Below are 72,089 nucleotides of genomic sequence, written 5' to 3'. Positions count from 1 at the left end.
AGGACCAATGGAAGAGGACAACTTCCAACATATAGAGTTGGGTAGAAGTTGTTGCAAGAAGTTCCACGGTGATTGTGGGTAGAATTTCCCAGAGACAGACAAATATAGAGAGAGAGGAGGCTTGTTGCAGCTCAAAAGTGGACAAGGAGTGTTCACAAAGGAAGAAGGAATGGATAATGATAGTCATGTGCAGGGTTCAAGGAAAAGTCACAATCAAATAAAGAAGAATGTCAAGGCAACTAGAATAGGGAGAATGAGCGATGAAGAGTTCAATAGAGATATGATTGAGTTGAAGGCATAATTCAATCATTCGAAACCGTTATTATGAGACCAAGGATGTGGTTGGATGATGATGAAGAAGAAGGTGATATGGCCTTCATTGCAGAAGAAATTGAGACAAGGGATGTGTGCTAGATTGAAGGAAGAACTTCGAGTAGTTCAACAGGGGACGAGAGAGTTCATTTGTAAACCTGAGCAGGGATCAATTCTTGGAGAAAGTACAAATGAAGAAGATGTTGAGGAAAAGTCTTTTGAGGATCAACATATGGAGATGGAAAAACTAATTGAGGCTAGAGAGCCTTTTGTTTTTAAAACTGATAATTGGTGTGAAAATACATGAATTTTTGCAGGTGATGGACAAAACATTGATTTTGTTCGGCATAAGGAAATTGTAAGAAGTGGATAAATGCATTCATGGAAGAAAAACCTAAGGTAGAAAGGTTTTTGTTTTTAGACGAGATGCTTGAAACATAGAAATTATTTTTTGATGATGAAATTGATGAAGATGGTGAAGCTTTGGCCAAGTTTGAGTATTCTGACATTAAACAAAAAGAGGAAGAGATTGTTGCAATAGAAGAGGACTTGATGAAATTTTTATGTTTCCAATAATGTATGAAGAGGAGATGTTTGAAGCATCCATAGAGACTATGAAGACTTGTATTTTTAAATCTAATAAATGGTTTGTGTCTGCAGAAAATGAGAAATGCAAAGATAGGCGGGCTTATAAATCTGTCATTTCAGAGGAGGCAATAATATTGAAAGAATGTGCAAGTAGAAATAGTGGAAATTTCCAAGAGAATGGAGAAGGACAAGGAACGATATGCTAGTTTGAAGATACTTCAGTTAGTGAAGTACAAGGAACTTTAGAAGAAGCTATGCAGGACTACAAGGGAGTAAGCATGGCGATGGAAAAAGAGGAAAAGGAGGCAAAATAATGGAGAAAAACTATGGATGAAACCTTGCATAAAGGTATGAGTTGTTTGTGGAAAATTTTTCATTTTAACAAAGTGGAAAATAAAGTTGTTGGAGCAGGAAGACAACCTGGAATTGTAGCTTAAAGATATGCAACAAAGGACACATAGTTTTTTTTAACAAAAATATAGAGTCAGAAATGATAGTAATCATAGGAATTCCTTGTAAAGGTTAGTAGCTTGCAAATGACAGTAAGGATTTGCAGAATATGTACAATCCAAAGGATCAATTGGACATTGAGATTGAGGAAATGAGGAAGCTGATGTTAAGAATGTTTCAACAAAGGTATGTTGCTGGAAAAAAGAGAGGATGCAAAATAGAATACATTGGATTGAACGAGTTTACATAAGAATGGAATGAGGAAGACTACAACACAAGATCTGGAAACTAGGAAGGAAGAAGGAAACAACAACATGGCAGAGCAACTAATTTACTGCAAGTCAAAGTTTGGGATCCAGGAGGATTACATTAGCTTATGAAAGCACATGGTCAAAATACCATGAATATTTTTCACCTTGGGAGTATGATGTAGGAGCATTCCACTTCCAAGAGAAAATGTATTTTGACTAGACTAGGGGTTTTTCATTTACCAAGGGATTTGGTTCCCTACATGTGTGAAATTGTTTAATTTAATATATTTTCCTAAGTTTCTAGAATAATTGTATATAAATGATTTAAAGTGAGGATTGATGTAATTATATCTTCTCTAAATGAGAGATTTCAAGAGTGTTTGGGAGAGTTAGAAAGATTTGAGAGTTAGTTGAATTCTTGAGAGGATTTTGTGGCTATAAGGATCTAGAGATAGAATTTGTGGAAGAGATTATGGATTTGAACTAATTCTAATTCAGAAATCCATTTTTGTATATATTTTGTAAGCCAAAAAAGGCATAGGGATCATAGGAAGATAGGAGAGAGAAATTGAGGGCCTTCTCTGGCCAAAAGGCCAAAAGGGCCGAATTATTTATTCCAAGCCAAAGGCCTTTTGTGATTGTTTGTATATACTGCTGGAAAATCACTTTTGAGTATAAGGATCCAAAATGTCAAACCTTAGTTATTATTCATAAGTTTGTTATAGATATATGTATATAATGATTTGATATTTGCAGGTGTTAATATGAGAAGTGATCTGGGGTAATAGAGGCACAACAAAAGTATAATACACAAAACCTAGGAGGAGAGAAGCTATAGAGAGGAATGCAAGGGCTGAGACTAAATCAAAGGGAAATGAGATGGAAGTAGAACTATGCAAGCTCAAGAGCGATAGCACTTTGGAGAAGAGGGGACACAAGAATCCTTTGATTCTTAAAAGATCATTAATTAACATAGTGATCAATGATCTAGTTGTAGTGAAGGATTAGAGTGGCGCGGTGGATGAAAGATCAGAGTGAGCAGTGGAAACATTGACATGCAAAGGAACCAGGGCCAAGAGTTGCAAGACAGGCAGAAAGACCGATGAATAGGAACAACACTTAGGTTTTCTTGGGTCTTGACGGCAGTTTGTCACTTGACAATGTCGAGAGACAGGACTTAACAGAGCCAAGAGACAAAATTAAAAGCAGAATCCTGGAACCCGTGAGTTTTTTGAATGGTTTCTTTAAGAATCATCAGGCACCAGCGATCCATATACTAACATGAACTATAGAGGATAGAAAAATTATCATTGCCCAAATCCGTCAGCTTGGAGGTTTTGTTGGCTTTCACGAGTAAGCTAGATCCGACAATTAACGGAGGAGCATCGATGGTAGCAAACAAGAAAATTTCCTATGGCCTAGAAACTTGGAAGCTTGAAATACTGAGACTTATATTTAATGCTACTTGGAAAAGAGTCGAGCACCGGGTATTGTGGGACCAGAAGTAGTGTGAAGTAAACAGACGACTGAAGTGGAACCAATAACGTGGAGCAATGGGCCAGCCTGAAGGCAATGAGCCAGAGGTTTTTAAAGCCTAGAAGATGTATGTAATTCAATTTGGTAAAGTGTTAGGCTTCAGGATAGCGGCATATGTGTATGAGTGTGGTGCTAGAGTGAAGGAAAGGGCCACATACATTGTTGTTAACAGAGAAAAGGGACGAGTTTACATATTAGGGCATGTGTTTTTAATTTGTGCAGACTGTAACCTTGAGAAGAAGGAGCCCGCGTTGTTGACAAGGGAATAAACCCTTTCGAATCCCCCCACTGCAATATTTGTATAAATGGATTTATAATCCCGCAAAGCAAGAGTGAGATGGGATTGAAGGAAGCACCTTTTTTAGAAATTTTGGGCACTTTGGGGTTTAAATCAGGCTCATATTTGGGCTTGCATCAATCCCACTAACATTTTTTACATAAGTAAAATTTGGAAAAAAAAATCACATAATAAGAGTCAAAATCAGCATGGTTAAACTAGATTATGTACCCAACTTCTCACTGTTGATGTGTTACTAGAGGTGATTTCCCTTCTTTACTATTGTCATTCAAGCTTCTTTTTCATTTGAAGAAGTCATTTTTGTTTCCTCCAATCTTGATTTGTATTGATCTGGAGGTTTTGATTGTTATAAAGTCTCATCTAATTTATCTTGAACTACTTAGCTTGCCTCAAACTGAGGTCTAAGTAGGAGCTCTTGCTTCATTTTCCATATCTAGAGGAAAAGTACATCTCTTCCATAAAACATTATGGCAACAAATCTTATTATAATGGAAGGTATTCTTTAGATGACATGCCCCTAATTTTTCCTAAAAACACTTTTGGCTTTTCCTTGGGTGCATCCAAGTTAGCTGGATCTTCCTTGCTAATGAATTGGTGTTCTTCCTTAGGACCAAACCACCAAGTCAATTTACATTGATGCTCCAAACTTGACTTAGCCCTTTTGCGCAATGCTTTGTTAAATGCCATGTTTCAAAATAAGTTGTATGATAAAAAATCACATTTTCATAGTTTGACTTTTGTGTCTAGGAGTAGTTTTCACTTGCTAAATTCATATTTGTCAAAGACCCTTAGTTAAAATCCAATTTTACACATGTTCAAGCATATGTTGTGGTGTTTCAGTTCTTTGTTTATGTACTTATCTAATAGAAACTTGCAAGTATTTGCTAATGATTCGAAGAGAGGCTAAGCCCCAAAATACAAAGGAAAATTTGGAAGTCTGACATAAATAGGAGCCAAGGATAGCATATTTTTCGTTGGATCAAAGGATGGAGACTAAGGTTTCATATGAAATCCTTAACTTCCACATAACTAGGGTCTCAAGTTTAAGATCAATTCACTATCCTTTACAAGATCAAACTCAACAATGGAGAATCTTGGGTAAATAAAAACATCTTCTTTTATCTTAGGTTTCTAGAAGTTTGAAATCCATTTGTGAAAATCAACTAATTAAGGTCAAATATTGTTGAAGCGACACACGAGACCTTTACTATTTTAAATTCAACCGTTCTACAACATCTTTCACTATTGGAATAGTTAGATCTAGAGCCTCTTGAACCAAATATTATTTAAGGGCGGAGAATTACATACATTCTTCACAATATCACTAAAAGAAACCCCACGTAGATTACCATTAGAGGGGGGAGAGTTGAATATGCATTGATTATCCATGCTAGCTCCCATGGATGAACCAAGCCTAACTTCCACACAAATGTGAGCAATGCCAAGGGAGGAAGTGCTAATCGGAGGTAAGGGTGTCATCATCAAAGATAAGGGTGTCATCATCAAAGAAATGCTAGTAGCACAAGGGAAAGAATAACATGTTAAAGCTAAGATGCCACTGATACCACCATAGATGGAATTTTTGATATACACAAAAAGATAAAAGTATGCACCTAGGGAGAAAAGGTCATCCATGTGAGGATGGGTTACCAAGAAAAATAAAGGGTTAGGTTGCATGAGTGGCTAGGGATAAACCCTAACTATCACCACTTCACTCAACCTTGCAATCTTTGTGGAAACATGCTTCACTATTCCGCTTGGTTTTCAACCAAAGCACAACTTGGAAATATAAATTTGGGAGTTTAGTTTTACCTTCATCTTTCTTTTGATCCAAATGTTTAAGCTTAATTATTTAATGGGATTTATGATTGTGGTTCAAACTTGTGTAAGGTTAGGGTGGATATTTATTTTTATAATGGAACAACCTTATTTAAAAAAAAAAAAAAATTGAAATTATTTTGAAATTCTTTTTTGAATAAAAGTTAATTTCATATAATTACCATGATTTATTGATCCCTACCCCATCTAAGACTACAATTTTTATTTTAAGTCGATACACATTCACTTTCTATTAGTTGAAGTTGGTGACCCAAAATTTAGCCTTTTTATAGATTTTATAATATTAAAAATCTTTTTATAGATTTTATAATATTAAAAATATGAAATTGTATAATATTTCAAAGCACATTTAAAATTCACCAGTTCTCTTATTTGATGGGAGGAAATGGCTTTTGATGGGACTTATATCCTTCCTAGTGCATTATGGATTGCTAGAAACAAAAATTACTCTAAAACTATAAAATATAAAAAACTGCATTCATGATATGGGGCATGGAAATCCATTAATGTATTGACTGCGCATGTGCAGTTCTCTTATTTGATGGGAGGAAATGGCTTTTGATGGGACTTATATCTTTCCTAGTGCATTATGGACTGCTAGAAACAAAAATTACACTAAAACCATAAAATATAAAAAAAAAAACTGCAAGATTAAGCATTCATGATATGGGGCATGGAAATCCACTAATGCATTGACTGCGCATGTGCATTCTTATAATGTATTGTTTTACATTTTTTGTTTCCATATCTCTGATTGGTTTCTTTTAGTTTATTTGTTCAGGGTCATCATATTGGCATGCTATCCTGCTTCTACTGATTTACTGTGCTCTTCATTCACTATAACTCTCTTGGTCACTGGCTTGGCTTGGGTATAGGGTTCAACAGTGTATGCACTTTGTTTTTGTGCTTTGGACATTGGGTTATATTATAACTGGGAATGTTTGAACTGGCGACTTTGGGAATATGTTAACACATGGATACATCGCCTGCATATATCTTATATCTGATTGCCGATTGCCGTAGTTTAACGAGATTTTTTTTGGCCGGGAAAGTATTGGAAATTTGGTTTATATTTTGAAAAAAATTAGTAGAAATTTTTGTAAATTTAAGTTATGGTCGTTAAATTTCAAGATTTTAGGTGTTCCATAAATTTTTGATAGTGCTGAATCTATTTCCATTTCCATCATAGAGAATATGATTCAAACAGTGTCTTTGCAGGGATTTTTTGAAATTTTTTTATCCAAATTCCAACCATTTTCAACGTACGAACAATCCCACCTCCACCTCCACCTCCACCCCCACCCCCACCTGATTTTCCTTCGATTTTTGGTTTGGAAATTGTTGGGTTTGGGCATTTAATCTATTATGGGGTTTGTTCATTGACGTGATCTTTTGTAGTGAGGCGATCTGGACTCATTCACGTTTCTCTTGATGTGGTATTCTGCGCATATTTGCAGGTTATTAGAGTATGGGTTTGGGTGGTGTTATTCACCAGTATCTAGTTATTATATCTTTCGGTATGATTTTATTTGCAACCTTGATTAAGCTATTGCTGGTAATCTTTGTGGTTCTTGGTATGTCTCCATTTACTATCCTAGCAGTTTTAGGTTATCTCTACACGGATATTTTTGTTGATTTGCTCTTTGATTGGTGGCGATTGAGGCAATTTATCAGTGGTTGTGCTTTACTATACATTATTGGTGTGACACTAAATCATACTTTATGTCTGGTTGGCATTTGTGCTCTCTGATGGGTGGTAGATGATGATGGGACTTACATTGGGGTAGTCGCAACCATCAGTCATACTATCTCCACGAATTGTTCTACCATTGGCGGGTGTTTCGGCCATTTTTCCCACTATCTCTGCTGATGGGGCATCATTATGGCAATACTAAAGGAGTTTTGGCCTTTCGTATCTCCTTATTGGTGGTCATTCATGTATGTCTTTAATGTTACATTGGTATGCTCGTCTCCCTATGGTTTTTTTTATGTCGATGGACTATGCTTATTGATTGTCCAATGCCACTTGGCCACTCTCTCTCTTTTGGGATTTGTATTGCCCATTTAGGAGGTATTTATTTGGGGGTGGTAGTTAGTGGGTATATCCATTATACCATTTCGTCCATTTAGAAATTAACATTATCGTTTATACGCTACTTGTCTTTGGGGTGGTCTTTATTGTTAGGTCTGGCATAGATTTCCGAAATATAATTTTGGCTTGTCTTTTTACGTTCATGATACATAGATATTTTCTTCCATCAATTTGGGTAATGGGTGCATGTGGTTGACAACTAGTTTTTTTAGTGCGGTGGTGTGTGAGATTAATATGCACCCAACTAGGGTGGCCATGCATGCTCCTAGATCCCTAAGCGAGAGAATATGGTATGGGTTATAATCTATGTTATACGAAATTGTTTTTGGGAAATTTGTTTTAATGGTTTTCGCGTTTCTGGTAGTTTTGGAATTGTATGAGAATATTTCTTTTTCAGCGGGAGCTGCAATGGGAGTCTGGGAAAGTTCCAAAGCTTTGAAGACTGTTTTTTTTTTAGTTCTGACATTCCTTGTGGTTAGGGAATAAAAAGCCTATAGAGAAATATGTTGAACTGCCCACAAAACAAAACATGAGCCTATGTTGAAACCTTCGCAGGAAAAAAGGCCAAAGACATCCTTAACACCAATATCCTTAATTGAGAAACTGGAGGAATCTCTTGATGGGTTAAGGAAGCATGTGGCACCTCGATGTAAGGGCAATATCTTGATGGGTTAAGGAAGCGTGTGGCACCTCGACGTAAGGGCAATATCTGGGATGTCATGCTGATGAGTATTTCTTTTGTTGTTTATGTATATATATTGCAGAAGATTGTGTGTGCATATTGTATGTGGTAGTCAATGCTTAAACATTAGAGTTGTTTTACTTCTTCTCTTAAGAACAACTAGAGAAACATATGTAAAATTGTTCCTTTGTATTTTTAAGTCAGATTGTTTCAAAGACTCGTCATGTGTCATAGAACTGATAATGAACTTGACATTTTAATATTTTATATATATAAAAAAGAGACAGACACTCAAAAAATATATTTATATATAAGAGAGATTATATATTTATTATTTATATATTTAAATTGATTTTAATATTTTGATTCAATATTAATTTTGATTATTATATAAATTATAAAATTAAAAAGTCTCTGCCGAGAGACACTCAAAGAATATATTTACATATAAGAGAGATTATATATTTATTATTTATATATTGAAATTGATTTTAATATTTTAATATTTCGATTCAATATTAATTTTGATTATTATATAAATTATATAATTAAAAAAATATTTTTTATTTTTTATTTTAATTTTTTTATTATATAATATTACTGTTCCTATTACCTGTTTCCAGTAAATTTTAGGGAAACCTCTAGTCATTCACGACACCCGTACCCAAGTTCCCAATATTCTCACATTCCAGAAACTCATGCAATATAGGCTACAATAGAGATTGAGAAAAAGTTATCGTGACTATTTGGTAGTTGTTTGAAGAAACACAATTCTGGTTGATCGGTGCATCAATTGAACCCCATTTTACACGTTCTACTGCCTTTGTAGTTATTAATTTTATTTGGAGAAGAATTGAAAACAATAATTTAAAGTGTGGATTATCATTTTATCTAAGCAATTCTTCGCTCTTTTTCAAATCAAAGGTATTATTTGCATAGGAAATGAGATCAACCATTTAAAATATTGAGTTATCATTTTATGTGATGTTCACTCTTCTTCAAATCAAAAGTATTATTTACCCACTGTATTTTAATTAAAGAATATCATCATTTGGAACACCACATTTCAATTAAAGAACGTCATCACTTACATAGGAGAACATAGAGAGACATAACACCTTGTCTCTATCAAAACTTGGTTACCACAAAAAGTACAAAAGGTCAGTTGAGTTGACGTTAAAAACATGTACATTTGGGTGGTCTTAAGTAATGGAACCAATTGGAGTGGAAAAGTGTAATAGCCATTTTGAGGCCTTAAATTACCACTTTTTGTGGTCCTAAACTTATTATAAATCTATATTCCATAATTTAAACATCAATATTTTTCCAATGATGCAAGAGTCACCTCAATCAGAGCTCATATGAGAAAGTTATGTCTCCCAAAAGTTGGTTTATCATGATTGATCATTGTAATTCAAGAGAATGCCATGCCAACCACTATTACTCATGTAAAAGGTGTTAGCCACATAAATATTATGAAGAATACTTTAGAAGACTTGAATTGTAACTCATGTTGAGGGTTGAATGGTCAAATTTAACCCCTAGTTGGCTATCATAGTATGTTATAACCAAATCACTTGGAGAAAAACGGGTTCCATTCTATTTGTTTGCATTTTATTCCATAATAGAGTAGAGTAGCTAAGTATGGATAGAGAGAGAGAGAGCATAACATAAGGGGTTTGTGTTTTGTGGCATCCCATGGGCCATAGATTTCAAGCAACTCCATATATAGTGTCTTCTCCTTTGTACCTGCATCATTTTCATTCCATACAAAAGAGAAGAAAGCAACCTTACTTTCCAGTTGGGTTTTCTCTTGAAAAGGTTTCCTAGAGCATATATTTGTGCTCATTATGATTTGTGAGTGATTGCATTTTATATATTCTTTGTTTTCTGCATCTTGAAAGAGTTTCGTGAAACATATCTTAGTGTTCATTATGATTTGTGAGTGATCATATTTTATCTATTCTATATTTTCTGCATTTTAAAAGAGTTTCTTAGAGTATTTTTTTCCCTTGTGAAAAAATCGTAATTTCCATTAATATTTGAAAATTACATATTATAGATGCTTGAAGAAGCATATGCAGTAAAATAAGACAACTCACCCTTCAATTATACAAAAATACAAACAAACAAAACAAATTACCTAAAATATATCTTAATATTCATTATGATTTATGAATAATTACATTTTATATATTCTTTATTTTTTGCATTTTATATATTACACCTAACCACTAAATCAATAATATCAACTAAATCAATAATATCGAATTTGAAATTTAAAAATATATATATATATATATCTTTCATAATATAGATTTTAGATTATTTTATTAAATTTATTACAACAAACTATCAACTAAAATATCCATAATAATTTATAAATATACATATAGACAATCAAATGAATTCCTAAAAATTATTTTTAAAGAAAAAGTGAGTTGATCAAAATGTGCACGATTAACAAAGGTTCTTATTCGTCACAGCAATGTTGGTATGAGTCTAATCATACTAAAGGAGCTAATTTTTTTTCAAAATATTATATTTTGAAAATTCACAATATATATAATGTAAGGAGCAATGTTGATATGAGTCTAATCATATTAAAGGAGTTATCTTTCTTTTTCAAAATATCATATTTGAAAAATCTATATAAAAATTAAAAATGTAAAGAGTAATATCAATAAAATATATATATATATATATATATATATATATATATATATATATATAATTGATATCATAAAATGTTTAAAATATTTAATTAAAAGAAACACTCAAAAAAATTGAAGTTTAGAAGTTGGTAAATAACTAGATTAGAATGTAATTTTGGTTAATTATATTTTGTAATTAATTTTTATATATAAATATATAGTTAATAGTTTATTTATTTTTTAAATCTTTCTTTCTGTCTCTTCATCTTGTCGTGAAGATGAATCACACTCACTAGAAGAGGTCCACCAAATATTAGCAATGTAATTTTTTCCGAAAATCTTCATTAATTAATAAAGTTTTATTTAATTCAAATTATAAAATAAAATTTATTTATTTATCTTCTTTTTTGTTCACTCTTAATATTTATTTATTTATTGATTTATTTATTTACTTCTTTTCTTTTCTTTTCTTTTTCCATTTTTTAACGTTTAATTTCTACTAGTGTTATTATTTATTTATTCCATATCACTAATTATTATTTTTAATTTTTATTAATTTTCCAAATCATTACCAAATAAACAATTATTTAAGAACGGCACCTGGAACGGCTCACGGGCTCTGCTAGGGTTCTGTGAACACCTGCACACGGCGCCGACAACAGAGTAGAACACTCAGGCTCAGACTCTGAGCAAGCTGCAGCTTTCTGTCCTGAAGCTCATACGAGACAAGAATGGAGCAGCCCCAGGGGGGGGCGACGGAGTCCTCCCCACCGCAGTCAAATTCTGAACACCAAGTAATCTTCGGATCAGTGAACGAAGAAATCCTGAACAGAGGGAAAAACCCTCAATCTGATCTCAACGATGACAATAACCGCAAAGAAAACAATGGCACATCGCAAGAAGAAAACGATATACCTGGAGAACAGCCGCAAATCACCTCTAGTACCTGCCGACCAGCGGCTAAGGTCAGACCCAGAATCGAGCTGCCTGGAGACAAGATCGATGATAGAATACAGTTCATGACGGACCATGCCCTGATTGGCAAGTTCATCGGCTTCTGGCCAACCGAACGGGCCCTAAAGGGATGGATAGCTGCTAAATGGAAACCCAAAGGGGATGTAACGCTACAACTAGGGCCGAAAGGATTCTTCACTGCGATTTTCTATTGTACGGAGGATAAACACAGGATTCTAGTCGGAGGACCCTATTTTTTCAACTCGGCTGGATTATACTTACGCGACTGGATCCCCAAATTCATCCCGGACAAAGAAGACTTATCATGGGCTCCTGTTTGGATCAGATTGTATTCGCTCCCGGACGAATACTGGGGGGAGGAGCTCCTCAAAAGAATCGGCAATGGGATCGGCGAATTTATCAAAGTCGCGGAGGAAACCCTATCTCGTAAGTATACCTCCTATGCTCGGATTTGTGTTTTTATTCGCCTTAATGAGCCTCTCCCTGAGTCTGTTGAGCTTGCTCATCGGGACGAAGAGTGGATCCAGCCCCTCGACTACGAGCATGTCCCGTTCCGATGCAGGAAATGTCATGCCCTAGGTCATCTCTTCAGGGACTGCCCTCTGAACAATCATTCTAACCCTTCTGATCCCTCAGGCTCCTCAGCTCAGGATGGCTTCACTAAAGTCTCCAGCCGGAAACGTGCGCACAAAAAGCCCTCTAATGGTCCCAAACCCCAGCCCCGCAAGCCGCATGGCCCAGTAACCAAGAACAGCTTCGGCATTCTTGGTCAATCCTCTGACGATCCCCCCTCTAGCAAGGAGACCGCTCAAGATCTTCCCTCCTCATCCTCCCCTCCCCTTTCCTCCTTCTCCCCTCCCAAATCCTCCGCCCCCCTATCCAACCCCATCATTCTGCAAAAGGATCAGACCAGCTCGGATGATAAACTCCACAATATGGAGGTGGATGGTAAAAATGACATTTCCCAGAATCTTGACCCAGACAACGAAGACAGCAATCAAGTGCAGATAATGGACGAGGAACCGGAAAGCATAGACTTGCACGGTCTTGATCTCTTAGAAATGGAGGCCGCATGCAGAAGGAAAGCATATGACGCCATCCCCGAGTTTCAACTCGACAAACTCGAACTGGTCATCTCTCGAGCCTATTACCAAAACCAACTAGGAATTCAGCCAGGTAGCCAATGGGACAGTACTCAGCGACACAAAGACTCAAAAAAAAGAGGAAGAAAGACAGATTTGCAAAGGACGATGGAAATTGGGAAAATCTTAGTTGATTCTGGTCGCTACGCCAAATTGACTAAGTATTTCAAGCCCTCTACCAGTAGTTAATCATGAAACTTATATCATGGAATATAAGAGGGCTTAACAGCCCTGGAAAACTCAGGATGTTGAAAAATTTGGTAAAGATGGAAAAGCCCCAAATTTGCTTTATCCAGGAGACTAAATGCAACAGCACTATGTTAGACAGTTTTTTTTTAAAAGCCTGGCCAGGATGCAGAACTGTAGCGGTTGATGCTTGTGGAGCCTCAGGCGGTTTGGCTATAGCCTGGAACCCTCAAGCAGTCGCCCTTACTGACTTTCAAGCGACGCATCATTTGATTCAGGCCACCTTTCACATTTTGGGGACAAACATTCACGGCAACCTGTCAAATGTCTACTTCCCGCAAGACACCAGCAGCAAGATAGAGCTTTTGGACACTATTGAGGTACTCAGCAACAGTAGGAATTTCCCGCTTTGGATAACGGCAGGGGACTTCAACATGATCACAAAAACAGAAGAAAAGATGGGAGGAAGAAGTAGATTGGAGCCTGAGGTTGGTCGATTCAAAGAATTCATAAACTCGGCCTCCCTCATTGACATGTCGTTCTGCAATGGCACCTTCACTTGGAGCAATCGCAGGGCAGGCAAGCATCAAATCGCCTCCAAGCTGGATCGATTCCTCCTTTCGGACAATGCGGTTCACATCGGAGGGGATTTCTCTGCATCAATTCTGGCTCATTCCGGATCAGACCATTGGCCAATAGCTCTTCAGTGGCGAAGACCCGGCAACACAACCAAAAAACCTTTCAAGTTTGAGGGATTCTGGCTCACTCATCCCAACTTCAAAGCGTTTGTCAAGAACATCTGGACCTCATTCATCCCCCCAGAAGGAGCTAAAATGTACCAATTTCAGAAGAAATTAACTTTCCTCAAGAGCCATCTGAAACGATGGAATAAAGAAACCTTTGGCAACATCTTCGAAGACAAGAAAAAGCTACTACAGGACCTGGATAACCTTCACCAGCAGATCATCACAGAGGGACACACGGAGGAAACGTTGGAAAAGGAACGCCATATTCACAACCTATTAAACGAAAGAGAAAAGCAGGAAGAAATCTATTGGAGGCAAAAGTCAAGAGTTCGATGGTTGAAGGAAGGGGAGCGTAATACCAAATTCTTTCATAGAACCACAGTACAACGGAGAATGACCAATAACATCCCCTTCATTCAAAATCGCGCAGGAGACAAGGTAGAAACGCATGAAGGGATTGAAGACGAGCTCCTCAATCACTTCCAAGAAGTTCATCAAGAGCAGGGTGAAGATAGGCAACAAGCCATAAATAAAATCACCAGCAATATTCCAAAAACTATCACAGAGGAACAAAATGAACACTTAATGCGCCCCATCAGCTTAGAGGAGGTGGATGATGCCATGAAACAACTCAAAGAGGGCAAAGCTCCCGGTCCCGATGGGTTCACAACGACTTTCTTTCATGCCTTCTGGGATATGCTAAAAGAGGAAGTCTGGCAAATAGTAGAAGAATCCAGAGCAACACGATGGCTTCTCCCATCTCTTAATGCTACCTTCATAGCACTCATTCCCAAGGAGGCAGAATCCATCACTCCAGACAAATTCCGTCCCATTGCACTTTGCAATGTCATTTACAAAGTTATTTCAAAGGTCATAGCTAATCGGCTCAAACCGCTTCTGTCAGCACTAATATCCAAGGAGCAATCAGGCTACGTAGAGGGGAGACACATAATGGACGGTATCCTGCTCTCGCACGAAATTATCCACTCTCTCAAGAACTCTAAGCAAGCAGGTATGCTCCTTAAGCTAGATCTCTCAAAAGCATTTGACAAACTGAACTGGCACTATATTCATCATATGCTAAAAGCCTTTGGTTTTTGTCCTTCGTGGATTCGATGGATCCTGAACATGATTAACTCCACTCATTTCTCCATTTTGATCAACGGCTTTCCTTCCCGCTCGTTCAATCCCTCCAGGGGTATCCGGCAAGGAGACCCCCTTTCTCCCTTTCTTTTCGTCCTAATGGCCGAGGGGCTTGGAAGGCACATCAAGCAAGCTCTTAACCTGAGGAAAATTAAAGGCATCTCTGTGCACAACTCCCCTGCCCTGTCCCATCAGCAATTCGTCGATGACACTATGCTGTTTGGTTACCCCTCGGCTCAAGAAGCTCGTCGACTCAAAGGTCTCCTCCAGGACTTCTCTCTGGCGTCTGGCATGTCTATCAATTGCTCCAAATCGCAAATCTTTTTTTTCCACACCCCCCCGTCTGTCAAGACTGCTGTCTCCCGCATTTTAGGCTTCTCCTCTGCCTCTCTTCCCTCCAAGTATTTAGGAGCCCCACTCACTGCATCTGCTATCAAGAACCCTGCTTGGCGCTCCCTTCTGGACAAAATTGAAAGTCGCCTCAATCTCTGGACTCACAGGTCGCTCAATCTCGCCAGTCGAATGGTGCTCATCAAATCAATTCTGCAAGCCATGCCTCTTTACTTGTTTTCTTCTTTGGCTGCACCAAAATGGGTTTTAAAAAGTCTCAGAAACATGCAGAGAAATTTCTTATGGAGCAGCACGGCCACCAATCGAAAATGGGCCTTGGTCAGATGGACAAAAGTCTGCATGCCCAGGGACAAAGGAGGAATTGGGCTAAGAGACCTTGAACACAGCAATGCCATCATGAATGCCAAAATCTGGTGGCAGTGGCTCACCAACCCAGAAAAACTTTGGGGAACGATTTGGACAGCGAAATATGCAGACAATAGACCCCAAGAGGAACTCATAAGGTTCACTCCCACTGAAAAAGGCTCTTTGATATGGAATGCTGCAAAGCAACACCATCACATTATACAACAGCATAGCTTCTGGGAAATCAGAAATGGTTGCAGTGCAAGATTTTGGACGGATGCCTGGAATCAAATGGCAAAACTCACAAACATTCTACACCCCACACTGACACCGACGAGGCAGGAACAACTTCAGGAAAAGGTCCAATCTTACTGGCAACCAGAGCTTGAAGAAGGTTTCAGGAAATGGAAAACCAGCAGCCAAACCCTTAACAGCGACGAGGATAGAATATGTCAGGAGCTAGACAAGGAACTAGGGAAAAGAAGAATAAGACAGAACAATGGCGAGGACATTCTCCGATGGGGATACCTACCTAAAGGAACTTACACCACTGCTGAAGCCTATAAAACTCTTTGTAACTTCGCCGCTAATCCCGACCCTCTATGGAAAAAAATTTGGGAACTTGGTCCTTGGCCAAAAATCTCCTACTTCCTCTGGCTGATAGGGCACAAAAAGATTCTCACTTGGGAAAATCTCAGAAAGCGCAACTTCCATGGCCCCTCGATCTGCCACAATTGTCTAAAGGATGAGGAAACCCTCCAGCATCTTTTGAACACCTGCCCTTTTGCCAAGCTTCTCTGGAACAGGGTCAGCTTCAGATGTCAACGACAGTGCATAATGGAGGACGATATTATTATTTCCTTAAGGTTATGGCCCAAGCAACCTTATCAAAGCTCTCTTCTCAATCATCTATGGCGTATCATCCCAGGGATAGTTCTTTGGAACATTTGGAAGGAACGAAATCAACGTATCTTCAAGAACAAAAAATCGACGCCAGAAATAATATGGGGCAAAATCCAAGGAAACATTCAAGAAACCATGGCACTCCAAAGCCGGACCAAAGAAGACAGACCAACTGAGGACAGTGAGCAGAACATTCTGAGAAATTGGCAGCTGCAGATACCTCAAGATCCCCAAGATAGCAACCTCCACCATAGCAGCAGCAATAGAAAAGACTGTCACTGGATTGCTCCTCCTGAAAACTCATACAAGCTGAACTTCGATGGAGCCTCCAAAGGTAACCCAGGGGCTGCAGGGTTTGGAGGCATCATTAGAAACCATGAGGGCTCCCCTCTTCAAATCTACCTAGGAAGTATAGGCTGGGATACCAACAATTCAGCAGAGTTGGAGGGGCTCTGGCAGGGCCTTCAAATTGCCTGGAACCTTAATCTCCTACCCTTAATAGTTGAAGGGGACTCCCAAATTCTCATAAACATGGTAACCCGTATTCATAATGGTTCACAAGCTAGGAAAATTGCACCCAGCTGGAGACTTGAGGCAAGATTAAATGATATTGCGCACAGGATTGATAATGCAAGGGCTATCTCCTTCAATCACACCCGACGAGAAGGAAACAAAGTTGCAGACCTCCTGGCCAACATAGGGGTTGAGACCAGCACCCCTCTAATCTCAGGCAACACAAACATCATTTCCAACAGGCAGCAGCTCCACAAGTGTGAAAGCTTAATTCAAGAGGAGGCTGCTGTCCCGGATGCGGGTGCCACCGTGCATGACCTGGTAAGGCCACTTGCCACGGTCGACAGGACACGCGACGGACGGAGAGCATTAAGGCTCCTCGCCGCCACCTCCCATCGACCTGCAATGCAGCATTCGAGCCTTAATGAAGGCGCAGGTTTCACAGCGAAGGCGGATGGCCGCATTCAATGCGGGGACATTCCGACGGAATGCAGAGGTCGTTAAATATGTTGATTTGGAAGCGGACGAAGCCCACAGCGATGGTGTTCTTGCTCTGTGTCCTGAGAGTTCTGGAGTCTTTGTGGAATTGGGGGAGACTGGTCGACTGCTGGTCCTCCCTGGTTCATGCCTACAGTCTTTTGTCTGTCATAGTGAGCCGAATTGGGAGAAAGCTTCGTCTGAGGAAGTGGAATTTGGGAACATGGTGCGTGAAAGAATGCCATGCCGTCGGGGCAGAGGCTCAGGGAGAGCTAGATCCGCTCGCGGGCCTGCAGCTGACCAACACCACCATTGTTGTTGTATTTACTGCCACCGACGAGGAGGAGCACCTCAGGTGCAGGCGAGTCAAGTTGTGGAAGCTGGAGGGTCCAACAATGGCGAGCAAACTCTACCAGCATTCGGCTCTGTCATCTTCTCGCTGCGCAATCCCAGAGAAAATCTGGGCATCAATGCTCATATTTCAGTGTTGTTTACCAGAATACCGGACGAATTTGAAGAAGGCATGCCTCGGCCACCTGCAATGGAGCACCCCGCGGTCACTGAAGAGAGACTCCACCCGGAGCGAGAGGAAAATCTGCCTCAGGCTATGGAGGCAGAGTGTAGGCTCGTGGATAAAGGCAAAAGGCCTGTGGGGGAGGCCTCAAGCTCAAGGGAGGCGGAATTGCGGGAGAGCGAACCTGTGCTGCCGGCTTTCATGGACGGCCTACCAGAAGGACATGGCTGGGCGTGGATTCGGGAAGCTAAACCAGGGGAGGGCGAGCCCGGGGATGACGAGAGAGAGGGCTAAGCCCAGATGGCTCTCATGCATGAAGACTGGACGCGTGTGGGATCGTGGTCGGTTCTCTCTCCTGCTGTCTTTAGTCGTTCTAGTTTGTTTTTTTCTGTTATATGTTGGTCGTTCTCGGTCATATGAATCATCTGTTGTTTCTGGGTCACTCTTCCGTTATGGAATGGAGTTTTGTTTGGCTTGGGCTATCTCCACAAGCCCTGGTTCTATGTGACAATCTCTGCCCCTGCGAGGGCTTTACAGAGATGGTTTTTGTCTTTTTGTTGGAGGTTTTAGGGAGCAATCTAGGTACCTTCTGGTGGGTTTCTCAGAAATGTAATGGGCTGGGGGACTATGCTACAGCTGCCATGGGGCAGCAAGACATACTGCATGTAATTTTCCGCTGTAAATATTAATACAAAGTAGGTAATGTTGCTTAGAAAAAAAAAAAACAATTATTTAAGAACAATAAAGGAATGGGTAAATAAATTAGTTAATTAAGTAAATAAATAATTATTAACAGTTAAGCGAATTAGAATTCCCTACCCTAGTCAAATATAGCTGTTTTGTTAAATTATAATAATAGATAAATAAATTGTTTAAATAAATTAATAAACATTATAAATTTCCCTCCTTGGTCAAATTTAGCCGTTAGGATGACCTATCTTCCTATTTAACCTTCCTCTGAGCTCTGTCTCTTCATCTTGTCATGAAGATGAACCACACTAGCTGGTTCAAAACACGTCGACCAAATATTGGCAATGTGATTTTTTCCGAAAATCTTCATTAATTAATAAAATGTTATTTAATTCAAATTATAAAATAATTTATAAATATTTTTTATTAATTATATATAATTTGTAATGTAGAGATGGGATTCATTTATAAGAGATGAGAAAGTTTTCTTTTCTTTTTAATAGTATGGTTTATTTTGAGATAATGGTAAAATATGTATTTATATATTTATATGGTAAAGGATGATACTAAATATCCATACAAACATAAATAAATCAAAATTCATCTTTATATTTTTTAATTTAAATAAAAACAGTAAAAATTAATCTAAATAATAGAATTATTCATCTCAATCATATTGTTGATGAAAAGTCATACATTATAAGATTAAATTTGATTAAATTATTTGAAATTACCCACATATATTGGGATTGTGATTTATAGTTAAACCATTTTTTTCTAAATAGAAAAAATCTTTATATTTCCTAATAGTGAAATATACATATTAATCCACAATTCATGCTTCAAGCCATCAATTCTTCAATCCTGAAACCCTACAAGCAAAACGACATTAGCAGCACCAACGAGGGGATCCACTTTCCCCTCACCTCCTCCTCCTTCATTGCTATTGATCCCAAATGCAACGAATTTCAATTCGTTACTCAAAGAAGGCTCATGAGTTTGGAGTGCAAAGCCAGATAAGTTTGTTACAAAACTGGCCAGCATCCCCAAGGTACAAATGGTTATAAATCTTGCAGATCGAGGTCTTATGGGTTAGATATAGGTATTTGGCCATCCCCAATGACCCTGAGGCAATGGGTCGACATAAATTGGATTCCATTGATAAAGGGGCAAATAGACTGTGCATTATGTGGGAAGGGATTATATATCTTCATATTCAAGAAGAAAGAAGATTGGGATTTGACTTTTAGAAATGGGCCATACTTCATTGGTGCTCAGGGTCTATATTTGAATCAATGGTCTTTGAAATTTATTCTAGAGAATGATGTTCCATTGGTGATTCTTATATGGGTAAAGCTTCTGCACTTACCATTGCACTGTTGGGATGAGGGGAATTTCATAAAGATTGAGAATGCATTGGGAAAGTACATTGATAAAGTAGATCCAAGCAATTCAATGTTAGCATGTGCAAGGATTTTTGTCGAAGTAGACTTAGAAAAAGGCCTCCCTAAAGAAATAGAGCTCTCTTTGGACAATTGGGCATTCATCCAACCTATGGACTATGACTAGATCATGTTTAAATGCAAACATTTCCAGGAGCACAGACACTTTGTGAGAAATTGTCCCAAATCTGAGGATCTACAAAAAACAAGAGGAAGGGGAACAATGGAAAATGAAATAAAGAAGGAAAGGCGCCAATAGAAAACAGAATGAGAGAGGACAAGGGATATCGTAGCATGGACCTCCTTCCCCCCCTTGTAGAACCAACTCAACACAAGGAGCATCTTCGTGAGCTAGAGATGGGATTTACCAGACCAAGAATCAACAACGAAGATAAAGGAAGGAGAAATACAAATAGTCGACGCAAAAGTGCAGACTCGCGAAGGAGAGGAATGAAATACCACCTCAGAGAAAGATAAAATTCCTAAACTAGAAGATGCATTGAATAATCTTATTCCTGTAGCACAAGAAAAATTAGATGATGAATAGGCTATGGATCACCAATAGCAAGAAGATCGTAGCCAAAGTCTCATGCCTCAACTGATGAAAGATCTGAAAATGAATGAGAAAAATAGATGGATCCCCCTAGGACAGTAAGCAAAGTGGGAAGAAAGACCAAATGATAACTTCAATTGAAACATGTGGAACGAGATAAATAAAAAAGAACCTAGATGATCGTTAGTGGTCCAGCCTTCAAAAATTCAAAAAATCAAAGGAAGGTGAGTGCAACAAGCCCCCATGCAAGAGGGGACTCCAAGGATACAATAAAATAAATGAATATAATCTCTTGGAATTGTAGGGGGGTGGGGAATGACAAAATGGAGTTAGAGTTCAAAATTTTGATTAAAGTAGAAAAACCCCATGTTGTCCTTCTCTTGGAGACAAAAATGGGGAAGCGAGAAGCTCTTACAAAAATTAGAAGCATATGGAGAGGATGTTTGGTATCTATAGGGAGCTCGAAAGAAGCTTTGGGTGGAATATGTTCCTTATGGGCCTTGACTCTCTTTTAATTTCTCCATGAAGAAAAAACTACGCATTGGGTGCTTATAAGCTTACTACATCACCCAACAACGAAACTATACAATATTTTAAATGTATACATGCCTAATGCATAACTAGAAAAATTAGAATGTTGGGAGTCTTTGATGGGTCAATGAGAGAGACTCCTTAATTAGATCTATGTTTTGGGAGGATATTTCAATGCCACTATCCATCCTTTGGAGAAAAAGGGAGGAAGCATAGTTTGGGATCAACTTCAAGAGCGAATGGAAGAGTGGATCTCAAATATGGATCTCTTGGATATCAAGCCCAAATCCTCCAAGTATACTTGGAGCAATAAGAGTGTCGAGCCCAAGCACATAGTGACAGAGTGGGATCAATTTCTGATTTGTAGCTCAATGTTCAAGCGTCAGATCTCTCCACCAGTCCAACATTTGGCTTGGAGCAGGTCATATCACTACCTCATCAAGTTGTCCCTTGAGCGGGATCTCACCCTAAGCCTCATTCCTTTTCGCTTTATCATACTATGATTGAAAGAAAAAGATATTGGGCAGGCAGTAGTCAAATCTTGGTCGTGTTTGATCATAAGTTCACCAATCTACATCTAGAAGCATAAAATCAAGGGTCTAAAGGAGTACCTAAGGAGGTGGGTTAAAGAGAAGTAGATAGCTCAAAAAGGAAAATCTAAGTATATTATAAATCAATTAGAAGGAATTATTCAGGAAATGAAACAAAATCCTGTTACCGAGGAAATGTTGGAAAAATACAAACAAATATTTGAAGAATTGCACAAAATATTAAGGGAAGAAGAGGAAATTTGGTGCTTAAAGTATATAAGTCTCCAGTTGAGAGCAGGAGATAAAAATACAAGATTCTTTCATAAACATGCAAGAGTAAGAGAATGGAAGAATACAATCAAATCTATCAAGGTAAATGGAGAATGAAAACAGACATGTGGAAAATAAAGGAAAAAGCTTTTAAACACTTTAAATATATATAAAGAGAACATGGGGATGAGCCAGCCAATATAATGAAATAATTTCTTGTGCATATTCCTTCCTTGGTTACAGATCAAATAAATAATAATCTCATGTCACCCATCACTAAGGAAGGGATAAGGAAAGTTGTTTCGACCTCTAACCTTGTCAAAGCACTGGGCCCAAATGGATTCACCAGATATTTCTACCAAAAATGTTGGGAAACAATAAAATATGATTTATGTAGGATGGTAAATTTCATACAAAAAATAGGTCGTATGGGGAGGTGCTCTAAACCCCTTCTTTCTTACTCTTGTGTCAAAAGAGGTAGGCACTCCTATTTCTCTATATTTAGGCCCATTTCCTTTTGCAGATTTTCATATAAAATTATCTCACAAATCATTGTTAGAGAGTCAAACCTTAGCTTCCACAAGTGATCTCCGAGAATTAAGGGGGATTTGTAAGTGAAAGGAAGCTAATGGACAATTTTTTCCTATTTCAAGAAGCCATTAAATCACGAAAAACCAGGGGGTAAGGATGTGGCCATCAAGCTTGATATGGCCAATGCATTTGACAAGCTCAAACATTCTTGTTAAATTGTTGCAAGAAAAGGCTTCATTTGACTTGTGCCTTAGTAAAATGTAGAAATTCAAATTTTCACTTCAGCATGATGAGTTGGTAGGCAGTTAGTAGGAGTGACATGGCCAAATGACTTAGTTAAGTCAGACAATTCAAGTTTATGGGCTATAAGTAGAGTTGTGCGCAACTTGGTGCCCAAGATCTAGCTACATAGAGATGTTATCTTTAGTGAAATTTATATATCTAAGCTCTAGTATATAATAGAGTTAATATGAGTTCAGTTGAGTAGTTGTAACTGTTGTTAACTCATTGATCCCTTAGTTAACTAGCCAATTTACTAAAAATGTCCCTATTCATGCATGGAATTCGAATTGCCTAGTGAAATGGAGGAAAAAGGCATAATTGTAATCAATATTATATACTAGTGAGTGTATAGAGTTTGCTTGTAGTAGGTGAGACATTTCTCTTAGGATTTGTGCAAGGAAATATGAGCTTCCCGATTCTTTAGGAGCAGGAATTGTGAAAGGAAATAAGAGGAACTAGGAGGCCTATTTTGGCTAAGTATTGGCCAGAGCAGACTTAGGAGGAGATCAGGATTGCAGTGTGGCTTGAGCTTCAAGAATTGAAGTTGTCATTCTAATAGATCATTGTTCTCATCTGATATAATACAAACATGAGAGGGGTTTTTCCTAGTTGGATTCCCTAGTAAAAATTGTTTTCATTATGATTGAATGATTGCATTTGTTTCTATTGTTAATTTTCCTTTAGCAGAATTTAGTAGAAGAAATTTGTGTCTATTTATTCCACTCTAATTTCATTAGCAGCTGCAAATTTCGAGTTATTTCTACATGGTATCGGAGCTATTGAAAACTACATAGAAACCAAGTTACTGATCATCTTTCAAAGAAATATTGAATAGCATATTTGCGGTGCGGGTATTTCTTTAGTGCGGGAATAATGTCTTTCAATGGATTGAAGCTTGAGTATTCATTGGAGGGAACTTCATTTTTTTATGCTTGGAAAGACATAATATAAGTTGTGATGGATGAAAATGGAGTATGTAGAAATTTTGAATAATTTAACACATATTCAATGGAGATTATCCTGATCATGTACTAATGCGGAAAACATACACAATACATAAGCTCCTCTACGTTGATCAAGAATATAGCAGCATCAATAACAATAAAACATCAAGAGCATTCACACATTAACACAGTATGTATCACGGGGAAAGCATCTCGCTAAAAACCCCACACTATCTGTATATTAATGATTGAGTCATGTAACATTACACAGCATAATACTTCTCACAAGTATCTCCACCTCTGTTACACACAATACAGCTCAGATCTGATCTCCAAATCTCTTCCACTGCTTGCCTGCCTCCACTGCTCAATAACTGCTCAAGAACTGATGAGAATTGCTTCCCAAACTCGATTTTCACCTGCAAAATAGTCACTCACTCTTTGTGGACGTGAGCAAAGGCTAAAATGCGGGCCAAATACGTGAGAAAACTCATTGGCATACTCAATCCTTTGATTGTGCAAGATCTGGTGCACAACTATAGTCACAACTGATAGCAATCTGATTCTCTACCACCTGTCCCTGTTGAACTGAACATGCACTGACATGCAACTGAGTTAACTGATGTATTCTTTAGTTGTATTATGAGTTAATAATTAGTTTAACAACTCATCATTAATCTATCTGCAGTTAGACTAACTACAACCAGTTTAACTAAGTTAAACTGAACACAACTCCATCAACTGTACCTCCAGTCCACTAAACTCAACTCACTTGAGTTCTAACTGAAGTCATGCATGCAACAACTCAACTGACTCATAAGAAAAACGAATTTCCTTCTGACAGCTGCATGTGCCACTTCCGTAGCTCAAACTGAAGTGCTCCAAGAGAATAAGATTAAGTTTATAGTCCAAATATTATTGTGAGATAATAATATTTGACTTTTCTATTTTTGACAGCCAGTCTAAAAATAGACTTGATCACTCACACTGTGATCACTCACACTTTCATCAAAAATAGAAGTCCATCTATTTTCCCAACTTGATCAATCATCCATAAACATAGACATGATCCATATGTCTAAAAATAGACATAGTCTAAAAATAGACTTGCGCCAAAAATAGCCTGCGGGCCCACTTAGTGAAGGCGACTCTTTTCACTAAGCTCCATCATCTTGTTGCAATCTCAACAGAGTATTAGAATACACAAAAATAGATATTCCAAAACTAGCAACATCAAATGCATAGAAGTTGGCTCAGTGGAAGAAATATACTGCAAAAGCCAGTAGGATCCTGGAGGGTTTCAAAGACCATGTGGTTTAAAATTTGCATCGAAAGGAGACTTCTTTTTCAATGTGGAAAACTCTCACATACCTGTTCGAAAGAAACAGTGATGATGGGAGGCTAACATTAAGAGATAAGCTCAGGAACATTCAAATGAATAAAAATGAAACTATTGTTCAATATCTATCCAAATTCACTCAGGTGAGAGATGAACTTGGAGGAGTTAGAGAGATTGTGCCACCATCTGAACTTGTGAGCTTAGCACTCCTTGGTCTTCCAAAGTCCTAGCACAATTGTCAAGATTCATTTAATGCAAGAGACAAGCTTCCATATTGGGAGAGACTTTGGTCTGACTTGGTGCATGAGGAGATTAGAAGAAACACTAGAGACTGTGTCACATCTAGAACTGGTGAGGAAGAAAACTTTTCCTTAGTTGGAAAAGGAAAGAAATCCAAAGGTAAGAAGGCCCAAGGCAAGGCAAAATCCAACAAAAACCATGGCAAGAAGAAAGAGCTCAATAAAATTAATTTTTTCATTGCCATGAGTATGGACACTATGCAACCAAGTGTTCACACAAGAAATCCAGTAAGAATCTTGTAGTCGGAGCAGGAGGAGATGCTCTCACATCATAATTCGAGTTGGATTTCACCCTCATTACTTGCATGGAAAGTATTGTACAATATAGTGTATGGTACTTAGACTCTGGTGCTTCATTTCATATGACAAGAAATAAGGAGTTCTTCAGCAACTTAGAGGAGAAGGATCTACAATTACACATAGAGCTTGGAGATGATGGAAGGTATAATACCAAAGGGATTGGCATTGTCACCTTTAAGAGGGATTCAGGATCCCATCTTCACCTAAAGAATGTAATGTATGTGCTTGGTTTGAAGAAAAATCTAGTTTTTGTAGTTTTACTTGAAGATAGAGGATATGATGTGGTGTTCAGTAGAGGGAAGGCATATCTGAAGCATGTTGCTACTAGACAAGTAAAACAAATTGGTGTTCAGGTTAAAAATATCTACAAGTTAGAGGTGTATGAATGTGTTGCATTGAGTAGCAAGGCAGAACATGTTAAGGGTTGAGATGTTGTAGAGCTTTGGCATTGACGCATGGGAAACCTACACCATGGAGCTTTGAAACAATGCAATACATCACCATTGGACTTCAAAAATGCACCCTTTATCAATGTGATGTTTGCAAAGGATGCACTCTTGAAAAATATGGTAAATCCTCCTTCCAAGCCGAGATAGAAAATTTGGAGCCATCTTGGAGCGAGTTCACCCATATGTGTGTGGATCGTTCTCTACAGTGTCAACTACAAAGCACGAGTATTATGTGATCTTCATTAATTATTTTTCTTGGAAATGTTGGATCTATTTCATGAAGAACAAAGATGAGATTTATTCAAAGTTTGTTGAATTTAAAGCCTTGGTTGAAAATGAGACTGGAAAGAAAAATAATTCCCTGAGAAGTGATAATGAAGGAGAGTATATGTTTAATGCCTTCAAAGAATTATGTGCCAAGGAGGGTATTAGAAGGGAGTTGATTACACCTCACAACCCACAACAAAATGGGGTTGCAGAGAGGAAAAATAGAAGTATTGTAGGAGTTTCTAGAGCAATGTTGCATGACCAGGGATTGCCACTATCCTTGTGGGCAGAAGCTTGCAATACAATTGTTTACTTGTAGAACAGGAGCCCTCACAAAATTCTTGGAATGATTACACCTGAAGAGGCTTTCACTGGGAGGAAGCCAGATGTCTCCCACTTTCACATTTTTTGATCCATATTTTATTTTTATGTCTCCAAAGATAGAAAGAAAACATTAGAGCCCAATGTAGAGAGGGGGATCTTTATAGGATACACAAAGACACCTCATATTTATCGGGTGTACATGTCCTCACTCAGGATGATTGCGATGAGGATGGATGTGATATTTGATGAGGAGAAATCCATGAGGAGTTATCTACAGTGGGAGCTAAGCATACCACTAGAGGAGGATCTTTTAGCTCTAAAGGAGGAGCCTCAGTTGATCCACAAAGTTAGATCTGACTCAAAGGCAGGAGAATATTCCAAGAGGATGTTGTGGAGTAGCCACATGTGGAGGAGCAAAGAATGGACCGAGTGGAGACACTCACTCACACATAGCCTTCCAAAGAAGGGAGGAAGAGGACTAGGATGGTTGACAGATTGGTGCAGGAAACTTATGAGCAGGTTGGAGCTCCTAGCTCCTTGCGCAAACAAAGGAGATCACCATACAGATATACTAGATATATGGCACTCATGTCAGAATTGATTAATTTTGAGCCATCTTCTTTTGAAGAGGATGTTTCCTAGCAGGGGTGGTTAGATTCCATGGTGGGTGGAGTATTATGACTCCATCATGAAGAATGGTTCTTGGGAGGTTGTGCCTAGACCTGACGGTAAATCTCTTATTGGCTCCAAGTGGGTGTATAAGGTGAAACATGCAACTAATGGCAGTGTTGAGAAGTACAAGGCTAGATTTGTGGCCAAAGGCTTCTCACAGGTGGAGGGGATTGATTATGAGGAGACATTTTCCCCTGTGGCAAGATACTCATCTATTAGGACCATACTTGCATTGGCAACACAATTTGGGTGGAGGATCCACTAAATGGATGTTAAAACTACCTTCCTCAATGGAGTGGTTGAGGAAGAGATCTACATTGAGAAACCTGAGGGGTTCGATACCTTTAGTAGGGAGACACATATGTGTAGGCTCAAGAGAGCCCTCTATGGTCTCAAGCAGGCACCTCGTGCTTGGTACACTCACATAGATTATTATCTCAATGGATTAGGCTTCACTAAGAGTGAAGCAGATGTCAATATGTGCTACATTATGGTAGATGGTTGTCTAATCCTCTAAGTTCTTTATGTGGATGATTTGATATTGACAGGAGATGACAAGTTAATCTTGTCTTACAAGGAGGACCTTGCAAGAGAGTTCAAGATGAAGGATATGGGTTTGATGCACTACTTCCTTGGCTTGGAGGTGTAGCAAGGAGACGAAGAGATATTTGTTAGACAAGGGAAGTACACCTCTGAAATTATTCATAGATTCCATATGCAGGATTGCAAACCCATGGATACTCCTCTTGGTACTAACTGTAGGAAGGATGATGCTTCTTGTTAGGCCCCTATACTACTAGTGTAACCCCTTATTGTTATTAGTACAACCCACTTATTATATTGATGTACCCATGTAGTGCCCATATTGTTACTATTGTGCCCCATAGAAGCCCACTATTGTTATTATTGTGCCCTTACATTATTATTGTTATGTCGGCTCTGATTATGTTATGACCCCTTAGACTCCTATATATAGAAAGGAGGTCTTTTCATTTGTATCATCAAAGAATTGTTCATTTATGTAATGTAAAGGAGGTTGCCCCCTCAAAGAGGCTGAAATCTATCTTTTCTATCTTTTCTTGAGCTGGTTTCATAACATTTGGTATCAGAGCTTTGGATTCTAGGGTTTTGCTGCTCCAAACAGCTCATCATGGCATTTTCACTATAACTTTTTTTCTGTGGCGTTTCAGAAGTCGCAAAAAAAACCCATTTGAGAAGAAATCGCGCTGAACCTTGGGTCTGAATTTTAGAGCTTTTCGCACGATATGTGCAGAGATATGATCTGAGGAAGTTGGTCTTTTTGCAGACTCTTGAATTTCATTCCAAACAGGTGACCTGGGGAAAATAGTCATAACTTTCTCTCTGGGGATCAGATTGAAATTTTGTAAAAAGGTACAGAAAGAGGACGGACTGTAGTTTCTTGTATGCATTTTTTAGATCCAAAGGTCGAAACAGTGACTCGTGGCACGTCGTACAAGTTCGCTCTACTGAACTAGTCTATAATCAAGTCACTGTGGGAGATTTCGCATAACTCTTCCTTGGAGAATCCAAATTGGGTCAGACTTGTGGCATTGGAAAGAGGACACAGAGGGCTACTGCAGGCTGCAATTTCAGAACTTAAAGATCTGAAAGTACAGAGTTACAGTCGTTTCAAGATCGAGCTCCTAAAATCAAGAAAAAGTGAGATGAGGAAGTTTGATGGCAAGGATCCGGTAAATTGGATACTACAGATGGAGAAATATTTCGATCTACATGAGGTGCAACTGTTACAAAAGGTATGTATTGCATCTTCATATTTAGAACCGGATCAATTTTTATGGTATGAAGGGCTTTGTTCTCGTAAAAAACTTGTTACGTGGTCAATTTTCACGGAGGAAATGATAGCACATTATGAGGATACAAAGAGCAACACCTTCTTTAAAGCAACACCACAACAATTGGAAAGAGTAAATGGGATTTGTGACATAGTGGAAAGAAAAATTATGGAAACCAGGAAGCATACCCCTCACAACTATAAAGATGGAAGTGTTGTTTCTCCTAGCCTTCCACAACCTACAAGGGTTACACCACAACAATTGGAAGAAAAAAGAGAAAAAGGGCTTTGTTACAATTGTGATAGCAAATGCATTAAAGGTCATAAGTGTGCTAAGAAGAAATTATTTTACATAGAATATGAAGAGGAGGAAGAAAAGGATCAAGAAACATCAAAAGAAGAAGATATGCGCGAGGACCCCATCCCAGAGAAAGAAGAAATGAATCAGACGATATCTTGTAAAGCATTGGCAAGAATTACCACTTCTCAAACTCTCAAGATAGAAGGACATATCAAGAAGAAAAAGGTGCAAGAAGTGAAAGATCACATCGAGAAAGAAGAAATGAATCCAACCATATCTTTTAATTCATTGGTCGAAATTACCACTCCTCAAACTATCAAGATAGAAGGACATATCAAGAAGAAAAATGTTCAAGAAGTGAAAGATCACATCGAGCATCAAGAAATGAATCCGACCATATCTTGTAAAGGATTGGAAGAAATTACCACTCCTCAAACTCTAGAGATAGAAAGACATATCAAGAAGAAAAAGGTTCAAGCAGTGAAAGATCAAATCGAGCATCAACAATAGGTTCTCCAACTTTTAAAGGATAACGCCACTTCGGTGAAAAATCAAATGAAACAACAGGTAGATCAACATTGAAGTGAAAAATGTTTTGATGTAGGTGATTGGGTATTTTCACTGCTACATCTCAAGCAAGCTATTTATGAGAAGGAAATGTTGGCAATACTACATGCACTTAAAAAATGGCGACCTTACCGAATGGGAAGACTCTTCAAAGATGAGGATGTGGAAGCATTGTTTTGTGCTATTTCTATTATCCAACTAGATTGGATAAACGAAGCAAGGGATGAATGGAAGAAGGATGAAGAAGTATGGCCACTTATCCAAAAGTTGCAAAAGATCCCAATTCAAACAATATTGCCAGAAATTGAAGAGGAAGGAAAAATCATATTGGAACCTGGAGCAGTCACAGAAGCAAGAACTCGACAGCTACAAAATCGATCAATTTCAGAGTATCTCATCAAGTGGAAGAACTTACCCACTGAAGATTCCACATGGGAAGACAATAATTTTATACAGAAGGATCAAGAACTACTCAAGCATTGAGGACAACGCTTTTTGAAGGAGAGGGGCATGTTAGGCCCCTATACTACTAGTGTAACCCCTTATTGTTATTAGTACAACCCACTTATTATATTGATGCACCCATGTAGTGCCCATATTGTTACTATTATGCCCCATAGAAGCCCACTATTGTTATTATTGTGCCCTTACATTATTATTGTTATGTCGGCTCTGATTATGTTATGACCCCTTAGACTCCTATATATAGAAAGGAGGTCTTTTCATTTGTATCATCAAAGAATTGTTCATTTATGTAATGTAAAGGAGGTTTCCCCCTCGAAGAGGCTGAATTCTAAGGCGTTGATCTATCTTTTCTATCTTTTCTTGAGCTGGTTTCATAACACTTCTACAGGTGAAGTTGTAGATGGAACTATCTACATATAGTTGGTGGGGTCCTTCATGTATTTTGTGAACACAAGGCCCAATATTTTTTTTCCAATAAACCAATCTAATATGTTTATAGTTGAACCTACCAAGCTTCACTAGAAATTAGCAAAACATGTTCTAAGATACCTCGCAGGCACAGTAGACTTTGGTTTGTGGTACAAGAAGACTAATGGAGTGAAGATCCAAGGCTTCATAGATGCAGATTGGGCAAGGAGTCCCTCAGATAGGAAGAGCACATTGGGAGCATTCTTCAGTGTTGTGTTAATAGCAATTTCTTAGTACAGCAGGAAACAAAGATCTATAGCACTCAGCTCAATAGAGGCAAAGTCTATGACTTCTAGTCAAGCAAAATGTGAGACTATTTAGATGAGGAAGATCTTGGTTGGTCACTTCAATTAGAGGATGGAGCCTACGTTGATCCACTGTGACAATCAGATTTGTATAAAACCCTCTGAAAACCCAGTGTTTCATGATAGGTCCAAGCATATAGACATCTGGTACCATCACCTGAGAGATAATGTGCAGAGGAGGATTGTTATGTTACATTACATTCCTACATAGGAGCAGGATGTAGACATTTTGACAAAGGCTTTGTTAAGAGGCAAGTTTGTGTTCCACGGGAGAAAGATTGGGGTTGTTTAGAAATTGTTTCTTACTAAGAGGGGGTGCTAAATTGTAGTAAGAAAAGGCTTCATTTCCACTTTAGCAGGATGAGTTGGCAGGTAGATAGAAGGAGTGACATGACCAAATCACTCAGTTAAGTCAGTTAAGTCAATCAATTCAATTTTATGGGAAAGAAGTAGATTTATGTGTAAGTTGGTGGCTAAGATATTGCTATCTAGAGGTGTTATCTTCAATGAAAGTTAGTTATCCGAGCTTTAGTCTAGAATAGAGTCAGTATGATTTTAGTTGAGTAGTTATAATTTTTGTTAACTCATTGATCTCTCAGTTAACTAGTCAGTTTACAAAAAAATATCCCTAGTCATGCATGCAATTCAAATTGCCTAGTGATGTGGAGGAAAAAGGCATAATTGTAATAAGTATTGCATACTAGTGAGTGTACAGAGTTTGCATGTAGCTGGTGAACCATTTCTCTTGACATTTGCACAAGGAAATAGGGGCTTCCCTATTCTTTAGGAGCAGGAATTGCAAAAGGAAATATGAGGAAGCAAGAGACCTATTTTGGCTAGGTATTGGCCAGAGCAGACTCAGGAGGACATCAGGATTGCAGTGCAGGTTGAGCTTCAAGCATTGAAGTTTCCATTGTAATAGATCATTATTCTCATCTGATACAATAAAAACAGAGGAGGGGTCTTTCCCAGCTGTGTTCCCTAGTAAAAATTGTGTTCATTGTGATTGAATGATTGCATGTGTTTCTATTGTCAGTTTTCCTTCTGCAGAATTTAGTAGAAGAAATTTGTGTTTATTGATTTTAGTCAGATTTCATCAGCAGCTACAAATTTTGAGTTATTTCTACAATTATTTCCTCTTTATTGTTCTAAAGAAAATGTGTTTCACTCCTACTTTTATCAAAAGGATTGTTGTGTGCATTATGGGGTCATGGATATCTCCTTTAGTAAATGGGCAACCGGTGGGGTTCTTCAACGCCTTAAGAGGGTTGAGGCAGAGCTTCCCCCTCTTGCATATTCTCTTCATAATTATTGTTCAGTCCTTAAGAAAAAAATTGGGCTATAAAAGGTTATCAAACTCTTTGCTGGACATTTGGTACATGGAAGGTGTCAAAAGCATAAACCATGTCTAATTTGCTTGACACAATTTTTTTAGTGGGAATATTGACAATCATTGCAAGAATATTCAAATTTTTTCTTGAAAATCTTGTGGAAATCTCAAGAGAGTTGATTAATGACAAGAAAACCCACTTATACTCTTGGAATGTTAGCAAGGCTTTGCATGGGAAAATTCTAAAAATATTAGGAATTGCAAGCAATGACACATGGAAAAACTTCAAGTATTTTGGCTTGCCCATTTGTCTAAAACCATTTCCTCATCCTTCATCGTGGAAGACTTTGGACAAATTTAACATAAAATTTGAAAATGGGGAACACAATGGCTCAACCCTACTGGAAGAATGGTGATGGTTCAATTGGTGTTAGTGGCTCCTCCTATGTTCCAATTCTATGTTCTTTTTTATAGCATGGATATTATACATTTTCTATGGTAGGGAGGTAAAACGAATTCAAAAATATTACATTTGGTCCATTGGAATACAATTAGACTTCCAAAATATTTAGGTAGCTTGCGGACAAGAGTCCCAACATTGATGAATATAACACTTGGAGAAAAGATGATTGGAGGTTGGTTTTAGGACCCAAACATTGGTGGAAACAAGTAATCCACAAAAATACCTTGGAGGAGAAAGAAATTCTAACATCTATCATGTTCCAAAACACAGAGGAGGCTCTCAAATGTGGAAGTCGTTGGCATCTTCCATTCCCTTGATCAAATCTAATTGACATGGATTATGAGCAGTGGAATCCTTGTCAACATGTGTAGGGACAACATAATATGGGAGCTCCCTCTTAGATTTAAATACAACCTTCTTCCACCATGAGATTGGCTATCTAATCAGAGGAAGGACTCGGTATTTGATATTTACTCTTGGATGCAGGTTCGGTACTGGCATGAATGGGACTTAGGCACTGTCCCTAATAGGTTGATGGAGTCCGCAAAGATATTGGTCTCATCTCTAGCTGGATGTACTATGTTTGATCAAAATCAACTATAAACTCGGGGATGGGGCTCTACTACATACATTGTCAAGCAAAGCTATGATGATTTTCTATTTCCTCAGTTAAGGAACCCCACCAATAACTTGCAGAAGGAAATTTGGAATGTGTACATTCTTCCGAATATAAATATATTTTGTTGGACATTAGATCATAAAAAATCCTTACTACTGAAAATATAATGAACAGAGGAATTATGAGACCATCATATGGTGTGTTTTGTGTAAGAGCGCACAAGAATTAATAGATCATGTCTTCTTAGACTCACCCTTCTTCCTAATTATCTAGGGAGCTATATTACCTGACCTGGCAATAAGAGTATGTTGGTCATCAATTATCTATGAGCTACTAGGAAATTGGGATTGATGTTACAAGGGATCCAAGCTCAAAAATAAAGTATTCAAGAGAGTTTGGATTACTCTCCCTAAAAACATTGTTCGAAGATATGGTTGTCTCATAATAAGTATTCCAAGAAGAAAAGCCTGAGATCATTAGAACCGTGGAGCAAGTCTTGGTACTCTTGGGGGAAACATTTAGATCAAAGGAGATCACTGAAAATGAGGAACGGGGATTGGATGAAGAAGAGCAAAAGTGGTTGAAAAATCTCAACAATTGTTCCTCCTCTAAAAATAAAAATTAGCAAAGGGAACCCCTCTCAGTTAAGGCTTCCCTTAGAAGAATTTTCAAAGTGGTTGTAAATCTAGGAATACTGGTGGTGTGCTTTGATGGACCATCCAACATATACCCAAGGATGTAGCATTAGGGGATCTGATTATTCACCTTGAGGATGAAAGGGAATTTAGATATGCTTGGGGTATCGATATTGCAACAAACAATGTTGCATAAGCATACATGTTTCTTCAAGGTATTAAACAAAGTGTAAAATTGTGAATCCAGGAGATGACAGTCATTGGAGACTCAACCAATACAATATATCATATTTTCTCTAGAAACTTCCCCCCTGAATCAAGACTACAAAACATTTTACAACATATTTTCCATCTTTATAATTTTATACCAAGGAAGCAATGATATCATGTTTTGAGAAAGAAAAATCAATAAGAAAATTGCATGGCTAATTTCAAGGCCAAGTTATCTAAGGCTAGTTTAAGCTAGGAGGTAATTTTAATTAACTATCCCCCTCCATAGTTCATATCTTCGGTATTATGATCAAATCATCAAAAGGAGGAGGTCCCTGTCTGGCACAATAAGGGGGTTCCATCAATTAATCTCATGCACAGGTTTTATCAAGAATATAAGTTGGTGTTTACATGATGAAAATACTTGGGTTTACATGACGAAAATACTTTTCATGTGAAGAGGTTGAATCAGAGAGGATTGGTGATCATGGTGAAATATCAACAGAGAGAAGCTCTAGTGAAAATGAATAAGTGTAAATTTATGGATGGGAATTCCACCCAGGGAAGGAGAAGGTCATCCAAGCTCAATTTCAACCATGAGGTTACCTACTATCATCACCACAAAAAACTTATATTTGAAGGTACTGAGGATCATCAAGTAGGGAATTGGGCAATTTTGAAAGCAAGCCCCCTCACAACTTTGTTTCTTTGGTGTTGGGTTGTACTGGACCTGAAGAGGAAGAGAGGGGGGCTTGTAGATTGGGATTATTTTTATATATAGGGAGATGTGATCGATCCCATGTTAACATAATGGAAAATGATTTTTCTATATGTCCATCAATTTGGTGTTTTTCCCATGGGATAGTGTTAATTTTAAGCAACAATGGTATGTTATATGCTTTAGAGCAATTTTACTTCAATTTGTACATGTTGGAATCGGATGATCTCTAGATCAATCCTACACCTCTCGGAGAGAGGAATCCAAGAAAAATATTAGCTATCATAAATAAGATGACCCATGTGGAGTTTGGCCCTAGTTTCCAATTTTAACACTCCCTCTCAACTAGGGAGAAATCCATCTACTAATATGTACTATCTCTACCATCAATGCACTGCTATGCTCTGCTTTTCTCTACTGAACTATGAAGAAGAAGAAGTGATCGAGAATGTACCATACCATTCTCTATTGACCCAAAGTCAGTCCCAATCAAAAGAGAGTGTCTCATACCACTCTTACTGACTCAAAGTCAGTTCCAATCAAAAGAGAGTGTGTCATACCACTCTTATTGACCCAAAGTCAGTTCCAATGAAAAGAGAGAGTGTCATACCACTCTTACTAACCCGAATTCAGTTCCAATTAAAAGAGAGTGTTTCATACCACTCTTACTGACCTAAAGTCAGTTCCCATTGATCCTAGATCAATATCGGACATCCTAGCATAGGGAGTATGGTAGTACATGATGCATCCATCGGTAGTACTATGGTCCCTATCCTCATTCCCCTACTCATTGTCCAGATGAGAGGTACTTCCCATGAGTCCCAGACTACATGGGTAGGATGTCTCAGCAGGAGAAGTATGACCACTCATCCTACCTACATGTCACCAAGGGGTATCACAGGGGAAGGGTGAACCACTCACCCTGTACACAACAAACCACTATGGGAAGGTTGAACCACTCACCCTATGATTTCTCATCGCTCCAAGAAGCACTCCAAGCCCCCTGGAGCTCCCAGAGCTAAATGTCCATCTCATACAGGACCCTCATAAGAGGGTCTCTCCACAACTCCAAGTTGTTCTCAAAAGGCCAAGAACTCAACCTTCCCCAGGGGCTTTGTCAGAATATCAGTGACCTACTCATCAGTCCCAATGTGATGGAGCCTTATTTCTCCTCGTTGTACCATATCCTAGATAAAGTGGTACGTGATATCTATATGCTTGGAGTGATCATGAAACATGGGATTCTCAAGTAATCGAATCCCACTTTGGTTGTCGCAGAGGATCACAACACATGTCCAAACAACTCACTAAAGAGATTCCTCAGCTAGACAGCTTCACTAGAGGCCATACTAGCAGCTATGTATTCGGCCTCGATGGTACTCAAGGCAGCCAATTTCTACTTCTTGCTCATACAGGATAGCGAAGCAGAACCCAAAGAAAAATAGAATCCATAAGTGCTCTTGCGATCCACCACACTGCGAGCCAAATCAGCATCATAATAACCATGCAACCTCACATTTCCGGTAGTGTATATCAGTCCATGAGTGATTGTGCCCCAAATATATCTCAGAAGATTCTTAGTTGCAATCTAATGTATATGATGAGGCTCAACCATGTATTTTCTCAATGTGTTAACTGCAAAACATATGTCCAGATGGGAGTTCACCAAGAACAGCATTGCTCCTATGAGTTGATGATACTCAGAGGCATTTCCCAATTCAGGTCCAACAGCACTACCATATAACTTCTTAAAGTTAAGTTCCATCGGAGTAGTCACAAGCTTGCAGTCTACCATCCTAAATCTTTCCAATATCTTCACAACATACTTTCCTTAAGATAGGAAAATTTCACTTGGATTTTGCCAGACCTCCAACCCTAGGAAGTAGTGCATCAGTCCTAGGTCCTTCATCTCAAATGTAGAAGCCAACTCCCTCTTACATGTGTGAATGAGAGGCTTTGTACTTGTAAGAAAGAGGTCGTCCACATAAAGTACCAGAATGAGAGGTTTATCATTTTCAACCTTAAAGTAAAGGTTCAAATAGGCTTCACTTCTAGTGAATCCTAGCTTCATCAGATAGTTATTGATCCTCTAATACTAAGCTTGGGGTGCTTACTTCAACCCATATAGAGCTTTCTTCAACCTCCATACATGAGATTCCCAACCATGAACCTCAAACCCCTTCGGTTTTCTCCACATAGACTTCCTCTTTGATCGAACCATGCAAGAAAGTTGTCTTGGCATCCATATGATATAGGTTCCATCCTTGCGAGGCATCAAGGGCTATGATCGAGCAGATGGTGATGTATCGGGCAACAGGTGCAAATATCTCATCGTAATCTACGCCTTCCTTTTGATAGAAGCCTTGAGCAACAATGCGAGCCCTGAACTTTTATGCACTACCATCGACTCCATGCTTGATTTTGAAGAGCCACTTGGAGGTGACAACCGATTTGTCCTGGGGTCTAGGGACCACATCCCAGACATCATTCTTCATAATGGACTCGTACTATTCATCCATAGCATCCTTCCATACTTGTTTCTTCACGACTTCTTCAAATGATGAAGGCTCATTTTGAATGATATGCTCATGACAGTCAAGTATCCTTGATACATGTTCAGCTTCTTGATTTCACAGAAAGTCCCCCTTGGTGCAACATGTCTCTCGGCATCTTCGAGAGTCTCCCTAGGCCATGAAGGTCTCCTTTTGGAGGAGGAGGGCTCATGAGGAGGAGGATCAATAGGATCCATAGGTTCATCAACATCAGGCATCATTTCGTCCTCTTTTTCACCCTGATTTCCAGTGTCAGCTTCTTTGTCCTTCCTTAGGATAGGATGTTTGTTGATCTTCTTGAGGGACATATCTTCATCGAAGGTGACATCATGACTTATTTCAACCTCCTTTTGACTAGCCACATAAATTCTATATCCCTTATAATTTTCACTATAGCCCACAAAGATTCATTTCTTCCTAGATGCACCCAATTTGCTTCTTTTCTCTTTCGGCACATGAAAATATACGGGACTTCCAAAAATTCTAAAATGAGAGACATCGGGTTTCTTACTAGTGAACATTTCTTCGAGAGTCTTGGAGTCCAATGCTTGATGGGGGCATCGTTTTTTAACATACATGGCGGTATTTTCAACTTCATCCCACAGAAACTTCGGAAGCCCTTAATCATGAAGCATGGCACGAACAGCTTTTGCAATAGAGTGATTCTTCCTTTCAGCTACACCATTCTACTCGGAATGTATGGTGTTGTAGTCTCCCTCTTAATGCCAACTTCTCTGCAATAATATTGGAATTCATTAGATTCGTACTCAGTCCCATTATCAGTCCTCAATATCTTCATTTTCTTCTCGAATTTATTTTCGATCAAGGCTTTGAAGTGTCGGAACCAGGAAAACACTTCATCCTTCTTCTTCAAGAAGTAAATCCAAGTCTTGCGAGAATAATAATCCGTAAAGGTGAGATAATATAAGTATCCTCCCAAAGAGTTTGCAGGCATCATACTAGATATGTCAGAGTGGATCAATTGCAATATATCTGTGGTCTTTCTATTACTTGAGGGGAATGGTCCCCTTGTAATTTTTCCTTCGACACATCCCGAACATACACATTCATGTTCTACTTTGAACTTGAGCATACCTGTCACCATTTGTCTCACATCGGGTAGAGCCTTATAATGAAGATGGGCAAACTTCCGGTGCCATAGTTTAGGTCATAGAGATGTGTCGCAAGACATGGCTCCCGATGGACTTATCCTCCAACTTGATACAAAGTGTCAACCCTAAACTCGAGAGTAAAATCATCTTTAAAATTTCTTTCCTAAACACGTACCTTTCCATCGATAAAAATCCACCTTGAATCCTTTGTCTTCCATTGCCGAAATGGACACCAGGTTCTTCTTGAGATCATGTACATATAGTACTTCTTGAAAATGAATAGTGTTACCTTGATTCGTTTGAAGGGTAACATTCCCTACTCCTTTCACGGGATAGGTGGCATCATCTCCCAGGATGATCTCTAACTTTGTCTCCTTTTCTATTAGATTAGAGAGGGATTCCTTGTATCCAGTGAAGTTCCTTGAGGCACCACTATCAGTCAACCAATTTCCCAAAGTGTCTGGAGGAGAGGTAGTGGAGAGGGCCGGTATAAGATAGTACTATTTTTGCTTATTGTCAACAACATTTGATTCTTCATACCTGGAGTTCCTTAATTTCTTAGAGGGTCGACCATTTCCTTGATGTCCCGCATTCCTTTTTCCTTTGCCATTGGACCTGCCATTCCTTTGATCATTGTTGTTGAAGTTGCCCCTGGAATGATTGTGATCATCATCATGCGATGTTTCCCTTCTATTTGGACACTCCCTTTCATAGTGGCCAAACTTATTGCAAACAAAGCACCTACCCTTCCTTCCTCCCTTAAATCCAAGTTTTCCATGGAAATGACCTTTAGACCCTGCACTATTTCTCCTTTTGGCATGAGTGGAGAATGAAGTGAGGTTGCTTCTATTAGAAGACATTTCTTGCTCCACCATTCTTGTTTCTTCTTGAATGCATATCGACATCAATTCTTCAAACCCTAGAATTCGATCATTGTTAAGGATGGTGGTTCTAAATACATACCACTAAGGTGGGAGTCCTCTAAGGGTGGTGAGAGTAAGTTCCCTATCAGGAATGACTTCTCCAATCGAGAGTAGATCATTCTTTATCTTAGTAATCCTTAAGAAATAGGATTTAATATCCTCATCCTTTCCATTCTTAATATCCTTCAACTTATTCTTGAGAATTAGAATTTTATTAGCATTACTAACCTTGAACATGTCGACCAACATGTCGTAGATCTCCTTGGAGGTCTTCAATTTGGAGATGTAGGCCACCAGATACTTGTCAATGGAATCCCTGATAATATTCTTTTCTTTGACTTCAACCCTATTGTACTTGGTCTTCACAGCAACAGATGCATTTGAAGGAGGTTCAGGGATTTTACCCTGCACATAGCCCATCACTTCTTTTTCTTCCAAGATCAAATCAAGAGACATATTCCATCCATGATACTCAGATTTATTATGGATCTTTCCTTCAGCCGGGAAGTAGGATGAGGAACCCATTGAACCTTTTTTCCTTGTCCAACTATCTTTGGTGATTTCTTTTTCACTCTTTATTGGGCTTTGTTTTCACCTCAGCTATGATACCATGTTAATTTTAGGAAACAATGGTATGTTCTATTCTTTAGAGTAATTTTACTTCAATTTGTACATGTCGCAATCAGATGACCTCTAGATCAATCCTACACCTCTCGAAGAGAGGAATCCAAGAAAAATATCAGTTTCCATAAATAAGATGACCCGTGTGGATTTCGGCCCTAGTTTCCAATTTTAACAAATAGGGGCACACTCTAGTGGGCCATAAATCTTGTTGTTAAGAATTTATGTATATCATCAGCTCTCATGGAGGATTTAGAAGTTTATGTTCAATATGCTCAATTTTTTCATCATCATTCTCTATGGGTTGCACCTATGAGAATTCTTGGATTGAAATTTCCCTTTATTTTGTCTCGCTTTTTGTCTATGCTCAGTGGGTTTTCATAGGTGGTTGCAAAGAGGGATTGGTATTGTTGGTGTAGTAATCCAAGTCAAAAGGATACTTATTAGAAAGAATAAACTTTGTTTTTAAGCAAAATTGGATTCTAGTGTATGCCTCTAGAGGGGTAGGGGGCATGGATTTATATAAATTACATATCCTCTGTGCTTACGAATCAAATTATTCAAAGACAGTAACCTTTTGAGAGTAGTATTACATGACCAAATTTATCAATTCATAGGAGAAAGGGTTTGACTGAGGGATTTTTGTCTCCCCTGTGATTAGTCTTTGTGTTATTGTTCCACGAAGGAACTGTGAAAAATAAAATTAGAATTGAAGGATTTTGGTGTGGGTCCTCAACATCATGGGGATCGTCTAAAATTTAACAATGATTTTAATTGATCAACAACAAACAAAAAAACATCCTTGGATCCTTCGTAGCTGCAATTTGAATCAAAGTTTCACAATGAATTGGGGGAATAGCTGGAGCATGGGTATATGAGATGAATTCACTATTGGAGAATGGAAAGGATCAGTATTTTCCTCTGAATATCCCAGTAAAAATGATGGGGAGGAGGATCCACAATCAAATCAAAGTCTATCATGGTTAATGGACAAGCTTTGGGAGCTAGAAAAGAGGTCCTTGAAAATGAACAAATAAGTGGACACCTATAGAATCTTATAAGAGGAAATGAAGCAACAAATGTATCAGATGAATTGAATACTAACAAGGAAAGAAAATACCTACCTCATGAGAGGCCTCTTTGAATATTGGAAGCATGAAAAGCATTTTTTTCCTACTTTTGGAGCAATTTTGTAAGCAATATAAATGGAATAATCATGTATCTTCCCTTGTTCATAGGGAGAAGAGGAATGTAAAACTGGCCATCAAAGGAAGTATTTTGTATCTCTCATCAGTGTTTTTTATGAAGCTCTGAAATATTGATGATGTTCCTCAACTAAGAATTTGCTCAAAAATATAATACAAATGTTATTGATTTCTCTCTCTCTCTCTCTCTCTCTCTCTCTCTCTCTCTCTCTCTATATATATATATATATATATATATATATATATATATATATATATATATACAGGTCCCCTCATAGTGGTCACTAGCTAACACTTAGATATTAGCCAAAAAAAAGATGGATAGAGACTATACTATGCTTATATCTTTCCAATTGTGTGCACATATACCTTGATACTTCCTCTAAATGACTCTAAAAATATCATAAGACTTTTCTATCTCTTCTAATAAGATTTGCATTATGACCAAAATGTTTCTTTTTCAAAAATCTTTGTTGAGAATAGTACTTAATAACTGCAAAAAATATAAAAAGGAGGACATGTATTAAACCAAACAGTCCTCAAAGTATTCCTATATGTGAAAAGCCCCAACCTATAGAAGGAGAGCTTATTTATAAAGTTTATTATCTTGAACATTTAATTCTCTATGGATGACATGGACAAAAGAGGACCATTCTAGGTTTTGGATGGAATCTTTAATTTGACTAAAAATGGGATGAAGCCTTACATTTTGAATATGTGCCTTATTATTGGCCCAATGTATAATAATCTTAGAACCACCTAGCACCTACAACTTTGAAAGACAACTTTTCAAAGCATAAAAGAGAAGTGTTCATAGAGCCACATATTAAGCTTCCATATTACTCCCATGACCCAAAGCCTATCTAATTTGAAAAAAATGACATCAAGATAGATGGAGGTCCATCTCAACACCATAGTGTGGAGGGTTCCCTTGACTAGTCCCATCAAAAAGTCCCGAGGGGATGCATTATATTCCTTTATAAGATTCACAATTTTTTCAACCACAAGGCTCATAGAAATCAAATTATCTTGAAAATTCAACAAATAATTGGCCCACAAAATAAAATATACTAGAAATTGAGGGAGATATCCAAAACACCGCATAGCTACATCACTGAGGTAAGAGTGAACATGCCTCTAGACTGTGTCACATCATACCTTCACATCATGCCTTAAAACCCAATTTTGTATCTAAAATGCCTGTAGTTGTGATTAAGAGTAGCTCAAAGTGTCATCCATCCTTGGATCATGACAAATAAAATCTGAGACTAAACTATCAACATAAGGTTAAATTCCTTTCACTAGTGAGGCCTACATCTAGACCGATATGATTTTCCGATAGCTACATGTTGATAGCAAGAAGGATAAGGGGAATCAATGTCCCATAGGGAGAAAATTCCTTTCTCTTGCCACATATTGATAATATTTTGAGATAAATTGGAATTTTCACCTGCCCCTAGGCTTACTTGTTTACCATTGCCTATCTTCCAAGTTGTCCAATGATTAATCAAAGGAAAAGAATCAACAAAGGATTTCCATACAATTGATCTTGCTAACATAATTCCTTCCTGTATGAAACCATTCAGTAACAAATAGGTCCTTCAAGTATTTTGAGCACATTACTTTGCCCAATAAAGACTGAATAAACGTCAACCTCCAAAGGTTGTTTGCCACTAGGGCCTTGCTAAATAGAAAAATATTGTTTATAATCAAACCTCCTAGAATTTTTGGATGAGCAATATAGAACCATTTCACAAGAGTAATCCCTTCATATTTTCTGTTACCAAACCAAAGGAAGTTAAAGCAAGTTTTCTTATTTTGGCTTCAGATGAAATCCAAGGTATTTCGCACCTTCTTTGATCCTTTGTCGTGGAAGATTAAAGGATACATCTAAAGCGCCATAAAGATCATCCCTTGAGAAGTGTAGAATAAGACAAGACTTAGTCGAATTCACCACCATAACCATGACCAAACAATAAGACCCCAGAATTTTCTTTATGCTTGAGATTTCCTACTAGGAACTTGCACCAAATAAGAGCACATAATCAAGAAAAAGAAGATAGTTAAATATTCTAAAGTAAACACATATACCCCTTTAACTCCACTTTAAATTTTGGTGCTAACATCTTTTTTTTTATCAAGTGAGAGTGGTAATTTCCATTAATCTAAACAAAATACATATTGTACACTGCTTTAACAGAGCTGAGCACGATAGCATCAGTTCTGTAAAACTACAACAGACAACTGGGATATCAAAATCCCAAACCTAGTTCCAAAGAGTGAAAAGAGTGCAAATAATACAAAATCACACCCAATAAATATTTTCCCTCAAGGCGTTGCTCTGTAAATCTAGCGAACTGAGACTGCTTAACGAACCAGAAGGAGAAGATGAGAGAATCCCCTCTCCAGCCACAGAAAACCAGAAGCCCATGAAGGCGGGCCCAAATATCCAAAGGCCCATAACATTACCCAAGCACATCTTTAACCTTCGAATATATTTCAAACTTGAAGACCATTTGATTCCGCCCTCTACAATCCAACGTCCATGAATGATTTTGGGACGAAACCTTGTTCGTATTATATTCCTACATACGGACCCAAAGATACTTATAAGCCACCACACTAAACAATTTCGGGTCTGATTGAAGGATTAACCTTCGATCAATTTCTCCACCCGAAATCCATAAGATGGGGGAGCTATAAAGCGATGACTCCAACTTGCTCACTCATTAGCCTGACTTACGGACCCGAAGTCTTACTAAGCCACCACACAATAAAATTTCAAGTCCGAAATGAGAGTTAACTATCGTGTTGTTTACCTCCAGAAATCCATGGGATGAAAGAAATACTTGGCGATCTCGTCAACATGCACACTCTTTACAGTTTCTTCCAGACCCGAAGAGTAAATAGGTTCCGCTCTATAATATTTCGGGTCTGTTTGAAAAGGTATCCTACGTGCATAATTCCACCCGAAATGTACAATTCCACCGCCTGCCAACCTGCCTGCATTCTATCACTCGCTCCTTCCCTGGGCTTGGTCCACTACCTGCTGATTCCATTGGTCTTCTCTCTTCTTATTTCTCATACCTTGAAAGTGCTCCTTGTCTTCGATAGCCTGATTTTGATAGTCTTCACGCAATTTCCCTGTTGGCATCATCATCCAGTCATATCTTCGATTGTTTCTTGAACAGAGTACTCCTTCGTTCGCCAGACGATCAGCTAATCTGTTAGCTGTTCTTCGCACATGAACAAAATTGAGGGTTCTCAACATTCTTAGGTGTGATTTTATGCGTTGGTAGACCTGCAGTAACCTCTAGTGTTTCGACACTCTTTCTGGTGTTGTACCATTGCATATCTTCTTGACTGAATTGATTATCAATTCGGAGTCAGCCTCAATGATGGCATTATGTAAATTTGTTTCCATCAAGATTTCTAGGCATTGCTCTAAGGCCATGAGCTCCGCCATATTGTTAGTTGATTTCCCCAAATGACTATGAAAGATAACTTTTATGTTACCCTGCTCATCTCTTATGACTTCGCCATAACCAGCTGCCCCAGGATTTCCTTTAGAGGCACCATCTATATTAAATTTCAAAAAACCAGGGGGAGGAGGTTGCCAGAAGTCCTTCTCCATTATTGTATGCCTTACAGTCTTGCTTATTCCCTGGGGGAAAGGCAGCTGTAGACCCAAATGCAGTAGTATTTGTGCATCCTGGCCTTGAGGTGGGTTCTCAGGGGGTTTTTTTATGAGTGTTCCCACAGTCTCTTTGAGTTGTCTAATGATCTGAGCTATGATGCTCTGGGATGAGCCAATTTTGTTCTTGAAAATCCTATTGTTGTGCTCTTTCCAGACATTCCAGATTAAAAAGCCTGGAACCAGAGCCCAAGCTTTGTTGATTATTTCATTATCTGAGAAGTTTTTCCTCCAATTCTTCAAAGTGTCAGTGATACTGAAGTTGTCCTTATCTGTTTGTCTGAAGATTGAAGCCACCCAATTCCACAAGGAAGAGGTGAAATGGCAGAGGTTGAGTAGGTGATCCATAGTTTCTTCTTGTGATTCACACAAATGGCATCTAGATGGACCGACTACACCTCTTTTCCGAAGGTTTTCCCAAGTCAGGATTTTTTTATGTTGCACCAACCACATGAACAATTTGATTTTCATCCAGTGCGGGCTCTGCCATAGTTCCTTCCATACCTTATCAGGGTTAGGAAAGTCGAGCCCAAGGGCCACTCTCTTGGCTTCTTTGAGGTTGAAGTTGCCTTCGTTGTTTCTTCCCCATCTCAGTTGGTCAGACAATGTTGATGTCAAAATCTTTCTCTGTTTCAATATCTCAGCAAGAGCATCAGCCTGGGCCTTCAAAGGGGTCTCTTCACTATATACCAGATCCTTCCATGTTCTCCATTTTCCTTTGTTCCTCGCCTGATCCCAGAAATCACTTACCCTGAGTAGACCTTTACTATCAGTGTCATTCTTGAGATCATCTAGTTCTTCTCTTATCAGGTTAGGTTCCTGCTACCAGTTGTCCTCCCAAAACCAAGCTAGGTTACCATCTCTGATCTCCCAGAAACTATGCTTCTGTACAATTGCTCTATTCTCCCAGGCATTGTTCCAGATGTGGGAACCCTTGATGAGTCCAGACATTCGAATGTGATCTATTTCTTGCCAATTATTTGCATACTTCTATTTCCAGATCTTGGCCCACGGGGTTACTGATTCCTTTAGCCATCTCCACCATAGTTTTGCACCTAAATCTTGCTTAGGGTTTCAGGGTCATGAAGTCCCAGACATCCATGGGTCTTAGGTTTACAGATCTTATCCCATGTGACCAAAGCCCATTTCTTTTTCTCTTCCCCTTTGCCCCAGAGAAAGTCCCTTTGGATATTCTGGATGAGTTGCAAAACTCCTTTAGGAGCAGGAAGAGTTGATAACATGAAGATGGGAATAGTTTGTAGGATAGCTTTTGTTAGCACTAGCCTTCCTGCTACATTCAAAGATCTGCTTGTCCATCTCTTGACTTTTTCCTAGAGTTTATTGATTACTAGTTCCCAAACTTCCTTGCTCAGAGGTTTGTCCATTAGAGGTATTCCCAGATATTTGGAGGGTAGTTGTTCTCTTTGGAAGCCAAGAATTTTGGTTAGGTTTCTCTGAATAGCAATGTCAATATTAAAAAAGAAAATCTTGGATTTGGCAAGGCTTACCTCTATTCCAGCAGCCATGGCAAAGTCATTCAAGATTTGTTTGAAAGCTTTAGCTTCCTTGACCGTGGGTGTACCCTGCAGCATAGTGTCATCCACAAATTGTTGATGAGTCAAGGCATCTCCATTCAGGGTGAGTTTGAGACCCTGGATTTTGCCTTCTACCTTGGTTGATTTGATCGCATTGCCTAAACCTTCCATCATGAGAATAAAGAGGAAGGGGGAGAGAGGATCTCCTTGTCTGAGGCCTCTCGAAGGCCTAAAGGTTCTGGATGGTGAGCCATTAAGCAGGATTGAAAAACTAGTTGTGCTGACAAGGGCCATTACCCATCTTATCTAGTTGTGCTCAAAGCCATACGCTTTTAGTACTTCCCTGATATAAGCCCAGCTTAGCTTATCATAAGCTTTCACTAGGTCAAGTTGTATGATCATACCTGCTTGCTTATTACTCTTGAGAGAATGAACCACCTCGTGTGCTTGAATGATGTTATTTAGAATTTGTCTTCCTTCCACATATCCAGTTTGCTCCTTAGACACCAGAGTTGGAAGAAGTGGCTTGAGCCTGTTTGCAATTACTTTGGATATAATTTTGTACACCACATTGCATAAAGCTATGGGTCTGAATTTGTTTGGTGTCATAGCTTTTTCCTGCTTTGGAATCAAAGTTATGAAAGAGCCATTAAGTACCCTCAAAACATTTTTGGATTTCCTTGAGTCCTCCACCACATCAAGGATATCTTGTTTGACTATTTCCCATCATGCTTTGAAGAAGTCTACATTGAACCCATCCGGGCCTGGAGATTTCCCATTTTACATCTCTTTAATGACTTCACTGACCTCCTCTTCACTCACTGGCCTGTTCAAATTGTAATTATCTTCTTTAGTTACAATCTTTGGAATGTACTTTGTGAAGTTGTTGATGAATTTTGATCTGTCTATGAGAGGTTCCTCTGCTATGCTTTGGAAATGTTGTACCAGAATAGATTCTATTTCTTTGTGGGTGTTGAGCTGATTTCCTTGAGTATCTCTGAGTTTTGAAATCCTGTTATGAGCCCTGTGATCTACAGTTGAATTATGAAAAAAAATTGTATTTCTTTCCCCTTCCTTAAGCCATTGCACTCTTGATTTCTATCTCTAGAAGATCTCCTCTTGCTGGCATCTATCCTCCCATTCTTGTTGAAGAGAGTCAGCTTGTAATTTCCTTTCCTCGGTAAAGCCATATGTTATGAGGATCTGGTTGATTCCCTGCAATTTCTGTTCGACTTCTTTTCTGGCTTTGAAAATGTTTCCAAACTCATTTTTGTTCCAATCTTTGAGCCTACGTTTGATATGTTTCAGTCTCTGATGTAGAAGGAACATATTTGTTCCCTGGACGGGTATATCTTCCACCCACCATCTTCCAATATTGTTGATGAAGTCATGGTGGGTGAGCCAAACATTTTCAAACCTAAAAGGTTTGTTTCTCGAAGTGCCTATGAAAGATGCTTCCAGTTGGATAGGCCAGTGATCCGAGCCTCCAAAAGGGAGGATGAAGGCAGACATGTCAAGGCCTGTGAGGATGAGGTCCTCAAAGATTATAAATCTGTCTCGTTTAGAGGCTACTTGAGAGGCCCCTCCTTGCTTATTATTCCAGGTGAAGGTACCATTTTTAGTCTCTGTGTCCACTAGCTTCATGTTGTTTAGGAAGTTCTGGAAGGCAATAGAGTCTCTGCCTAGTGTTTTGGTCCCACTTTTTTTTGAAAGGGATCTGATCATATTAAAGCCCCCTCCCAGAATCCAGGGCATGATAAGATGTCTTTCTCTAAGCTCCTCTAGTGAAATAAGAAGCCTGAGTTTGTCTTCTAGTCTTTGAGGACCATAGACATTTGTGATGAAATAGACTTCCTTGTCACCCAAAGGTTGGATCACCATTGAAAGGTAGTTCCTGGATGCTTCAGCATCTAGGATTTCTAGTTTCTGGGGATTCCAAAGTTTTAGAATCCCTCCTGCTGTGTTGTCTGCTTTAACTTCTAGATATTCATACTTGATTAGCCATTTGCTATGTATCTATCTTTTTTTCTATAGACCATTTTGTTTCCTGGATAAATACCATATCAGGTTTTTCCTCTTTTATTCTATTGCTTAGATTCCTTTGTTTCATTTTACTTCCTAGACCCCTAATATTCCAGGTTGTGAATTTCATTAAGAAAGATTTGTAAATGAGTAACTAATAAGATCTTTCATCTTACCTGAGTTTATCATGAGTTTCCCACACTCTGTCAACAACTCATATTGTCTTTTCCTTCTTCTTTTCCTGCCTAGGTTTTTGAACGAGTGTCCCTGTGTTACCTCCATCATTTTCACCCCTCTGTTTTCCTGGCTATCGTGATTTATTTTGACTCCAGTGCCCTTTGTTTGAGATCTCCATAGGAAGAGTTGTTGCACTCTGTCAAACTCCTCTTGTGGTAGAGAATCCACCCCTTTGGTGGTTCCCTGCTCCAGGAACTTTTCTAGATCGAGATTCTCCCTTTCAATAATTTCCTGCAGATCATGGTCCTCCGTTCCAACCTCGCTTGGGGTAATCTCATGGTCCTTGTCAAGTTCCATGGTGCTTGGCAGATCCTCCTTCAGTTTGTTGTTTGCAGTTATCTCCTCCATGCTATCATCTTTTTCCTTCTCTGCAAGATTATCCTCCAGTACTTGGTTCGTCCCCTTGTTCCCACCTTCTTCTTCTAAAATCTTGAAGCTATTGTGACTTGGTTGCTTATCCTCACTGGTTTTCTTCTGGTACTTTTTCCCTCCTTTCCCTTTGCCTCCCACCTTGGTAAAGCCTTCAAGATCTTTGCCTGTGTTGGTTTTATTATTGTTCTCCATTTTGTTTAATGGGCAGTCTCTAAAGAGGTGCCCGTGCTCATGACATTTGCGACATCTGAATGGGACATGTTCATAGTCCACCGCCTGCACCCATTCTTCATCATAAACTTCTAGAATGACTTCATCCGGAAGTGCTCCTGATAGGTCCATCTCTATGGGCAAAGGAGGTGTATTTTCCTCGCAGAGTCGCATCTGATATTTTTATAAAATGACCTAATTTATTGCCTATGGCTTTTAAGGATTCTGGCAGCCAATAATCTAAAGGTAGGGAGTAGAGTCTTATCCATATCGGTACTAAAGTGAATGTCTCTCGTTCCGGGACAAAATTCATCACCCATGGTCGCATGTAGAGGCCTGCAATAGCATAAAAATACGGTCCTCCTTCGAACACTCTGTCTTTGTCCTCTAGGTTTGTGAAGACCACTGTGAAGAAACCCTTGGACCCAAGATGAAGGTTTATTTCCCCCTTTGGCTTCCAGTGGTTTTTTATCCAGGCATGCAAAGCCTTCTCTGTTGGCCATATCCCCATAAATTTGCATATTACTGCATACGCCGCCATGTGATCCCTGTGCACCTGTAGCGCTGGATCACTTAAAACAACCCGGGGTGTAATGGTTGACCTAGGTTTACAGAGTCCTGTCATATTCTTGCACTCAGTTCTCTGGCTGCCTTCTCCTACTTTCTTGTCTCTTCTGACCTCCTCATGATTTTCTTCTTGTTCATGAGCTCTATTGTTTTTTTGTTTTCCTATGTTGATATCTGCAGTTTCAGCCTCCATTGGCTTCTTGAAGCGGTTTGACACAGCTTCCCTGCTGCTATTCGTAACTGCTTGACTGTAGGAGGGAGTGGAACTCCCCCCTCCTCGCCCCTCCATGGTAACCAGCACTGCTACCCGTTGCAAACCCTCGTTCAGCTCGCTCCCTCGCTCTGCTCTCAATTCCCAACCTCCTTGGTGCTAACATCATCTTACTAAGACTTTAACAATTAATAAAAAGAAAAAAAGACAAGGAGCAACCCTATCAAAATCCTAAAAAAAAAATACGAAAAAAGTAATCCATTGGTTAATACAACAACAAAAAATTGTTGTGGATATACAATCCATATTCCATTCACCATATGAGAATGCAAGGTTATTTGAAAGGAAAAATAATTAAACCACTTTATTTAAATATTTTATTAAAAAATACAGTAAATATTAAATAAATAACATATAATCAAATATGAAATCAAACCATTGGACTTTTCTGAACAAAATCCAAATCACAAACCAGCAAAGACAATGATAAACCTTGATATGTGTAGGTGCAATTGAAAAGATAAACCACTTCGTAGTTACAATGTTGTTATAAGAATCCTTTTATAATTCCGAACCGAGGCAGTTATGGAATATAATTAAGCTACAAATATAATTAAGAATGTTATTATAGCCATAATTAGGTAGTTATGATGATCTTTGAAGGAGTTATTATGATCTTTCAAGTGTTTTAACCATGCAAAGGTTAAGAGGGAAGTAGTGAGTATATCTCCAGAGAATAAATTAGATGGTGGGCATGCAAAGGTTAAGAGGGAAGTAGTGAGTATATATCCAGAGAATAAATTAGATGGTGGGAATGCAAACGTTAAGAGGGAAGTAGTGAGAGTATCTCCCTGAGAATAAATTAGACGGTGGGCACACTAGTAGTTAAAGGTTTCCTTAGTGTGGATACTCAATGTTAGTGTGGCTACTCAATGTCATGTGTTAGAAATCTAGACCCGCTGGTAATTGAATAAATGGAGATGCTTCCCCGAAAGAGGGAAAGGGAATTTATTCAATAATGGAGAACATTTAATTTAAAAAATAAGGGAAATTATTTAATAATGGAGAAAAAAAAAAAAAGTAATGTGTTGTTTTATGTATTTTTGTTTTAAAAGTTAATATTTAATTAGTAATGAAAATAATTATTGTTAATTTTTATTTGTAAAGGTGTGTTAATAATTTATAATGATTAGTTAAAAAAATTATGTTATTTCAAAATTATTTTTTGATGATTTGGTTTTTGGGTTGTTAACATGTTTTTTTATATTGTTAATAAGTCTTTTAATATATGGTGATTTACTGTATTATTAAGGCATTTTTTGATGTTAAGGTTGATTGAAAACTCGTGGGTAATCTCACTAGCTTAATAAAAAAAAGAAAAAAGAAAAATTATATTTTTTCATGCTAGAAAAAAAAATGAACTTTTAGCCAATCTAGATCACTTTTAGATCTTGCTCCATGATTACCATAAAAGTGGTTTTAACCTAAATAGTATTGGAAAGAAAACTAATATATTGTAATGTCATCGTTGAAATTATAATAATGAATTGATGTACTTTCAAGTAACAGTTAACTTTAATCCTATACATAAAACTAAATCCTATAAATAAAACTAAATATTACCACTGCTCACTACTACAATTTAATATCTTATCAAGAAAAATTATGATCAATATATATATTATATATATATATATATAATGGGATTTTAACAGTAGTAAAGTTGTCTTTTATCTTTTTAATTAATATTATTTAAAGCCAATCCCTCCTAAAGGGTTATGGGGAGGTATTTGGATGCATGATCCTTTGAATAGGTGGCAGTTATAAGTAGTAAGTGTTAAAATGGATGGTAGGGATGTTGAAGCTTTTTTTATCTTGACTTTTAATTTATTGAATGTATGTTTCTATGGTTTAAATATTATTTATTATAAGTAGATATGTTGGATTTGAGAAGGTAAAGAATTAATTACATCAAGTAATTTAATTTTAGTTAAAACAGTAGGTTTGCAGGTGATAGTAATTTTGAGGGACGATATGTATTGATCAAGTGTTAGGAATTTCTTCTAGGTTGGCAGTGTTAACAACCCTCCTCATCACATTATTTATTTGTAATTTGAAGTAAAAGGAATATACCATTTTGTCTGGTGCCTTGTAGACCAAGGAGTTAAGGGTTGAGTATGTGTTTGAGGAAAGGGAACTATCACTTTATAACATTGTTGTGAGCTTGCGCCAAGAGGTAATCACCCTTTCTTTTCTAGTTCGAATGATAAGTTGCGAGGGAAATGAATGAAAAATAAACATTCATCAATTTGCTACATATTGCTATTGGAAGAGTCGGAGAAGAATTTAAAAAACGAAAGGGAAATAGAGGGAAAATCAATTAAGGGGAACAAGAAAGCAGTAAATGGAGGTAGAACTTGGACACCCAAAAGTGCAAGGAATGGATGCCCTTGCATCAGGAAAAAATATAAACCAAATAGAATCCATGGATGTTGTAACACGATAATAAAGAATATTCTTTCTATAATTAAAAAGGAGTTAGAGAGAATATAAAATTTGGTTAAGAAGAAGCATGGAAAAACCTCTATATATGACATTGATGTGAAACTCATGGGTTGGATTCTTGATACATAGTTTTCTCGAATAATGGGCACCAAATATTTCAAATTGAGTAAATTGTATACAATCCATCTTGGACAAATTGGATTTCTTAGATTACAAATATGAGGATTTGGTCAAGGATATTTGGTGTGTGGAAGTTGTGGAAGGTGAGAAAACTTAGGATAATCAAGCACTAGTTTCAAAAGACCAAACATATACCAATCCACTCTACATATATGTAGACTCAAACTCAAACGAAAAGGATAAGGGGCTTCATTGGTTATCCTAAGCTCTTCTTTGCTAAAACTTTCATGCTCTTCTCTAAGCTAAGTATACCTTTAGTTCTTCTCCATGCAACAATCTATTGGTTGGCAAATTATGGCCTTAGATGCAACTTTTCTTATCTTTATTTTCTTATATCTCTTTATTGTTTACTAGATAAGCAAGCTAATACTTTGGACAATTATGTTAATACCAGGGAGCATCGTAAATGGATGTATCAAATGTTTGATAGTAAGCCTAGAAATACTGTAGTTTTTTTGTAATTGATATATGAGTAGCTAAATTACCCCTAAAAAACAATTTAAACACATTGATTTAAGGTCATTAGAGGTCTAGTAATGTTAACTATAGTACTTCCTTCGGATTAAGGGGGTTGATTGCTTTCTTGGTCTAAATTATTAGTTTCATGTTACATCTCGATCTTCCTCAAGGGGTTTTTAGATGTGGGATTTTGTAAAGGATAGGTTTATTGTTTTAACATGACTATATCTATATCTTCTCATTTCACATGGAAAAATGAAGGGATAAGAACATTCACTAATGCTTCGGGATTTTATTTTCCAAAAGGTTTTTAAACGTGAAATTCCATGGAGAAAATGTTTATCATTTTAACATGACTAGTTCTATATTTGCATCACTTACTATGGAGACAGGATTTGCTAATGCTTCAAACTTTTATTACCGTATCTTCTTCTCTAGATTAATGTTTTTAGGGTTCATCTCAAAGTATGTTCAACCCTTGAATTCGTTGCTTTTTCCTTTTTTTCTCTTAAAATATCTTATTCTTTAAGTAAGCTTATGTGAAATGCTCAATTTTTAAATGAACTCTACATATGAAAATCATTTACTATAGTCCAATTTCTAGGTTTATTAACAACTATTGCACTTTATAATTTCCATCATAATTTGGTTTTGGTAAACCTATGCTTGAGTCAAGATTTATTACACCAAGAAAATCAATGTGTTTTTTACAACCCAATATCAAAGAGATTGTGATATCTTTCACATTGTTTATAACATTAACACCAACATATATCGAATTGATATAACATGTTATACAAAACTTAAATTTAAGTTATCAAAAAGATAAGTAATAATCTCTCACAAACACACACAAAATAAAATCACATTAATTTTAAAAAATAATAAATCTTAATCAATTATTAGAAAATAATAAATCTTAGTCAATTCTATTTGACATCATTCCTAAATATTTTTATCGACCCAAAATATTTTAATAAACTACACCATGAAAATATTAATACTTATAAATCAATACCAATCCAATCCATTCCATTGTAACTCAAAAACTTTTAAACATAAAACAAAAAATTACATTTCAATTATTTTTTTAATATTTATCATTAATTAAAAAATGTAAGATTAAAATAAATTTGCATTTTATATATTCCAACCGACACCATAATTTTCATTTAACTACGATCATTAAAAAAACTTAACTATATATTTTTAATATTTTATAAAATTTATAGAATAAAATATGGTTAGGGTCAATGAAAAGTGTATTAGCATTGGATTAGTATGTTGTTATGCCATTGGATTAGTATGTCGTTATGGTATTGCAATTATAAAGATATATCAATGAAAATAATGAAAATGTAAATAAAATAATAATAAAATTGACTATAAAATAAAGGAACTAACACTATGAAAAGTGGTCACTTCGAATATTCAAAGTTAAATAATTATATTAAGCGAACTAAGATCGAATATTCAAAGTTAAATAATTATATTAAGCCAACTAAGATAAAGCACTAGGAAAAGTGGTCACTTCGAATATTCAAAGTTAAATAATTATATTAAGCCCCTTCACCACGAATTAAGTATTTGGTAGGAAAAGTGGTCACTTCGAATATTCAAAGTTAAATAATTATATTAAGCCCTCCACCACGAACATAGTATTTGGTAGTATTTATTAATCTCATACGTAGTAGGTATCTCATAGTCTGGGGTGTCTGTTGTAATCTATTAAGAATGAGAGCAAATGAAGAGTACATAAACATCACATTAGATTCCCATGTAAAGTGGAGTGTTAGTGGGAAGCATGTTATATTTTTATATCCATGTTAAGGTTTTCTATTTTGTATGTGTTGAATGGTTTTTTTGAAGGAAGGTTGATTTAGGAAAATATATTAAAATTGAGTTATGAAAATTATTGTTATTTTGTATTTTTAATGTATGTATGTGTTAGGATTCATATTTTTTAATATATTTATTTTAGTATTTTAAATAAATTAAATATTAAAAAAATATGTTTTCATTTATATTTAAAAATTGGGTGAGTTTGGTTATAATTACAAATATATTTGGAGTTCTAATAATATATATTTTAATTTAATAATATATTTTTTATTACTTAGTTTCAAATTTGAAATTTTTTTTCAATTATTGAAAATTTGTTTATTTGGGAAAATTTGCTTAGCATTTGGGATCATTATTGAAATATCTTGGATATGGAAATAATCTAGAAGCATTTGATAAAATTTGTTATAAAAAAATTTAGAGATTTTTTGAGATATTGTTGATTTGATGATTATTCACGAGTGGTTATAACTATAAGAGAAAATTGTGGATCTGACTTTATTACTTATCTTAGGTTTTGTATAAATAAGAGTTCTTCATTTCAAAGAGGATGATTCTTTTAGCATATGTCTAACTTATGATGGAGTGAATAAAACTTCTTGATATTTCCTTTCATGTAGATTATTATTTTATTTTTTTATAAGTAGCAAGTTTTGATTTAAGTTTATGCTCTTATAGTTTAAATATTCTACCATGAATTCTTAGGAGAATGAGCTCACTCTATGAGAACATGTTGGTCTTTCATTCATGCAATTTGATTTCAAAGTTAGTTTTTCATTTATGCAAGTGTAGTGTGTTTATTTTTTTGCATATTATTTAGTTTTTATCCTTAGACTTGCCAATAATGGAACGATGATTTATGGAAATATGGAAACTTTGAAATATTCAAAGAGATAACTTGGTGACAGTAGGGTCCCAGTAGCATGATCGGAGCCCAACTACATGATCATCACCAAGAGTGGTTTAGTTAGTTTTTTATTTCATGCAAGAGTGTTTCCTATATGCAAGTGTGTTCAATACTTTCATTTTCCTAAACTTAGTTATGTTAAGGATTGTTCAAAGTAGATAAATATTACAAATGATCTAATTAGGCACATACTATGTTTGCATTTCACAAGTTTACAAACTTTGGATTGAAAATTAAATGTAATGGGATCTAGACATATAAATCACATGAAAAAGAGATGATAGTTCCATGACTATAGTAGGAACATATAAATTTGGTAGTTTCAAAACTATAGTAGGGTTATATAAAACATTAGAAATTCCACTAGGTTCTTTAATAACCTTTCCGAAAAGGAATTACAAGATTTCTTTATTGTGCTTCTTGTTCTTTATTCCTTACCACAGAGGGAGCATATGATCTTTGTTTTAGAGGACATATTCCTTATTTTTTGGTCCTAGTTGGAGGGTGACATTGTTGGAGGCCAAGGAGAGAGCATCCATGCATTGAGAAACAATAAGAGACATGAGTCAGCTACTTTCCAATTTGAGGTTTTCAGTTCTTTTTTGTTATTAGCAAAGGAGATGAATGACATTGGCATTTTGTGAGGCACTAGCCTACTCAATCTTAGCTAATTTGTTAGAGATTATGGCTAGAGCATTGTTGGTTTCCTCACTGATTTCCTCTTCTCTTTGAAGCACATTTCGTACCTCCTTCATTGTTGGATCCTCCATGTCAAGCCTGTCAAATAACATTATGCCAAAACAAATTGATCTATCGTTATAGAGGTAGAGATACCCAGATTGAATGTAATTGTGGCTCAATCAAGGAAGATGTCATTCAAATTGGAGTTAAGAAACCATTGAGAGGCAAATAAATTTAGAAAGAAAGCAAAGACCATTGAAGAATATTAAAACCACTAGAGTGCAATATGAAATTAAGGGATGCTTGGTCAAATATGTCAATGAATCCCACATAGAGAGCCTAGATTGGGATGAAGACCTTTCTTCAAGCCTATGGAAATACCCATAGGGTTGCAGCCTAACAAAACATAGCCCACTATCACCCCTATTACTCTGTGATTCCCTATCCTTAAAATAATACCACATAACAATTAAGGAAACATGATTATTAAAACCCAACCTTGCAAAAACCACATAGACCCATTTGTTGAACTAAACCAAAAACACCATATCAACTCCATTACCCTGCATATTTTATGGTCGATCAAATTGTGGCACTGAAGAACCATGAGTGAGCTTGACGGAAACAAGTGAGAGGGTAGGTATACCACATATCTCCTTCCAAACCATAATACTACCATTTGTTCAAATGCATTAGGAGCCAATTGAAGTGATGTTTGATGACTAGACTTAAGCTCATTAATTAAGGGACTAAAATATATCCCCATTTTTTAGCAATAGCTCAGGAACTACAGAGGTGGCCACCTTGGCTTAGTGGTATGATTTGGTATTCAATTCTCTCCTAATATGGAAAAAGGAAACTTGGTCATGATGGATTAATCTTTTCTTGACTTGAAAAATAAGATAATTTAGCTTATTTCCTCCAATATTAGTTCAACTTGACATTGATTTAATTATAATCATCTAGTCCCTATAACTTTCGTAGATTTTATTCCCTCATCCTTGGCAAGGGATAGATCCTACCAGAGTGAATAGGCTTCTAGTAGGTTATTGGAAACACATCCCAATCGCCAAGCATAATACACCATATTGCTTTCACCAGGATCATGAAGACTCCCTCCCCCTAGTTGTCATCCTTAAATTTTTAATGTCATTACCATGGAATTTTTTTAGCATTATATATATATATATATATATATATATATATATATATATATATATATATATATATATATATATATATATATATATATATATATATATATATATGTTTTGAGGATTATCAAAGAGGATTATCTCCTCTTTGATAATCCTCAAAACACACACACACACACACACACACACACATATATATATATATATATATATATGAATACACCATATTGCTTTCACCAGGATCATGAAGACTCCCTCCCCCTAGTTGTCATCCTTAAATTTTTAATGTCATTACCATGGAATTTTTTTAGCATTCTATATATATATATATATATTGTTAGCTCCTTTTTTATAATCCTCAATTGTTAGCTCCTTTTTGATAATCCTCATATATATATATATATATATATATTGTTAGCTCCTCTTTGATAATCCTCAATGCACCCTCTTGCTATTTTGAATGTATTAAATGGATTTGGCCTCTAGAGTGGAAACTTTCCCCTCTCTATATTAAGTGAATTCAATGTTTCAAGCCATTATTTCTACAATTGGGAAATCCACTGAGTATCAACCATAAAGTTTCATGAAAATAATGGAAAATATTCTTGCAATTCCTATGGTCCTTACTTCTTTGGCACTTGTGGCATGTACCTTAATCATTGGACTCCAAATGTCAACCCAAAACATGATATTCCCTCCATGGTTGTAGTATGGATCTGCTTCCCCACTTGCCTCTCCACCACTGGAAAATTGAAACTATGCATTGCATTGGAACTCTTTAGGGTGGTACCTTGATAAGATTATGCCAAAGGAAGACATGTTTGCATGTGTGAGGATTTGTGTAGAGGTACACCTGGAAAAAGTGTTATCCTCTTGACATTGGACAACTAAAAGCATGAGTAACCATTGGACTATGAACAACTCACCTTCAAGTGCAAGTATTTCCATAATATGGAAATTTTACAAAATATTGTAAGAAGAATGCTCAAACAACTCCTTCAACCCCCTAAAAATAAGCCTAATGGTAGATGGTCAAGAGAAAATGAATCTCAAGCAGCTTGTTGTTGCTCAACCTTCAAAGGCTACTCCATCGTCTTCTAGGCCAATGACCCCTTTAAGACCGTAGCATGCACCTTCTCTTGAGTAGTTATTGGAGATTATTTCTATCCAAATCTGTGAATTAGCTAAAAAATCTCCAAGAGGATAATAAAAGTATATTTTCTCACCCAAGAAAATAGGTTTGAAATCCTATCTCAATAGAAACCAATCATATTCTTAGAAATTTTATCTTTTTTAAGACCTGACCTTTTAGCCTTAGCTCCCCATATCTTAGAAGCATAAAAGGAATACTCAAAATTGGAAGTGTCAATAGATAACAAGGTCTCTTAGTTGGAGAGGAAGGAATAAATAGAACACCATCAAGATAACTCTCCATAATGCTCATTATATGGAGGAAGAAGAGAAATATGAGGATGGCAATGAAGGAATATTATCGAAGAAGCTTGGTAAAAAACTAACTAGAGACAAATAAGAGGAAGTCACAATTAGAGATAAGCACTCAATATAAAGTCTACTATGGAAATGACTCTTGCTATTGGATCTAAAATAATCAAGAACCTTGGAGCTTCAACAGTGTCCCATGGTATATTCCAAAAACCCTATGGTAAGTAACAAATATAATCTTCTATAATTTTATAGGACTTGGGAGTCATTATAAGGAGGAAGCTCTGAAGGATACTATTAAAACCAAAAAGTTTGTCATCATTTTACTCTAGAAGACAAATATGGAGGCTTTTAAATCCATTTTAACATGTAAAAAAAAACGACGTGTCTTGGATGGTTCAACATCAAGCTCATGTGGTGCCTTGGGAGGTTTATGCACATTCTAGAATAACTCAGGTTTGGAACTTGTTTCTTCTTATCAAACTTAACATTAGATATTAACTAGCTCTACTAATCTCTAATCTAGTTAAATATATACCTCTTTTAATGTCTACATGCTAGTAGTCTATAAACTAAAGGAGTTTTGTAGGAACTCCCTTTTAGTTGTACAGAACTTAGATCATTCTTAATGCACTATAGTAGGTGGGGATTTTATTTTTACCCTGAATCATAAGGAAAAAAGAGGAGGGCACATTATAAGGGACACATTTCAAGAAAGGATTGAGGATTTGATGCCAAAATGGGATTTTGGGGGATATCAAACCAAGCAAAGGAAAATTTACTTGGTCAAACAAAAGAATGGGGATTGGGAACATTGTAGTTTGACTTACCTTCTTCTCTACGATTATATTATTGCTTCTAATATTATTCCCTTAGTTGTTTTAGATCATAAACCTATTATGCTTGTTGTAAATTACTCACTTGATTTTGGTCCTTTTCATTTTAGGTTAAATCCCTTATAGCAAGATCCAAAAGCTATGGTTTTATGTCTAAGGCATGGTGCACCTAAATTGCTATCTCCCCTATACATATTTGGAAAAAAGATCAAAGAGATGAAGTTGTCTCTCAAGAGCTAGGCAAAGCACTCTTTCATCCCCCATTTTTTTTAGAAATAATTGATTTAAGCTCAACTCAACTCAGTGGAACCTAAGTTGGAACCAAATAAGGTCTCTCTTGAGCTTCAACAACGTGAATTTAGGATTTGTGAAAATCTCCACAAGCTGCTAAGAGTTTAGGAAGAAACATCATGGCTCAAGTCAAGAACCCATTTTTTGCAATTTGGGTTTAGTAACATAGCTTTGTTTTATTTATAAATTAGAGAAAGATTATAGAAGAACAGTGTCAACGAGCTCATATTAGAGGATGGAAACAAGGTATTTGACTTATAGGAAATAAAAGTTGTAGCCATTAATTATTTTGAATCTATATATACCAAGTAGAATGGAGTATATTTGAAAGCAACAACACATATGCTCAACAATATCTCAACCGCTCTCTCCCCAGAAGAAAATAAGGAGATTATAAAAGTCATTGATGAGTAAAAAATCCTTAATTTGATTAGGATTCTTGACCCTAAAAGGCACCTAGCTCATATGGATTCAACATACACTTTTATAGAGCTTATTGGACCTAATCAAGCATGATCTAAAGTGAATGTCGCAATATGTTCATAGATCCTACAAATATGGAGGTATCACTAACTCCTCTTTCACAACTCTCATCCCTAAATAATTCATCTTGTCCTCCTCTAAAATTCAACATGTCTCTCTATGGAATGTTATTATAAGATCATCACCAAGATAATGGTGAATAGGCTTAGAATGTTGCTTCCAAAACTAATGTTTGATATCCAAGGAAGTTTCACGCAAAAAAAAAGACAAATTATGGAAAATATTGTCATGGTCTAAGAAGTTACTCACGCCAACATATATAACTAATAAAAGGGTATGATTATTAAAATTGAAATGGATAACACCTTTCACACGGTAAGACACTCCTAACTAATTGATGTTTTGCATAAATTTGATTTTAGTTCTTCTATTATTAGGTGAATCTCAGCATGCATAAGTACTATATGGGCAGTTACAATGAATCGAAGGCTAACCTCCTTTTTCTAAGAAATCCAAAGGTTGAAGAAAGGATTCCCTCTCTACCATCTCCTCATAATGGTTGAGACTTTAAGCAAGAAATTGGAGCAAGAAAAGATAGTCAAGAATAGCCCTTGAGGAAAAAAAAAAATTAAGGTGTCAAAATACTGAATCACTCCTAGTTTGCTAATGATACCCTCTTGCTGGGAGGAGCTTGTTGAAAATGCAACAAAAAAATCCTAATTTAATTTGTCTTTGAATTAAAATAGTAATTAAATTGTAATTACATATCTCATGACAACTTGTAATAGTTAACTAAGTTAATTTGACTTAGTTACCTCAGTGACTTTGAGTTGAGTTTATTTTTAGTTGTATCTATTTAATTCAGTCTAATTGAATTAAATTCAGCTAAACTAGTTCCAACTGATGGAGGAATTAGTGAGAGATCATAAATAGTGGGGTGCAACTAAAAACAACGGTGTGTAACCAGCATCAGTGGGGTGTAACTCACTGTAGTGGAGTTTGACTTACTGTAGTGGGGTGTGACTTACTGTAGTGGGGTATAACCAGTACTAATCAGTAAACTGAAGATTCACTTATAATTAACTCATGTATGTCAAATCAAAGAAAGAGCCAGTTGAGATTAGAGTTTAGGGGTAATGTACTATCAGTTGTATAATCATTCGAATTGCGCAGGTGGTGCATGTAATCAGAGGAAGACCTATGACGATTGCACAATTCAAAATTGTGGGATTTCCCAATTAAATATGGGCTAATTCCCAAGGTAACTGCGCAAGGAAATAGGAGCTTGGCAGGTAGCAGAATTGGCTAAGTATTGGCTTGAGCTTGTCTGGGAAGCAATGAGATAGATAGAGATAGTGTAGAAGTTGCTCGGGCTTGAGAAAAGCATTGTAATCTTCTCATATTTTCTGATTAATCAATATAAAGATAGCAGGGGTTTTTAGTTGTGGCTTTCCCCATAAAATCATTGTGTTATGCGTGATTGGATTTTTTCTCTTATATGCTTCGTGATTTCATCGATCGTTTATTGTTTCCGTTAATGAGTAGAGTAGATTCAAGCATGGAAAATTTTAGGGGCTAATGTTCGCCCAATGGGCTAATTTTCCATGATTTTTCCACAAAAAATATTCGCCAATTTCCAATTTTACAAAAGACAATTCGCCCAAATTTTAGAATATAAAATTATTTTACCTTAAAAATCGCCAACATTATATAGAGACTACGTATAAAATCATTATAAATTTGGATAATTTTACAAATATATCAATAAAATTTTTATAGTTTTCATATTAGGGATTAGTGAGATTCGCCAATGTTTTTAAACTTCAAGAAAATTTTCCATCCTTAAAATTTTCCTTGGATTCAAGACAATTGTTTTAGCATATTACAATATGCAGTTTGAATCTAAAAGGAATTTCTACATGGTATTAAAGCTTAAATCGTTACAGTAGAGGAGAATATGAGTTTGTCTTTTGCAGGAGAAATCAATTTGCAGTATCATACTTCAAAGCCAGAAAGATGTTGTTCTATGGATTGAGACTCGAATATGCCCTTGGGGGTAGTTCGAACTATATTTCTTGGAAGGACATGAAGGAGGCAGTGTTGGAAGACAACATGCTTAAGGAATTCATTAACAAAATTATTCCTAAGCCATCTGATCCTTAGGATTTGGTAGAGTGGATAAATTGTGTGGCAAAGGCAAGGAGGATTATACTAGAAGGAGTTCGATATCATATTGTCTCGAACATCCACAGTAAGGAAACTCCGTTTGTAATGTGGAAGGCCTTGACATACCTGTTTCAAAACAGTAGTGACCACGAGAAGCTGGCACTGAAGGACAAGCTCAGAAAGATCAAGATGGCGAATGATGACTCAATACCGAAGTACTTGACCAAGTTCACCCAATGTCGGGATGAGTTAGGAAGTGTCAATGTTACAATTTCTAAAGACGATATGGTGATCCTAGCACTTCTAGGCATTCCCAAGAGCTGACAAAATTACCAGGACTCTATTAATGGGAGGGCGAAGCTACCATAGTGAGAACGGTTGTGGTCCGACTTGGTACAAGAAGAGATTCAGTGGAGAACCAGAGATGGATCCTCACCCAAGAATTATGATGAGGAGAACAGTGCCTTAGCTGGAAAGGTAAATAAAGGGAAGGGGAAGTCATCCCATTACAAATCATATTCTAGTAAGGGTGGCAAGAAGAAGGATTTTTCGAAGATTAAATGTTTTCACTGTCACGAGCTAGGACACTATGCCACAAAGTGTCCACACAAGAAGGCTGGTAATAAGACCTTGGGAGGAGTGGCAAGTGAAGCTCTTGTTTCACAATTTGAGCTGGATTTCACCCTCATCGCTTGCATGGTGACATTGGTGATGGGTAGTGTGTGGTACCTGGATAGTGGATCCTCATTCCATATGACCGAAAACAAAGAGTACTTCAGTGACTTGGAGGAGAAGGACCTCTAGATGCACATCGATATGGGAAATGATGGGAGGTATAGCACGACCGATATTGGTAGTAATACCTTTTAGAGGAAGTTTGGTTCTCCTATCACATTAAAATATGCCATGTATGTTCTAGGTTTGAAGAAGAATTTGGTTTCAGTTGCCATGTTGGAGGACCATGGCTACGATGTGATATTTAGCAAGGGAAAGGATTTTCTTCATCACATAGCCTTAGGAAAGGTGAAGTGAATAAGGTTCGAGTGACGAACCTCTACAAATTGGATGTAGAATACTTCACTACTTTGAGCACTAAAGTAGAGAAGGTGAAAAGCCAAGACATCGGTGAGTTTTGACATAGGAGATTGGGTCACTTACATCATGGATCTTTGAAGATCATGTAGAAAATTTCTACAGGAATTCCCAAGGGTACACTAAAGAAGAGAGACACGTGCAAAGGGTTTACATTGGGGAAGTACACCAAAGATTCCTTTCATGATAAAGGTAGTCAACCACAAGCGATCCTTGATTGATTTCACTCAAATGTGTGTGGACTGTTCTCGATAGCCTCCACGTCCAAGCATAGGTATTATGTAATATTTGTTGATGATTTTTCTTGTAAGTGCTGGATTTTCTTCATGTAGAAGAAAGATCAAACATTCATTAATTTTTTTTGAATTTAAAGCACTTGTCGAGAAAGATATTGGTAGGAAAGTTAAACTCTCAGAAGCTATAATGGAGAATATGTGTCGAATGAATTCAAGAACTTCTATGCATCAGAAGGCATTCGACGGGAGTTAATAGCACCTCATATCCCACAGCAGAATGGGGTGGCCGAAAGGAAGAATAGAAGTATTGTGGGAGCGGCATGGGCGATGTTACATGATTAGGGCCTGTTGTTGCACTTGTGGGCTGAAGCATGCAACACAATTGTTTATTTGCAGAACAGAAGTCCTCACCGAATTCTCAGGATAAGTACACTAGAATAAGATTTTTCAGGTAAGAAACTAGATGTGGCACACTTCAGGATCTTTGGTTCATCAGTCTATTATCATGTTACCAAGGAAGCACGAAAAAATCTATAGCCAACAACTGAGTTGGGCATATTTGTGGGGTACACTGATACACCTCACAACTTTCGGGTGTACCTACCATCCAACAGGATAACATAGGGAGTATGGTAGTACATGATGCATCCATCGGTAGTACTGTGGTCCCTATCCTCATTCCCCTACTCATTTTCCAGATGAGAGATACTTCCCATGAGTCCCAGACTACATGGGTAGGATGTCTCAGCAGGAGAAGTATGACCACTCATCCCACCTACATGTCACCAAGGGGTATCACAGGGGAAGGGTGAACCACTCACCCTGTACACAACAAACCACTATGGGAAGGTTGAACCACTCACCCTATGATTTCTCATCGCTCCAAGAAGCACTCCAAGCCCCCTGGAGCTCCCAGAGCTAAATATCCATCTCATACAGGACCCTCATAAGAGGGTCTCTCCACAACTCCAAGTTGTTCTCAAAAGGCCAAGAACTCAACCTTCCCCAGGGGCTTTGTCAGAATATCAGTGACCTGCTCATCAGTCCCAATGTGATGGAGCCTTATTTCTCCTCGTTGTACCATATCCTAGATAAAGTGGTACCTGATATCTATATGCTTGGAGTGATCATGAAACATGGGATTCTCAAGTAATCTAATCCCACTTTGGTTGTCGTAGAGGATCACAACACATGTCCAAACAACTCACTAAAGAGATTCCTCAGCCAGACAGCTTCACTAGAGGCCATACTAGCAGCTATGTATTCGGCCTCGATGGTACTCAAGGCAGCCAATTTCTACTTCTTGCTCATACAGGATATCGAAGCAGAACCCAAAGAAAAATAGAATCCATAAGTGCTCTTGCGATCCACCACACTGCCAGCCAAATCAGCATCAGAATAACCATGCAACCTCACATTTCCGGTAGTGTATCTCAGTCCATGAGTGATTGTGGCCCAAATATATCTCAGAAGATTCTTGGCTGCAATCTAATGTATATGATGAGGCTCAACCATGTATTTTCTCAATGTGTTAATTGCAAAACATATGTCCAGATGGGAGTTCACCAAGAACATCATTGCTCCTATGAGTTGATGATACTCAGAGGCATTTCCCAATTCAGGTCCGATAGCACTACCATATAACTTCTTAAAGTTAAGTTCCATCGGAGTAGTCACAAGCTTGCAGTCTACCATCCTAAATCTTTCCAATATCTTCACAACATACTTTCCTTAAGATAGGAAAATTTCACTTGGATTTTGCCAGACCTCCAACCTAGGAAGTAGTGCATCAGTCCTAGGTCCTTCATCTCAAATGTAGAAGCCAACTCCCTCTTACATGTGTGAATGAGAGGCTTTGTACTTGTCAGAAAGAGGTCGTCCACATAAAGTACCAGAATGAGAGGTTTATCATTTTCAACCTTAAAGTAAAGGTTCAAATAGGCTTTGCTTCTAGTGAATCCTAGCTTCATCAGATAGCTATTGATCCTCTAATACTAAGCTTGGGGTGCTTACTTCAACCCATATAGAGCTTTCTTCAACCTCCATACATGAGATTCCCAGCCATGAACCTCAAACCCCTTCGGGTTTCTCCACATAGACTTCCTCTTTGATCGAACCATGCAAGAAAGTGGTATTGGCATCCATATGATATAGGTTCCATCCTTGCGAGGCATCAAGGGCTATGATTGAGCAGATGGTGATGTATTGGGCAACAGGTGAAAATATCTCATCGTAATCTACGCCTTCCTTTTGAGAGAAGCCTTGAGCAACAATGCGAGCCCTGAACTTTTATGCACTACCATCGACTCCATGCTTGATTTTGAAGAGCCACTTGGAGGTGACAACCGATTTGTCCTGGGGTCTAGGGACCACATCCCAGACATCATTCTTCATAATGGACTCGTGCTATTCATCCATAGCATCCTTCCATACTTGTTTCTTCACGACTTCTTCAAATGATGAAGGCTCATTTTGAATGATAGTGCTCATGACAGTCAAGTATCCTTGATACATGTTCGGCTTCTTGATTTCACGGAAAGTCCCCCTTGGTGCAACATGTCTCTCGGCATCTTCGAGAGTCTCCCTAGGCCATGAAGGTCTCCTTTTAGAGGAGGATGGCTCATGAGGAGGAGGATCAATAGGATCCATAGGTTCATCAACATCAGGCATCGTTTCGTCCTCTTTTTCACCCTGATTTCCAGTGTCAGCTTCTTTGTCCTTCCTTAGGATAGGATGTTTGTTGATCTTCCTGAGGGACATATCTTCATCGAAGGTGACATCATGACTTATTTCAACCTCCTTTTGACTAGCCACATAAATTCTATATCCCTTATAATTTTCACTATAGCCCACAAAGATTCATTTCTTCCTAGATGCACCCAATTTGCTTCTTTTCTCTTTCGGCACATGAAAATATACAGGACTTCCAAAAATTCTAAAATGAGAGACATCGGGTTTCTTACTAGTGAACATTTCTTCGAGAGCCTTGGAGTCCAATGCTTGATGGGGGCATCGTTTTTTAACATACATGGTGGTATTTTCAACTTCATCCCATAGAAACTTCGGAAGCCCTTAATCATGAAGCATGGCACGAACAGCTTCTACAATAGAGTGATTCTTCCTTTCAGCCACACCATTCTACTCGGGAGTGTATGGTGTTGTAGTCTCCCTCTTAATGCCAACTTCTCTGCAATAATATTGGAATTCATTAGATTCGTACTCAGTCCCATTATCAGTCCTCAATATCTTCATTTTCTTCTCGAATTTATTTTCGATCAAGGCTTTGAAGTGTCGGAACCAGGCAAACACTTCATCCTTCTTCTTCAAGAAGTAAATCCAGGTCTTGCGAGAATAATAATCCGTAAAGGTGAGATAATATAAGTATCCTCCCAAAGAGTTTGCAGACATCATACTAGATATGTCAGAGTGGATCAATTGCAATATATCTGTGGTCTTGTTATTACTTGAGGGGAATGGTCCCCTTGTAATTTTTCTTTCGACACATCCCGAACATACACCTTCATGTTCTACTTTGAACTTGAGCATACCTGTCACCATTTGTCTCACATCGGGTAGAGCCTTATAATGAAGATGGGCAAACTTCCGGTGCCATAGTTCAGGTCATAGAGATGTGTCGCAAGACATGGCTCCCGATGGACTTATCCTCCAACTTGATACAAAGTGTCAACTCTAAACCCGAGAGTAAAATCATCTTTAAAATTTCTTTCCCAAACACGTACCTTTCCATCGATAAAAATCCACCTTGAATCCTTTTTCTTCCATTGCCAAAATGGACACCAGGTTCTTCTTGAGATCAGGTACATATAGTACTTCTTGAAAATGAATAGTGTTACCTTGATTCGTTTGAAGGGTAACATTCCCTACTCCTTTCACGGGATAGTTGGCATCATCTCCCACGATGATCTCTAACTTTGTCTCCTTTTCTATTAGATTAGAGAGGGATTCCTTGTATCCAGTGAAGTTCCTTGAGGCACCACTATCAATCAACCAATTTCCCAAAGTGTCTGGAGGAGAGGTAGTGGAGAGGGCCGGTATAAGATAGTACTATTTTTTCTTATTGTCAACAACATTTGATTCTTCATACCTGGAGTTCCTTAATTTCTTGGAGGGTCAATCATTTCCTTGATGTCCCGCATTCCTTTTTCCTTTGCCATTGGACCTGCCATTCCTTTGATCATTGTTGTTGAAGTTGCCCCTGGAATGATTGTGATCATCATCATGCGATGTTTCCCTTCTATTTGGACACTCCATTTCGTAGTGGCCAAACTTATTGCAAACAAAGCACCTACCCTTCCTTCCTCCCTTAAATCCAAGTTTTCCATGGAAATGACCTTTAGACCCTGCACTATTTCTCCTTTTGGCATGAGTGGAGAATGAAGTGAGGTTGCTTCTATTAGAAGGCATTTCTTGCTCCACCATTCTTGTTTCTTCTTGAATGCATATCGACATCAATTCTTCAAACCCTAGAATTCGATCATTGTTAAGGATGGTGGTTCTAAATACATAACACTCAGGTGGGAGTCCTCTAAGGGTGGTGAGAGTAAGTTCCCTATCAGGAATGACTTCTCCAATCGAGAGTAAATCATTCTTTATCTTAGTAATCCTTAAGAAATAGGATTTAATATCCCCGTCCTTTCCCTTCTTAATATCCTTCAACTTATTCTTGAGAAATAGAATTTTATTAGCATTACTAACCTTGAACATGTCGACCAACATGTCGTAGATCTCCTTGGAGGTCTTCAATTTGGAGATGTAGGCCACCAGATACTTGTCAATGGAATCCCTGATAATATTCTTTGCTTTGACTTCAACCCTATTGTACTTGGTCTTCACAGCAACTGATGCATTTGAAGGAGGTTCAGGGATTTTACCCTGCACATAGCCCATCACTTCTTTTTCTTCCGAGATCAAATCAAGAGACATATTCCATCCATGATACTCAGATTTATTATGGATCTTTCCTTCAGCCGGGAAGTAGGATGAGGAACCCATTGAACCTTTTTTCCTTGTCCAACTGTCTTTGGTGATTTCTCTTTCACTCTTTCTTGGGCTTTGTCTTCACCTCAGCTATGATACCATGTTAATTTTAGGAAACAATGGTATGTTCTATTCTTTAGAGTAATTTTACTTCAATTTGTACATGTCCCAATCAGATGACCTCTAGATCAATCCTACACCTCTCGAAGAGAGGAATCCAAGAAAAATATTAGTTTCCATAAATAAGATGACCCGTGTGGATTTTGGCCCTAGTTGCCAATTTTAACAAATAGGGACACACTCTAGTGGGCCATAAATCTTGTTGTTAAGAATTTATGTATATCATCAGCTCTCATGGAGGATTTAGAAGTTTATGTTCAACATGCTCAATTTTTTCATCATCATTCTCTGTGGATTGCACCTATGAGAATTCTTGGATTGAAATTTCCCTTTGTTTTGTCTCGCTTTTTGTCTATGCTCAGTGGGTTTTCATAGGTGGTTGCAAAGAGGGATTGGTATTGTTGGTGTAGTAATCTAAGTCAAAAGGATACTTATTAGAAAGAATAAACTTTGTTTTTAAGCAAAATTGGATTCTAGTGTATGCCTCTAGAGGGGTAGGGGGCATGGATTTATATAAATTACATATCCTCTGTGCTTACGAATCAAATTATTCAAAGACAGTAACCTTTTGGGAGTAGTATTACATGACCAAATTTATCAATTCATAGGAGAAAGGGTTTGACTGAGGGATTTTTGTCTCCCCTGTGATTAGTCTTTGTGTTATTGTTCCACGAAGGAACTGTGAAAAATAAAATTAGAATTGAAGGATTTTGGTGTGGGTCCTCAACATCATGGGGATCGTCTAAATTTAACAATGATTTTAATTGATCAACAACAAACAAAAAAACATCCTTGGATCCTTCGTAGCTACAATTTGAATCAAAGTTTCACAATGAATTGGGGGAATAGCTGGAGCATGGGTATATGAGATGAATTCACTATTGGAGAACGGAAAGGATCAGTATTTTCCTCTGAAGATCCCAGTAAAAATGATGGGGAGGAGGATCCACAGTCAAATCAAAGTCTATCATGGTTAATGGACAAGCTTTGGGAGCTAGAAAAGAGGTCCTTGAAAATAAACAAATAAGTGGACACCTATAGAATCTTACAAGAGGAAATGAAGCAACAAATGTATCAGATGAATTGAATACTAACAAGGAAAGAAAATACTACCTCATGAGAGGCCTCTTTGAATATTGGAAGCATGAAAAGCATTTTTTTCCTACTTTTGGAGCAATTTTATAAGCAATATAAATGGAATAATCATGTATCTTCCCTTGTTCATAGGGAAAGGAGGAATGTAAAACTGGCCATCAAAGGAAGTATTTTGTATCTCTCATCAGTGTTTTTGATGAAGCTCTGAAATATTGATGATGTACCTCAACTAAGAATTTGCTCAAAAATATAATACAAATATTATTGATCTCTCTCTCTCTCTCTCTCTCTCTCTCTGTATATATATATATATATATATATATATATATATATATATATATATATATATACAGGTCCCCTCATAGTGGTCACTAGCTAATACTTAGATATTAGCCAAAAAAAAGATGGATAGAGACTATACTATGCTTATATCTTTCCAATTGTGTGCACATATACCTTGATACTTCCTCTAAATGACTCTAAAAATATCATAAGACTTTTCTATCTCTTCTAATAAGATTTGCATTATGACCAAAATGTTTCTTTTTCAAAAATCTTTGTTGAGAATAGTACTTAATAACTGCAAAAAATATAAAGAGGATGACATGTATTAAACCAAACAGTCCTCAAAGTATTCCTATATTTGAAAAGCCCCAACCTATAGAAGGAGAGCTTATTTATAAAGTTTATTATCTTGAACATTTAATTCTCTATGGATGACATGGACAAAAGAGGACCATTCTAGGTTTTGGATGGAATCTTTAATTTGACTAAAAATGGGATGAAGCCTTACATTTTGAATATGTGCCTTATTATTGGCCCAATGTATAATAATCTTAGAACCACCTAGCACCTACAAATTTGAAAGACAACTTTTCAAAGCATAAAAGAGAAGTGTTCATAGAGCCACATATTAAGCTTCCATATTACTCCCATGACCCAAAGCATATCTAATTTGAAAAAAACGACATCAAGATAGATGGAGGTCCATCTCAACAGCATAGTGTGGAGGGTTCCCTTGACTAG

The sequence above is a fragment of the Pinus tabuliformis genome, chromosome X, assembly GCF_031772625.1.
Source record: "Pinus tabuliformis cultivar Carrire ecotype Pingquan chromosome X, CPIR1, whole genome shotgun sequence".
NCBI lineage: Eukaryota > Viridiplantae > Streptophyta > Pinopsida > Pinales > Pinaceae > Pinus > Pinus tabuliformis.
Note: the sequence above shows the minus strand (reverse complement) of the source record.